This window comes from Helianthus annuus, chromosome 14 (genome assembly GCF_002127325.2).
Source record: "Helianthus annuus cultivar XRQ/B chromosome 14, HanXRQr2.0-SUNRISE, whole genome shotgun sequence".
Taxonomy (NCBI): domain Eukaryota; kingdom Viridiplantae; phylum Streptophyta; class Magnoliopsida; order Asterales; family Asteraceae; genus Helianthus; species Helianthus annuus.
In genome coordinates, this window is record NC_035446.2 from 133,025,723 (window position 1) to 133,086,670 (window position 60,948).

At 35.5% G+C, this 60,948-nt stretch overlaps 1 protein-coding gene and 2 long non-coding RNA genes across 3 annotated transcripts; 1 reads left to right on the top strand and 2 right to left on the bottom strand.

The window, feature by feature from the left end:
- Nucleotides 1-24,067: 24,067 nt before the first annotated feature.
- Nucleotides 24,068-25,587, top strand: LOC110905920. The gene is made up of 4 exons (XM_022151332.2): nucleotides 24,068-24,863; nucleotides 24,948-25,152; nucleotides 25,237-25,397; nucleotides 25,484-25,587. The coding sequence occupies exons 1-4, from the start codon at nucleotides 24,068-24,070 to the stop codon at nucleotides 25,585-25,587; spliced, it is 1,266 nt and encodes a 421-aa protein (XP_022007024.2).
- A 24,371-nt stretch (nucleotides 25,588-49,958) lies between these two features.
- On the bottom strand, nucleotides 49,959-51,724 carry LOC118486665. The gene is made up of 3 exons (XR_004879381.1): nucleotides 51,285-51,724; nucleotides 50,443-50,524; nucleotides 49,959-50,008 (listed from the first exon to the last, which is right to left on the bottom strand). It is a non-coding gene; the product is annotated as an uncharacterized LOC118486665 (long non-coding RNA).
- Nucleotides 51,725-55,128: 3,404 nt separating this feature from the next.
- Nucleotides 55,129-56,894, bottom strand: LOC118486666. The gene is made up of 3 exons (XR_004879382.1): nucleotides 56,455-56,894; nucleotides 55,613-55,694; nucleotides 55,129-55,178 (listed from the first exon to the last, which is right to left on the bottom strand). It is a non-coding gene; the product is annotated as an uncharacterized LOC118486666 (long non-coding RNA).
- Between the last annotated feature and the right edge of the window lie 4,054 nt (nucleotides 56,895-60,948).

Below are 60,948 nucleotides of genomic sequence, written 5' to 3' on the forward strand. Positions count from 1 at the left end.
AGTTTGGTATTGTTTGCTGAGCACGTTCGGTATTGGAGGGCCTATGTGGAAACGACTGGCACTTTGACAGTCTCACATATTCAGTTAAGTCGTTTTCCTTCTTGTTGTTGTTGTATTTTTATTTTATTTCGTCGTCTAGTTTTTATTTAGGTCGTTATTTAGTAGTAGTTAGGTAGTGTCGAGTCGTGTTTTCGTTCTTGCATTAGGGACAATGCAATCTCTAAGTGTGGGGATGGGAATACATGTAAATAATCGAGTCTTTATTAAAAAAAATACAAAAAAATTAAAAAATTGAAAAATCTAAAAAAATCGAAAAATCAGAAAATGTCTTTCGAAATAAAAAAAAGAAGTTTGCAAAATAAAGCGGAAAATGATAGAAAAGAAAAATTTTTGCTTGGGTTCGAATAATAATAATATGAGATTTAAATAAATCGAGCTTGCGTCTAGTTAGGGATATGTGGATAGGCTCGGGTTTGGTTTTAAGTCCCTTTGAGCTAATATACCTTAATTGTCGGTCCGCTAGTGGGTTTTCGCCTGGGAGATATGGGAAACTAAAACCGCCAATAATAGTATAAGGGGCACCGTTATAAGTTAAAACCGTTGGAGTTTTTTATCATAAAAAAAAATAGAATAAAAAGTGGGCTAGAAACTAAATGAAAGTAATGCATTCCTATGTAGTTTGTGGTTGGGGATAGCGACTCTACAGCCGAATTACCTCTAGGGTGTGTGAAATCGACCGTGCTAGAAAAAAAAAGAATAAATAAATAAGTACCGAAACCTAAGTAATCTGTGGTTGGGGATAGCGACTCTACAGCCGGATTGCCTCTTGGCTAGGGAAAACACTGTCTAGTCTCACGAATGAAAAAAAAAAAAAAGAAAAGCGAAAAAAAAAGTTTGATTGTAAACTCTCTTGGTTTTGATATAAGACGGTTGGGAATTGGTCAAATGATCGTTCTTTTAGTCCTATAAGCTTGAGGCGGGAGTAGGTGGACTGTTGATTCTAGTGTGAGACCCTAGGTGGATTGACCGCGCTTAAATTAAATTCACATGATAAGGGTTTAGGATTGGATTCGGGTTTAAAGTGGATAAAGTATATTTGCAATCGCAGCTAACGCAAGCCTTGGTTTTAATTAATTATACCTATAATTTTCGACCCAAGTGAATATTTATCTCTGATTCCGTTGCATAATTCTTTTTCGAGGACGAAAAAAGAGTAAGTGTGGGGATGTTTGATGTACTGTAAAGTACATATGTTTATAGTGTATATTTCGGTCAGTTTTCAGTCGTTTAGAGTCTAGTTTAGGTTAGAACTGCGATACTGCTGACGTTAAGCTTTGATTTCAGGTCCCGTAGCTTAAAGTGTTGAAAAACGAGCAAAACCGAGCAGTTTGGAAGAAAATCGGGATTCGTACGCGCGTCGGGAAGAGCTGGAAGCTGATCAGAATAAAAAAATAAAAAAAATATATGGGAGGCGCCGCGTGACGCGACACCTCCTAGGCGTCACGCGATGGGTCTGATTTCCGGGAAAATTAGGGTTTTGTTGATTTGACTGGAAAGAAACTGAACACAACTCTGAATACGAATCAAGAAACCCTAGGACGAATTTCGGAGGTGATTTTAAGCATTCTGGAGTATTTTGCCGAACGGGAATCATCCGGTTGAAGTTTGGATCGTGAGAGTGAAGATCTTTCGGGTTTTATCTCCCGGTTTTCCTTATTTTCGCGTTTTCGATACTTTACGATGAATTCTTGTTTTGAACTTGTTTTGTTTGTTTTGAACATCATGATTCTTGGCTAAACTTTAGATACTACCTAGATTTGATGATGGTTTAATTTATGTTTGGATCTTTTAACGGTTTTTATTGAATTGATTATGGATTGACTTTGAAAGTAACGTGTTCTAGATTTTCTGATTTGGCGCATTTGCGTATTTACTTTTGATTGTGGATTGTTTACTGTTTCACATAGATTTTGGTGGATGTCTTTCACATAATAGATTTGTGTTGATTATTTGCATCCTTACGGGTTCGGGTGATCTTTGGGTAAATCGGCCGATAGCCTTAGAAACAGTAATTAAAACGTAATTAGAAGTAAATATTCTGCTTAACTTGTCGCTGAGAGGCTCGAGTTAGTTATTAGGTCGCGGTGCAGTATATAGCTAAATTAGATTTTGAGAGAAGTCGACGTTAATTCCCTAATTGCATTTGTGTCTAGTAAACCAAGTTAGAACCTAGAACTGCCTTAGATTGTCGCGCTGAGAGGTAGATAGTCGTATTAGGGCACTTTTAGAGTCGTTAGAGGACTGAGAGGAAATCTAACAGTCGGTAATCATAACAGCCTTGTAGGGTTTCCTAGGTTTCTTCCTGAGAAGGGTCGGGAAGTCTTAGCATTGAAATACCTTAAGGTTTAGTATTTAACGATCCCGGCTCCATACCTCAATAAAACCGTTAGAAATCCATTCGTAGTTAACCTGGATTCAAGTCTAGGTAGTCCTTAATGGCAACTGAATTAAAACCCTAGTTTCATTCGTGTCTTAGTTTAATTTCAATTTAATCACAATTTTAGATTTTTAGTAAACCCCCCCCCCAAACACAACATTTGTTTAGTCGTGTCAGTGTCTAGTCTAAGTTTAGTCGTTAACGTAATTCATTAGAGTCCTTGTGGGTTCGACATCCGGACTTACTTTTCTGTGCTAGAGTCGACCGGTACACTTGCCGGTGAGTAGTTTTGTCAGGTTAAAGAGTCTAGATTTTTATTACTTGAGTCTTAATTTAGGGTAATTTAGTTTATTTAGTTGAACTACTTTTTCCACATCAGTAATATTAGAATGTAAATTGTTAAAAAGTTAATCAAAACAGTACAAAAAATATTAACGCAATAGAGTCATTTGCCAAGGTATCGACTATACAACTTTCAAAAACATGATACTTTGAAAAATTATGAAGCTTAATGAAGTTGTATGAGTCATAGCTCTTCAAGATCAATGGCATATGAGGTTGATTTCTTCTATAATATTTCACAATCATCTTTATTAAAAATTGTAGTATTAAAAATGTCTTATTTTGCATTTGGAAAAAGAGAGTATCACCAAATGCCAACTTAAGTTCATACACAAAATTACTCTAGCCGTATGTGAAACAAAAGTAATTGCCATACTTATATTTTTTTTAATTTGGTATAATATAAATCTTTGTTAATGTTTACACACTTTTTTTTAAATTTATTTAATTACTTAGGAGATTACTTGCACGGAATCATTTATACAATAATTTATCATTTAATATTGCATTAAAATGGGTTAGAAAAAAATATGTGCTACACTATAATTAGTGACATAGAAACCCCCCCCCCCCCAAAATAAGAGTACTTAAAAAACATGTTATATAAACCAAAAATTTGTATTATTAAAATAAAGTTATTCGTTGATACTAAAGATGATACAAGTCAAGAAATTATGTCAAAAAACAGAAACAAAGAATTTAAATGGTTGCCACGATTATAAATTTTGAATACTTTTATTTCAAGCCCATAGGGATATCAGTTACACAACTGTCTCACTAAGCTAAGGTAGTGATCACCTTGTACAAATGTCTCACTCTTGATCACCTTCTACGTCTCATTAATCTCAAGTGGTAGTAATCACCACTTTGTAATCACTAAACAAACTTAGTGATACCCTTTTAAATGTCTCACAACAACACTAAACAAACTCAATACAATGCCCATACACTAGTGATTAATGGTTTAGTTGTGGAATAACTCTTCTTTTAGCTCTTGATCTTGAATCTCTCTTGAATTTAGAATTTGAATCTCAAGGGAATTAGAGAGAAACAAAATTGAAAAAAAAATCGTTACAATGAAATTAAAAAAACAAGGCTAACTCCATTTTCCGCCATTTCCTTTTTATATTGTAATACAATTGACAAATACGGTCCGTGAACATTTTTATGCGGCTACATACACGTTTTGATATCCCAAACTTTTTGTTGGGGGTAGTATAGAAAATGTTATCTAGGTTGGGCTGGAAATGGTTCGTTTTGGCTAGCTCAAACCTTTGGCCTTGTTGGTTTTAGCTTTGAGAATGTGGGTTTCTTTACCCTCCATTTAAATAATTATTATATATATCAAAAGACATCGCATATTTATATTAAATAGTGTAAGAAATAGATTAGTAGAAGAGAAGTCTAGAAAATGTATATTATATATGTGTATTTTCACTGTGAAAGTAGGGTGTATTTAAAAAATCTAACACGCAACGACTAGAATATCATTGGCAACGACCTGCACTATACGGCTTTTTTGCGTCGCCCTATCTTGCTGGAGGCATAATCAAAATAGATATATAAAATAGAAAATATATATTTTTCCTTGCCTAAAACAACTATCTTCTCTTCACGAACGGTTAAGAATCCTCTTTGTATGCGCGTTATCTCTTGTTTATTCTTCTAGTTTTTGCTTCTTATGCTTTGATGGGTGAGACTCCGTTTCTTCTTAGGTTGTCTGTAAGTGTAGTTCGTGGTTCACGGGTGAGGCTACCTGGATAGGTGGGCAGTTCCTATCGGTGGAGCTAAGACACCTTCGAGAGATATAGCTGTAGCTCTTGATGGCGCCGAAACTATGTGCTATGGTTCAGCAACTACCCCCATCGAATTATTTGGGCCTACTCGTTATCAATGGGATCAGGGATACTTCCAAAATCCATCCTATCAGTAGGTTCATGAAATGTGTATTTATCATATAAAATAGGGTGTAAATTTTATTAAAAGATAATCTAAGGGTTAGAAGACCGTCGGCAACGCTAAAAAATTCTCTAATCCTCAGCAGGTTCATGAACTTGCATTTCAACCCACACCCCAACCAACGCTAGTTGCGGCGGTGTACCCTCCCCAACCCACACAATCACATGCTGCTGAACCCAGAATGCCCATACAATCATACCAAAAGTAGCATATGCCTCTTAGATGAGATGTCACAAATTCAAGCCTGGGCAATGACGATTAGTATAGAATTATTTGTGTAATAGAATATTAGGAAACGTTTCCATTAAAAAAAGAAAGAGTAAATTGCAAGTTTTGTCCTTTATCTTTATACTTAATTTCAGGCGCTGCCCTTTGTCTTTAAAATTGATAAGTTTTGTACTTAATGTTTTAAAATCCTGCACGTTATGTCTTTTATCCCTATCCTAATTAGATTTTCTGTTAAATATGGTAATATGACTTGCATATAAGGGCATATTTGTCTTTTCACCATTATAAGGACTGTTGTGCAAATATTATATAAATAATGAAAGGATAAAGTCTTCTCCTATCTCCCTCTCAATTCTCCCTCCCTCCCACTTACCACCACCACTATCACCGCTATGTTTGTCACTATTGCCATTTTCCGCTTTGTTAGAAACCAGAAATATTGATGGATTTTATAGTTTTGACTTTTACTCTAGTTTCAACTATCAGATTCGCTTGATTAATGGGGTTAGGTTTACGGAAGAAGACATGGAGTGGGTTGGGTATACTTCTATCTTTTTAACACTAAAAGCTTTAATTCATACTAGAGATCTCAAATAGATATAATATATATATATATATATTCTGACTTTGATCAGATCAGATGGTAGTGTTGAAGAAATTAAAATGGATAGTGCATTTAATCTGAATGCATACGATCTCCAAGATTTGTTGGGCCTTCAACTTGAAAGGGATGATGAAGAAGACATGTTCTCCCTGGACTTTGAACTACAATTCAAAGGACAAATCAGGGAGATGTTGATGAGAAATAAAAATCAGTAATAAAGAAGGGTTTTGGTATCATCTGTTGTATAGGGAGATTGTTGGATCAACAGCTGTTACATTGTCTCCAGTAGCATATTTAACTAGATCACAACATCTAGCAAAGGACATGTTGCTGCGTAACAAATTCTTGATTGAGGTTTGATGAAAGTTGTTTAGGCAGGTAATCGTATGTTCTTAGTTAATGTTTGTTAAAACTTAAGTTGTATTCGAACTTTATTAAGTTTATTAGACATCTTTTATATGTACTTATGTTTATAACAGTTTACATTGTCAATGGGTGGATACTCTCTTTTTTGAATAAGAGAATGGAAATAATCATATGTAACTGATATATTAACCGATGATCTATGTTTATAGTTGTCTTTTAGCTATAATAGATAACACGTTTTGGTACAATATCTATACATGTATCTATATGTTCTATTAATATGTGTTATGCATAGTTTTCTAATAAACCACCCGTGTTTGCACACGGGTCTTACCGCTAGTATATATAATAGAAAGAGCTGCACTCCAACCATCCATATGTTGTCTGTAACTAAAAAAGTGTAACTTATTTTAAAATTTTTAGCATCCATGATTCTGTTTTACTGGCATCAATCTATGTCTGGGGCATTCAATTGTTGTGTTTGTGATGATGATGATTGGGTTTATATTTATGAATTAGAGGTTGAAAAAATGATAGGTCGAATGGAAATGAAGGTAATTTTTGAGCCTACAGTGCATCCGTTAAGTGCCTCTTATCTCCCAAAAACTGTCAATTCTTCAGATCCGATGATGGGTTTCTTCATATCCAGCACCAATTCCTCAGATTTGATGAGGACTGTTCTTCAGATCCAATCTTCATCGACTGTATAGACTGACATCAGTCACCGTTGATGGAGACTGTTCAGATCTAACGTGTGGGTTGGTAGATGGGGGTAGGTGGGGCGGTGGTGATGATTGTTGAATAAGGGCTGGTAGTGGTGTTGTTGCCTTGTTGGTGATGGTGGTGGTGGTAAGGATGGTAGTTGGTGGTGGATGGTGATGTTGGTGGTAAATTAGAGAGACAGAGAGGGAGAACTAAGAAGAGAGAGGGAGAACTAAGAAGTGAGAAAGAGAGAGAATGAGAGAAAGCAGGGGGTCTTTTTATTTATTTAAATCTTTTATTTTTGAGTTTTTTTAATAGAATGGTTAAGTTATTTACATAATTAGTCCCTGAAAAGGTAAAAAGATAAATATACCCTCATATGCAAGTCACATGACCAGATTTAACAAAAAAAAATCTAATTGGGTTAGGGCTAAAGGACATAACGTACAAGATTTTAAAAAATTAAGTACAAAACTCATCAATTTTAAAGACAAAGAACACCGCTTGAAATTCGATACAAATATAAAGGACAAGACTTGCAATCACTCAAAAAGAAAAGAAAAAAAGTAGTGTAACGAACGGTCATTAACAAAAATATAATATTTAAAATCTCATTCATTAGCATACGAGGATTGTTTGGCTAGATCAGAATACAAAGAGGATTACATTCAAAACAATGAATAATTAACATGAGTATTATTTTGAACAATAAAACATTGACTCATGTTGAGAAAGGGGTGTAAAATTAACGTAACGAGTAAAAAATTAGTGGGGGACGGATTCTTAAAAACTCTAATATTTTACACCACAAATGAAAAATATCAAAAATTTTCGGTAAAATTAACACTACGAATGAAAATCAGTAAAGGTATGGGCACCTCCGGGCCACAAAAAGGCTACGCCCATGAATCCACCTATATACAAAATTTACGTTGAAAAATAGCTACAATTATAGATGTAGTATATGTTGGCAAAGTGATCTATTAGTGAATATGTTGTGGTAATTTGTAACGATCTATTAGTGAATATGTTTGTTGGGGATAATAAAGAATGCAACGGATGATCTGAAAGGCGTGTAATTACTTTTAAATTAAATTATTTCGGTGGTTCACCCGAAAAAACCAATTGGATACAACTCAGAATTCAAGAAAGAGAACAACTATGAGTTTTTGTTGTGAAATCGTATGAACCAGTAGTAGTCTGTGATCAAAAGAGGATTTCGAATTTTGGGGATAGGGCCCGGTAACTGCCCTTAGCCAGGGGCTGCCGCCCCTTGGACCCTGCTCCAAGGGGAGCTGCCCCGTAAACCCCCGCTAAGGGGGGGTTGCCCTCTTGAAACCCCCATTGATTAAGGGCTCCGCTCGAACGCTTATAACTATAACAACTCAAACAAGCATACACTCCCGCACCTTTTAACTTGCTTGATTTTGTATTACAATTCCCTTTGATCACAAAATTAATCCTAATTATATTAAAATATCCAACATTGTGGTAATTTGTAGTAGTGATTGATGGAACTAGCCCATTAAATCAGGGGTATCCCAAATTTTTTTTACCGTGCAATCATACAATATTAGAAAAACGACAATAAATAAATAAAGTAAAGCAATTACATAATAGATTTATCCCCTTCTTTTTTTATCCCCTTATTAGTTATTATAATTTGGGCTTAATTATCATAAAACTAATTATTTGGGCTTAGTTACTAAAGGTTTTGGGCTTAATGAATAATATCAACTTTCATAATCTTCTCTTAGAGGTATCCTCGTATATGTTTAGGGGTATCTTATGTATAAAATCAAAAAAAAAAATTACACTGCGAATGCGAATACGGGTTTGAGCCGTAGCCCGTGCTAAGACTAAGTACACATTGGTTCCACCCCTGGATCAAAGTATGTAAAGATTGAGTTATTTGAACGAGAAACTTAATTAGACCGTGGGGTATGGTGAGGTGGGGGTTTGGGGCATGGGTTGACACGTGGCTTGGGGGGCTTCGCTGGGCTGATCCACATTGAAGACGGTATGGTGGGGCGGGGGTTTGGGGCGTGGCCAGCCCAAACGGCTATTTTAATATTTTTTAAAACAACAAATTTAAATTTTTTAATCATTTTTAAATAAAGAAAATTACATAAAAAAATTCCTAGTGCTTATATTTTTCTTTATCTCTTCTCTCGTCTCCAACATTATTTCCAACTCTTCACCTGATAGGTGATCAATGGGCTGGGCTAGAAATTTCATATCATCTCGTCTTTGTTTCAGGGCATCCCTAGCTTCTTTGCTCTTCCGAATTTCGGCCCTTTGTTGTTGGAATACGTTAAATGTATCTAACTTACATGCAATGTCATCCAACTGATCGCTGTATACTCCCCTACGCGAGCCCGAACTCCCAACTGAAGGCGATACCGTACCCGATCTTGATTTTTTAGCGCGCCTTTTTGTGGCATCTCTTCCGTATTCCAGCCGGTTTGGCGAATCATCCAAAAAGTCCTCCAACTCTTGATCTCGTACATCCGATTGGGTTTGGGACGAGGGTGTCCTTGACCTTTTGGAAGACGTGTTAGTTTCGCTACCATTGGGGATATTCGCCCACTTTGGATGGAACTTACAAATCTCCCAACAATGCATGAAACGGAAGTCGCTCCCCACATTTGTTTTGAATGTAACCAATGCATTTGTCACAAAGTCGGCTTCGGTTTCACCACTTTTTGGGTTTTGCTTTGCTTTATTTAAAAAAGCACTAAATTTCGTGAGTTGCCCGCTTATCTCGGTCCACTTCGAGGATAAGCTATCGTTCTCACGATAAACCTCCCTTTCCATTTCTTCATGTAATGTTTTACTAATCTCTTCCCACAAATGGCTTCTATGTTGAGAATTTCCTATTTTAATCAAAACAAAATTTAATATATTACAAAGTTATATAAAAAAACCATAAATATTAAGGGCTACAAAATATTTAAAAATACCTAAAGTTGGATGTTGAGATTGTTGAAGCCAAGCCCTCGCCAATGCAAGTTCTTCATTAACGACCCATCTTTGTTGTTTTCGTTTGGCGGTTTCAAGTGCTTTCTCAGCCTTGGTTTTTTTCTTGTGACTTCTCTTTTTTATGGGTTTGGATGCGGAAGGACCATCGTTGGGTGGTTGAGTTGACGGTTTCGGTTTGGGAAAGGTTGATGGAGGTTGGTGAAAGGTTGATGGGTGTTTGTGGAATCGGGCTAGGTATAGAATCGTCGGTGTGTGGGAAGTTAGTATACAGACGATTCGAGAGATACGATGCGTAACCCGCCACATCGGGCATAGTGGAGTGTATTAAAAATGGAGGAGCCATTGGACGATTCGGCGGTGGGCTAGGATTTTCTTGGAATGCCCACGGGTTGTTCGGGTCATAACCACGATTATGAGGATGCATTTTTCGTTTTGTAGAATGAGAATATAGATGACTATAGAAGATGTTGAGTGTATTGTGGTTGAATGTGGTAAAAAAGGGAATAGAAGTGTGAGTTTTATAGTGAATTTTTTTTTTTTTAACATAGCCGTTGGCCAACGGCTATGTCCAACGGCTAGTTTGGTTTGGCCATTGAGAGCCCGCCATGTCATATTGATAGACCTGCCCCACGCCTGGCTTTAAACTCCCGTCCCTTGGGCCACGCCCAAACCCAAACCCACCCGGGGTTATGACTTGGACGTTTTCAGCCAACCCACACCCTAACCCCGCCCCATACCCCATATTCTTAGTTTACTATCATAAATTGAGTCATGCCAACTAACGAGACTCACTTGATATATAATCACTCTATGATCAATAGTATTTACGGACATAGTCTTTATTTTCATCATTTACTAAAAAAGAGTTTCATTCAATATAAAAACGATGACATGATAATAAGATAACAAGAGATGAAATTAAGGTGGCAGATCTTGATTGGTGATCTGTTAGAAGACAAAACTAGGCTGAAATAGAAAGATTGATGAGGTGTTAAGGGGACCAACTTACATGATTACATGTTTGAAGTTACATACATATTATAAAGGGCATGTCCAATAATAACGCATTGTCGGCTCGAATAGATGTTCAAGTCATCACAATGTTAGGTCACACATTTCTTTAAAATAGTTTCTGTACTATACTCATATTACTACACTTTGTTTTATCATTACTTCAAAAGTTTAATATAATAACTACTCAAAAGATAAATATAATATTTTAGGAAAGTGTGTAGCGATAAGAACATATGGCAAATTAGTGGTGTACAAGCGTGCATTATGGGAAACTCCTTTATGTTATGTCAACTTGTATATGATCTATAGCATAATTTAATGTTTTTCTTAAGTGTTCGTCTTTTAACAACAACTTATTGTAAGAAAGTTAAATCCACTTTTAAAATATAAAAATATTAAGCTTCCATTTCCTTTAGATATCGCGTTGATAAGTTTTTCAATCTAACATTAGCACATAAAATAACAAAACTTAAATATGACAAAACTAATGTTCAGTCAAGAATCAAGAGCATGATTATGCAATTTAAATCCATCGATTATCACTTTGTAAAATTAATTAGTCTAATCGTTTTGGGTAAGCCGTACGAACTCATGTGGCCCACTTTATTTTGATTAGGTAGTAAGAACCTTCGAGTTCAGATATTGACCTAAAGCATTTTTTTTTATAAAGGGGTGAAGTATTCGCGAATGTCGAGAGATCTAGCATATGTTATTTTAAACGGATCCGTGTTAGAGAGTCTCTTAATGAGAAACCACTATCACCCAGACTTGAACTTAAGATCTGAAGGGACATAGACCCACCATATGTGAAACTTAAATATCCATGGCCACCACTAGAGCACTAGTAATGGTTGACCTAAAACATACGATATACATATTTTTTTTATTTGGAATAATGAGTATTAACGGTGGTGTGAGTTTTAGTGGTCGAATCATCAATGACAAATCATTTTGATAAGTCATAATTACTTTCTAAAGTATTTTTTTTTTTTTTTCATACAAATCGGAATATTATCACTGATAATCAGATTCAAATTCATCCATCGGTAAAGATACATACAACTGTACAAATTTCATGAGAAAATCGGATATTAGTAAAGACTTTACCTAAGAATACCAAAGGTTAATGTATTCTTGGTCAACAACATAACTAGTTAGTTTGATTAATAAAATTCAATTTTCTCCTTTTTAAATCCCTGTTTAAACCTTAAAACAAATCAATTGAGTTCTATTTGGTGTGACGAGTTCCACAAATTTGTTTAAAGGTTTTTTTCCCTTGCCAAACCTAATCTATGTGTCTTTAATAACAATCGATTATGAATTAAATATATTTTCTTTAAAATTTATATCATATAATTATATACTACTTAAAGGTAAAAATATATGATCATATGTTTTGCTACCAACCCATTGTATCAACTGGTAAAAAATAAATAACCCTCCCAAAATTTGCAAAGAAGCTAGATGGTCAATATTGACACCAACCGTGTGTTGATCACGGATATCCTTTTCAATTTTGTCCAATAAATTCCATAATTATGAAAATGAGGACTAGAATTTGTTCAATGTATTAAACTTTAAAAATAAATCAAAGAGTTAAGTGTGAACAAATGTGCAAGTGTGGAACAAAACATTTTTCATTGTTCAATGTATTAAACTTTAAAAATAAATCAAAGAGTTAAGTGTGAACAAATGTGCAAGTGTGGAACAAAACATTTTCCATTAACATAAGAAAATATGCTTAATCATTTGACATGTGTTTTCTTTCTTTCAAATCAAACTCCATCTATGTATTCTATTTTGTCTAATGTTAAAAAAAAAAAAATTATTTATTGTAAAAGATAAAGATTTGAAGATAGAATTATAGCATACCTTTTTTTGTTAATACACATTACAACCATATGGTCAGTTGATAATGAAACAAACTCTTGAGCGATGTATGATGAATTTCTTAACATCCATCAAAATTCCTATGTATCATTGTATTCACGTGGTAATATCTTTCTTCCTTTTATTTGCTTATTTTATTTAGAGTTGAATTCGGTTTAACTCAATCGGTTTACCCAATTTAACCGCTTGAGTACAAATCTACATTTTTTTCTCAAATCATAGCCCCAAGTTTATGAATGTTAACTATTTGACTCTTTATGGCTAACTCCATCTAGTTTCGACGTTAATTCCCGAGGGTATAAGTGTCACTTCAATTTAAGTGTGTTTAATAAATCAAAAATGGGAATGATGTATCATCAGTTTCTTATGGAATGCAAATAGTTTTGATGTTCTAAACAAATGTAGTATACAATTGATGCAAAGGCATTAAGTCGAATAAAGTTATATAGGTTCTATTAAATTCAATTGAGAAATTAAAAGAACATGGCGAATCCATGTGGTTTTCCTAAAAAATAAAACTGAACAAACGTAAACATATGAGATTTCAATGCATGTGATGAAACCACTAAACTGAACCGAAAAACTGATATACACACTATCGAACAAAATTATATTGCATCTATAGGCACCTGATGATGATGTTAGTGTGCACTGCTCCTTTACACAGGAAACCACGAAACGATGAGTGTGAATGATGACCTTGATGATGATGATGCGCATTAAAGGGATTTGTGGGGACGAAAGTTGTGTGTCAATTTGTACCAACTAGGGAAAAACTTTGATTTATTAAACACGTTAAAACTGAATGGACTGTTGTAGTCTTAGGAGTTAACGTCCAAGTTGGACGGAGTTAGTGATAAGGAGTTAAACATAAACTAATGCCATGATTTGAGAAAAAGAAAATGAGAATTCATACTCAAGTAGTTAAAATGCGTAAACCTCATAAAGTCAAACTGAAATTAACTATTTTATTAGATGCAAATGTTTTAACTTAATATCTCTCTTGTGGATGAGATAGTCTTTGCCAATCGTTCTAACAACATATTAATGTTGTTGTTTTGGATATATAAACTAGATATACTTAATTCTTTATTTTTTTATTATTATTTTTTTCTTTATAGAAAAAGATAGAGTTCTATTTCATAAAGTTTATCTAACATGACAACATACTTTATTAAAGTTTCAATTTAACATATTATTTAAGTTTTATGTAATATATAAACATTAGTTTAAGAACGCGTGTGTTATACGGGTTGTATAAAAAAATACTTCTTATAAATCTATTAATTTAATTATTACTCATAGATGTAGATATTGGTATACTCACAATTAGTTCCTATATTATGATTGTTAACATATTTTAACACCCCTACCATTTAATACGAAGTGGCTTCTCATTAACAAATAAATGTGAAGAAAAAAAAATCACGAGTCGTTTTATATAATATATTTTACTTTATATAATATATTTTACTTTATATAATATATAATATAATTCATTTTGAACCTAACCTAAGATCTTTAAATCTGAGTGTATGTGGGATTTGAAGTTTTGAAGCTAAGATCTTTAAATCTAAGTGTATGTGGGATTTTACTAACACCCCTACCTAAGTTTTTTTGTTCTTTATTTATGTTGTATGTGGGATATGAAGTTTTGAACCTAAGATCTTTAAATCTAAGTGTATTTAAAGGCTTTTGTTTTTGTCAATGGGTCACCAACCTCATTGGCAATCTCAATATATAAGTAACAAATATATAAGCAATCTATAAATCACTAAATATTTCTTTGTACCTCATATTTGTCGTCTTATTTCTAACATTTTTTTATCTTTGTCTAATATTAGTAACTTCACTTTGTGTCTTCTTTTTATTTTTTTATAGTGTCACATACAACTGCCCATTAGCGAAAGTCAATTCTTTTAAGTACAAACCAACATTTGATATTAACTGTGTTTGACTTTTATTAATAATCATTTGTTAAACATCAATGTGTTGTTTGTTTCTAGCTATGCAAACATTCCAAATATGGAAATGGTTTACAGTTATCAATCAAGATTTCATTAAAAAAAATAATAATAACAATACACAAAAGGTAATCATTATTATATTGATTTATTTAAAGAGTTAAATGCCATTTTAGTCCTTGTGGTTTGGGCCATTTTACCAGTTTAGTCCAAAGGTTTCATTTTTCGCTTGTGGGCCCAAAAAGGTTTCACCGTTGCCATTTTAGTCCATTGGGTCAACTCTATCCATTTTTTGCTAATGAGAAGGGCGATTCGGTCATTCTATATGTAATTCGGTTAACTAGAAGGGCAATTCGGCCATATAAAATGACCGAATTGTCATTCTCGTTAACAGAAATAATGGATGAAATTGACCCAGTGGACTAAAATGGCAACGGTGAAACCTTTTTGGATGCACAGACGAAAAATGAAACCTTTGGACTAAACTTCCAAAATGGCCCAAACCATAGGGACGAAAATGACATTTAACTCTAATAAAAATAAAAGAAGGCAATTTAAACTACTACCATTCTAGAACATAATTAAAAACTTTAATTATTTTATAATTTAAATGCGTAAAATATATATTATAATTTTTAGAAGTCAGATATAATTTTATATCAGTTACAATTATAGATTATATTTTTAAAGGTCAATGTATTTAATAAGTGATTTAGGAATAACGACTTAAAAAGGGAAAACAAAAATTAAGACAGTTATAAGGAAATTAGATTTACAATTTCGTTACAGAAAGAACTTTATATAAAGGATAACGCAATCTCGAAAATAAAGTAAAATATCTCATAAATATAAAAAATAATTTGATTAATCTTAAAAAGGAATGTAACTAAAACCGCAAAGATACTTTAAAATAATAAAAAAAATAATTATTTACAATTAAAAAAAAGGTATGCAATCATTAATTGATTAAAATTTATTACAGAAAGTTTGGTAAAACTAATAAATTTATATAATCTTGAATAAACTATTGATAATTATATGTTGAACTGAAAGAATATTAATAAATGTCAATAAATTAAAGGATATGTCTGAACCTTTAAAATAGCATCGAAATTTTCATTGGAATGTTAAAGTAATTAAATATTGAAAAATTTAACAGATCAACAAATGCCTAGTTAAAAATCGGAGTAAAATAACTAATCATATGTAAGTTTCTACATTTAAATTCTTAAAGAAGAAAATATTGTTACGAACGATAACAAAGGAAAGTGTATATACCTTAAATAGAAGATACATCCCTAATATCTTCTGCATGTAATTTCGTACACATTAATGAAGAAAATAATATTACAAACCCTTAACATGCTTGAAAACTAAAATGTTAAGATTTTATTTTTATGGTCATTGTCATGGAAACTATAATGGAAAAGGTAAGCATGTGAGTTTTGCATAAAGTATAATTTGGTTAATTCTGCATAAACATAACAAAAAAACATAAGTAACGAAGCTATACATAATTAATTAAGGTGATTATTACTCATGAAAAAAGGATCAGTATCAACAAACACCCACGTAAAGCAACAACCTAATATATATATATATATATATATATATAGGGTAAGGATTTAGGGAGAACGGTGAAAACAATTTTGGTGGTGACATGTGGCATTAATGTTAAATTACACTAAGGGGTAATATTGTCAAAAAAATCCACTCACATGAACTGGGTGTTCAAATAAAACGCCATAAAACACTCAAAAAAGCTATTGTTATGCACGCATAAAAAAAACTATTTATTTTGAGCTATAATTTACAACAGCTCAAAATAACCATTTTTTGAGCCATATAGCTCCCAGTTAAAACGCCATAACAAAAAAAAAAACTATTTTTTGAGCTATAATTTACAACAGCTCAAAAAAACCATTTTTTTGAGCCATATAGCTCAAAAAACGCCGTAAGCTCACAGTTAAAACGCTACGTCAAAAAAAGCTATTTTTTGAGCTATACTTTACAACAGCTCAAAAAACCATTTTTTTAGCCATATAGCTCCAGGTTAAAACGCCATAACAAAAAAACTATTTTTTTTAGCTATAATTTACAACAACTCAAAAAAACCATTTTTTGAGCCATATAGCTTAAAAAACGCCATAAACTCAAAACGCCAGCCAAAAAAAGCTATTTTTTTAGCTATAATTTAAAAGCTCAAAAAACCATTTTTTGAGCCATATAACTCAAAAAAAACCATTTTTTTTTGTGTCTAACCGCCTAAATTAATATTTTTTGAGCTCAGAATAATCATAATTTGTACTGTAAAAACGCCATAAAACACCTAGTTTACCCCTCCTGGTAGTTCCAATGCCCCTGTTATTTACAAAAATGCCACCGCATCAATCTTAGCCACAAACCACTAAGATCTTGTGGCTGAGAATCGTTCTCACCGTTCTCACACTTTGAGGTGTTCTCTCCTAATCCTGTTCCTATATATATATATATATATATATATATATATATATATATATATATATATATATATATATATATATATATAGAGTGAGAGTTAGCTACAAAGTCCATTTTTTCCTACAAAGTGTACAAAGTCATAAAACACCACAATTTCAGCCATAGATCACACTTAAAACCCACAAATAACAAAGTGAAGATTACTAAAACGTCATACTTGTGGGTTTTGTGTTGTGTTTTGGATGATAAAGGTTTGATTATCGAACGACTAACATTAGTGTGTTTTATGTTGATTATTATGTTGTGTTTTATATTCATAGTTCTCTGATGGTGTGTTTGAAGTTTCTATGGACTGTTAGGGTTTGGATATTGTGTTTTAGTGATCTTCACTCTGTTATTTGTGGGTTTTGAGTGTGTTTTATGGTTGAAATTGTGGTGTTTTATGACTTCGTACACTTTGTAGGAAAAATGGACTTTGTAGCCGAACCCTACCCTATATATATACACACACACACACACACACATAACTACGAGTACATGGTTTCAGTGATTAACATTCATGAAAAAAGGATCATTATCAATGAAACTATGTAAAGCAACAACCTAATAAAAATAGACAAAATTACACAAATCAACCTTTATGTTATACCTAAACTGCACTTCGTACCTTTCACTATGAAATCGGCTAAACCCAACCTTTATGTTCATGTTTTGTTACATTCTATAACCTTTACAACTAACCTCGTTCAAAAACTCAGTTAAGTTACCTCACATGCTTTGCATGTGAGGGGTACTATGGTCTTTTATAGCATAAATGTTGATTTTTGCAAAAATATTATTTATAACATAAAGGTTGATTTGTGCAAAAATATTATTATTATTATATATAATAGTAGAATATTTTTTTTGTAAAAAAACATTATTATTTGTTAATAATTATATATTTATATATATAAAAATTAGTTTTAAATTTATTTTATAAAAATTATGATATTAATATTTTTATAAAGAAAATAATAATGACAAGAATTACTTGTTATATGAAATATAAATAAAACACAAATTCGTCTAAATAAAGCTATGTAATATCCAGAATATTTTTATAATTATATATAATTATAACGGACGTTTTAAAACTACTTAAATTAAAAAGTATTTTTTAAGTATATGTAAGTATGTGTGTATAAAAAAAGTTATTAGACAAATTTATATCGATAAAAGAAACTAATAAATTAATTTGACGTTTAAAAAATGTTTAATAAATTTCAGTAAAAAAATTCTAAATATATAATATGTAAATAGTACAATTTGTTTACTAAAGTTTACTAGCGATTTTTTTAAACGTCAAATTTATTTATTAGTTTCTTTCATCGATATAAATTTATCTAATATTCTGTTCTTATAAACACATACTTACATATACATAAAAAATACTTTTTAGTTTGAGTAGCTTTAAAACGTCTGTTATAATTATATATATTTATAAAAGTATTCCGGATATTACAATAACTTTATTTAAAATAATTTGTGTTTTATTTATACTTTATATAAAAAGTAATTAATCTTGTCATCGTTATTTACTTTATAAAAATATTAAAATCAGAAGTTTTATAAAATAATTTCAAAACTGTATTTTTATATTTATAAACATATAATTATTAATCAATAATAATGTTTTTGCAAAAAAAAAAAATCTACTATATGTATAATAATATTTCTACATAAATCAATCTTTATGTTATAAATAATAATAATATTTTTGCACACATCAACCTTTATGTTTTAAAAAACCATAGTGCCCACATGCAAAGCATGTGAGGTAACTTAACTGAGTTTTGGACGACGTTAGTTGTAAAGGTTATAAAATGTAACAAAACATGAACATAAAGGTTGGGTTTGGCCGATTTCATAGTGAAAGGTATGAAGTGCAGTTTAGGTATAACATAAAGGTTGATTTGTGTAATTTACCCATAAAAATATGTAATTTTACATAACTACAGATACATAATTTCAACATTTGGAGTCCAAATGAACGTCTAGAACACCTATGTAAAAAACAAAAAGGAATTCGGTTTCAAACAAACAAAATCGGGGTTTAACATACCTATTGTTAGTTAATTTCTTTTGATTCAGAGGTAGAGTTATTGGAAAGTGAATATGCAAACGCAATTGTGCTAAGGATATGGAAGAAAGATTAGGGTTTGTGATTTGCAATTACATTTAAAAGGAAATGGTATGCATAAAAAGGAAAGTATGATTTCTTTAAAATTTGTGAGAAAATAAGTAGAAGGAACTGAACTGATCACCTGTCACCACCGTCATCTCAACGATACTCCCCGTGACACTGGTTGACCCGAACTATTGTTCGCCACTAACACCCGATGACAACATCACTAGTTCATAACTAACTGTTGTTGGTCGATTCTGAAGTCACCCGAAATACCATTGCTAATGCTTCTCCGATCAGACGACGCCATCACGGCCTTACAACACCTCATAGCCGGGTTTCTAGCCACTCATTATTCTTCACCGACCCAATGTCGAAAACATGATACAATTTTGATGTGGCAATTTTTCCTCCAATGCAAATATGACTTTAATTTTCCTTTCATATGTCAAGTTGAGCAACCAAGTTTTGACTAAGGTATAAAACTAAAATTACCAACTTGCCACGTGATAACTTTCTCCATGCATGTAAACACTAGGGGTGTAAACAAACCCAGAGGCTCGAGAGCTACTCGTTATCGGCTCAATTAAAAGCTCGAACGAGCCAAGCTTTAACGAGCCCGAGCCCGAGCCTGAAATAGAGCTCGTTTAGTTATCGAGCCCGAGCTCGAGCCTGAAATAGAGCTTTGGCTCGTTTAAGCGATACTGAAGCAAGCTCGAGCCGAGTTTTTAGCTCGTCTGAGGTTGTTCTTAAAATAGCTCGAGCCGAGCTCGAGGTTTGGGTTTTACTCGTGAGCCGAGCTCAAGCTCAAATAAGTACGCTCAAACCAAGCCAAACTCAAGCTCGAGCTTCAAAAAAATATGACGAGCCAAGCTCGTTTACACCCCTAGTGAACACCAAGAACTGTTTTAACGCATGGCCTTAAAATCCATATTTGAATTTTGATTTTCTTAATTTAAAACTCCATGAGAGATGCACAGATAGCAAAAAAAAATTGTCAACTTCACTTTTTTTTTTTCCTTTTTTCTTCCTTCTTTTACAACCATCGCCCGTTTCACCGTCGTTGCAGCCCCGCGAGGGACGGCTCCCTCTTATCGAAAAACGACTCTCAAAACTGCTAATCTGACACCAATCGTTGAAAAGCAGGCCCTTGATCAAACACAAATAACACAAGATTGAAGGAACTCTGTTTGACTTTTTTTATTATTAAACGAAAGCACTTTGATTACAATAGCCTTAGACTAGCCGTACCAAGACCATCGCAAGCCACATAGGCCCGGTAGCGGTGGCGCACACCACAACACCCCTAGGCTAGCGCGAGGAGCCAAACCCAGGGCGAGCATGCTAGCCGCAGAAATTTGAACGTAGGGGGTGGGGGGCACTTCATTCGACCGTTGGGGCTTTTAAAAAAAAATCAAATTTTTATTTAAAACCTATTTAAACACCCACTTCCTTTTAGATAATACCCATTTTCACCATTCTCTCCTCTCATCCTTTATAAAAAAATACCAACCTTCCACCTGCTTTTTATTAAAAAAACAATGAATTTCGATTTGTGGGGCTCGAATGCTTACCAGGTGGCGTTAGAAAGCGATGGAGACGATGAGTACAAAACGGAGTTCAAGCATATCATGAGCCAAATGCCACTGGTTTCTCCCAACTTCGTTATTTCGGAAACACAAGACAATCCAAATCAAGTTAAAAAAATACAAGTACTCAAAAGGGATCCAAGAAAACCAGAAGAGGTGGAACGTTTGGATCAAGACGTGTCACAATTCCTATCAATTAAGACTTGTCACGTTATTACGAAAGACTTCAGCTACCTATCACTAGGTCGTCATACGGTACCGGAAAAGGAGCAAAAACATATCACAACGGAGCTAGAGAAAGATCAAAGCACAACGGATTAGTCTTTTATGTGTGTTCTTTAAAAAAATTATTATGTTTTTTATATAGTTGTATGTTCTATGTTTTATTTTATAAAATTTATGCTTTTAATTTCTTTTGATTCTTATATTTCTTTTAAAAAATTACTCGCTCAAGTCCCCCGCTCACCTGGACCACAACAGAGTGATAAAGCAGTGACTTTATCAAGTGCACAGTCCGCGCCACATGGAGCAATATTACAGGATGAATCTTGGTGCTCACTTTGGATAAAGCTAATTGCAACGGATGGTCTTAACCATCTATTTACACTAAACTTATTCTAATCTTAACCTAACTCAAACTCTATCTTCCTATACTATAAACAAAAATCTTTTCATACACGTGTCACTCTCTGGTGCCTCCCCATTTTTAATAACAATATTACATATTAATTTTTTTATACACAAATTATTATAATATTAATTAGTATAGTTAGAGATAAACGTATAAATTCGAATTTAATTAATAATTATCTATAACTAATATAAATGTATCAAATAATATAATATAATATAATATAATATAACATAATATAACATAATATAACATAATATAATATAATATAATATAATATAATATAATATAATATAATATAATATAATATAATATAATATAATATAATATAATATAATATAATATAATATAATATAATATAATATAATATAATATAATATAATATAATATAATATAATATAATATAATATAATATAATATAATATAATATAATATAATATAATATAATATCTAATATCTAACTATTAATAAAAGATTCCAAATAATGTCATGTGACAGTATCTCCATTAGTTTAGTAATAACATTGTTAATATTATTGAATAATAATAATAATAATAATAATAATAATAATAATAATAATAATAATAATAATAATATAGGGTGGGAGTTGGCTACAAAGTCCACTTTTCCTACAAAGTGTAGGAAGTGTTTTAAGAGTGACATGTGGCATCTAGGTTTTCTGTATTAAAGGACATAAATGTAATTCAGTAATTAATTCTATTTATGGAAACTATATATCTATTAACTATTCAGAATCGGCAGTTACATTCTTCATATCCACGATTGATTCATCCGAAGTTCGAAACGTAAAACACATTAATTATTTCTTGACGTTGTGTTTTATCAGTTGATGGTTTTCTTCGCACTGTGTTATATCAATTTTCACAATTAAACACACCTCTCACACATTTCGAAACATAAAACACATTCATTATTTCTTGACGTTGTGTCTTATTAGTTTTTGGCTTCTTTACATTGTGTTATATCGGTTACCACAATTAAACACGCCCCTCACACATAAAACACACAAGTATCTAAAATAACAACATAAAACACACCAGTGTTATAGACACAAGTTCCTGAAATCAATGTTTTAAAAACCGGTTCGTACCGGCCGGTAATACCGGTAATACCGGATTCCGGATCTTCACCCGGTACGAAACAGGCCGGTAATTACATGAAACGGCATTGGATTTATACCGCCGGTAAGTTGCGAAATACCGGTATAAACCGGTGTACCGTACCGGCCCAACGTATGTTTTGGGTTTGTTTTTACAATTTGATCAGCCCAATGTAAGTTTTGGGTTAATAATTAACCTAACGGCGTTTTTTATTTTCTTTGGCATAATGATAATCATCAGTTGATCAAAATTCATTCGATAGTTTTCAAGTGTTCAACCCTTCATCTTCTTCAACTCTGCACTTAGTCCTTTCCCTCATTTGAACTGGTAAGTGTACTACAGTCTCTTTCAAAAGATGCAGGTTTAATGGGTTTTAGTATGTAGGTGTTCATGTGACCTTTCAAACTTGATGGAATATTGAAAAGCTTATCCAACATGCAGGTTTTAATAATGAATTGATGGAATATTAAATTGTAGGTTGGTATGATGTAGGTTGGAATTGATTTTTTTTTTAAATCATATCAAAAGCCGATGAGATAGTAGGTTGTTGATGTGATATTATTTATGAGTTTTTTATCTTATTTATTCTTTTTAATATGGAATTGATGGCATATTAAGATGTAGGTTGTTTATGAGTTTTTTTTTATATGTAGTGATATTTTTTTTAAATAAGTTTCTTGTTATGTAGATTATGGAAGATAACCAAACTGAGCCACATGTTCAATCAAGTTATAGATCAAAATTAGATAAAGCTTGGGACTTTGTAACTTGTCAAAAAGATGAGAAAGGTAAGACGGTATATATATGTGATTTTTGTCAAAAAAATGGTGCGTGGTGGCGGTATAACGAGAATGAAGCGACACCTTGCGGGCGTTAAAGGTGATATAGAACCTTGTAAAAAGGTAACGGCGGATGTTCGTTTTACTATGCAAGGACTTCTTAAAGAAATTGAAGTTAAAGCAAAAGGTAAATCTACTAACATTGGATCTAGTGTGGACGTCTTAGATGACGAAGACGTTGAAGAAATAAGTGACCAAGCACAAAAGGGAAAAAAGAGAGTAAAATCAAATGTGCATCCTTTCTTTACAAAAACTACAAGCGATCCTTCTCAACCTACTATTAGAAAAGCTATGCAAAGCAAAGAAAAGGTACATGAGGTTAACTTGGCTATTGCTATGTGGTTCTATGACGCATGTATACCTATAAATGCTTGTAATTCTCCTTATTTTCAACTAGCGGTAGATAAAATAGCATCTATAGGATATGGTTACAAAGCACCTAACTATCATGCTTTAAGGGTCAATCTGTTGAAAGATGCAAAAACATCAGTTGGGCTAATAATAGATTCATATAGAAGTGACTGGGTTGAAAGTGGTTGCACGATTATGAGTGATGGGTGGCGGGATATTAGGCATCGACATTTGATTAATTTCTTAGTTTATTGTGAGAAAGGAATTTCATTTCTTAAATCTGTAGACGCATCTGATATTGAGAGCAATACTGTGAATTTGTGTAATTTGTTTGCTGAAGTTACGGAAATGGTTGGGGTTAAGAATGTAGTTCAGATAGTTACTTACTGACAATGCTGCTAATTACAAGGCAGCTGGTAAAATGTTATGTGCAAAATATCCTTCAGTTACTTGGACACCTTGTGCAGCTCACTGTCTTAATCTTCTGTTAAAGGATGTTTCAGAGTTGGAGAATGTTGCAAAGTTGCTTAAACTTGCATCTAGGATTATTGTTTTTATTTATAATCATAAGATGCCGTTGAATTGGTTAAGAAAAAGAGAGGGTTGGACAGAAATCATTCGTCCAGGTCCTACCCGGTTTGGTACGACCTTCATTGCATTAAAAAGTTTGGTAGATCATAAAAATGACTTGCAAGCTCTTGTCATATCTAATGAATTTAAAAAGATGTCAAAACTGGGGAATGCAACTGAATGTAAAGAAGTTGTGATGAATGAAACTTTTTGGAGCAATTGTTTGATTACTGTGACAGTAATGGCTCCTTTGTTGAGGGTTTTGCGTTTGTGTGATATGGATGAAAAACCTTCTTTGCCATATGTTTTTGAGGGGATGATTCAGGCAGATAAGCGAGTTAAGGCAATATTTAAGGGAAAGGAAGATTTGTATAAGCCATATACAGATATAATCGATGCTCGATGGAAAAAGATGTTATGTTCTAGTATTCATTGTGCGGCATATTGGTTAAATCCAGCTTATCAGTATGACAAAGAAAATCTTTATAAAGGTAAAGAAGTTTTCAAGGGTGTTCTCGAAATGGTTGAGAAGAATTTTTCGGTTGATGAGGTTATAGATATTACAACGGCTTTAGGCAAGTTTCGTGATGGCGAAGAATGTTTTGGTAGGAGTAGTGCCGTTGCTTCTCGTAAAGCAATTCAACCCGGTAAGATAGATATATTTTTCATGTTATTATTGACAATATTAGTTTTTTATTTGTTATTGTTTTGATAACTATTTTCTTTTGTAGCCGAATGGTGGAGATTATTTGGTGGAGATTATCCGTTAATGCAAAACTTTGCCGTTCGAATATTAAGTCAAACCGCATCTTCCTCTGGTTGTGAACGTAATTGGAGTGTCTTTGAAAGGATTCACACAAAAAAAAGAAATCGGTTGGAACATGAAAGACTAAATGATCTTGTGTTTGTTCATTACAACTTGCGTTTACAAAATAGGTACGATATCTTGAATTCTTTAAAATGTTTATTACATCGTAATTTACTTTATAAGTGTTGACATTTGGGTAGTTGTTTTCGTAGACTCAAATATGCTAAAAGATCCTATGACCCAGTTGATTGTGAAAGTATTAGTCATGCGGAATTTTGGGTGGTTGAAGAAGAGCCGACAGGAGAACTTCATAACGATGATATAGATAACATGTTTGGTGAGGAAGATCATGACCCGGTTTCTCAAACACAAGGTTACTTATTATATATGTCACTTATCTTACGTAAGTTTAATATATTATGATTATTTGCAACTAAAACTTCTTATTTAATAATGTAGGAAACGAAAATAGTTATGCTCTAGTTGATGAGGATGGTGACGATAGTCAATTTCATCTTTTAAGCGACCGGGAACTTGATGCATTCAACACTCCAATGGCTTAAACTTTGTTGGAAAACTGAATACTTTTGAATCATCTTTTTTGTTATGGATTAACTTTTGGATTGTTTTTAATTTGTTATAATGCACTTTGGATTTTTTTTTTTGAGTTAAAGTTGTAATTTATGAAATTATATAGGTAATTAGTTAACCCGGTTGAACCACCCGGTACAACCCGGTTCAACCGGTTAAACCATTTTTAAGCCTAATCTGGTACGATTAAAATACCGGTTTTTAAAACATTGCCTGAAATACACAATATAAAACACACTTGTGTCTGATTCGATGTAGACACAATATAAAACACACCCGTGTTTGATCCCACGATGAACAACTTGAAAGAAGCATCGTTAATCTTGTTTTTTAAGTATAGAAGATGATAAGTGTGTATGTGTGTAAGAGAGAGAGAGAGAGAAATGGAGAGAGAAAGAGAGAGAAGTTTCCAAAACTTAAGGATGTATAGAAGATGATAAGTGTGTATGTGTGTAAGAGAGAGAAATGGAGAGAGAAAGAGAGAGAAGTTTCCAAAACTTAAGAAGTGCTTTTATTGAATCATGGTTACTTGATATTTTTAAATTCCGCCAAATGACTTGTTTGTCCTCCATCAATTAAACCAATCCCTATTTAAAACATAAATATTACTAAAATGCCATCAAGATGATCTCTACCATTAAAAACACCCATCCAATGGTCCAAAACACTTCCTACACTTTGTAGGAAAAACACACTTTGTAGAGTAACCTCACCCATAATATATAATATATTAGATGATGATAATAATAATATATAATATATTAGTTTAATCTAACATATTATATATTATGCTAATATATAAATTAATAATATGTTGGCTGGCTTAATCGGATTTAAACGAATGTGGGGAAATTAAGATGATGTACGTAAGTAAATTTGGATTAGGATATTTATTTGTGTGATTTATTTTATTATTAATTTATATATTTTAATTTTTTTATATTTAAAAATTCCAAGATCACATTTATTTATTTATTTTTCCTATTACAACTTCTATAAAATTCTGAATATAGTGTTGCAACATATTTATTTTAGTATATTTTTTATATAAGTTTTATTAAAAATTTTACTGTTAATTACACAGGGTTATAAACTTGTGTATTGCATGGGGTTGAGGATTAAATTTATAGAATTTAATAATAATGTATGCACAAATTTACATAAATAAATTATTCTCAACCATGCAACTTGAGGGGCAATGGAGATAGTAATCATGAAACTTTATTTCTGCTTGTGACTTCGTCTAAATCTTAATAAATGGTCAATTGCAATTTCATAATTAACCACTTTGATGTTATGGTTTTTATATCTGAGAAAAAATAAAATATATACTTATAAAAAAGTTATAACAATATGTAAACGTTATATATAACGAAAATATAACCAGAATCAAATCAAATTAAATCAAATCATAAAAAAGCCAAGCCGTGTAAAAAGTAGCATAAAGCAAACATGTATCTACATTGGCTTAGCAACTTCATAATAGACTGGATAGTAAGATGAGAACATAATTATTATATTATGGACGACTTAATAAAAATGATTGGATATAATAATAAGAATGTTTCGTGAGTTAAAAAATTAGAAACATGCAAAATAGTTTAGAAAAGCCAATAAAATCAGGTAATTAAGGAAATGAAATAGTTACCATAGTAAATATGGTATGGTTACCATATATTTGCGATATTTGATTAAAAAGTAAATCTAATACCTATATCGGTCATGTATATGAGCATCGCTAAAAAAAATTGTGTATCATTAATAAGTTATAAAATTTTATCCTCAAACCCGTGTAATACACGGGGTCTATAATCTAGTTTAATTAATAAAATAATCAATAATCAACTAGATAAAACTTTCTAATTAAAACTAACAATTATCCCCAATTAATATATAAAAGACAAAATAAATAACTCACCAAGAATTATCAATAATCCATCTTAATTTATATCTCTTTAATTCAAAATTAGTGTCTTCAACGTCGACCCTCCACCTGGTTCTTACGCATAAAATAGAGCAATAATGGATTTTAATAATCTTAACTATTAGTCGTTGGCCGATAACGGTCTCAGCTTCAAAAAATAATCAATGGTGGTCCCACCTTTTTATATATTGTAAATCAATGGACCTTTACTAACAGAACCTTAATTTTTTTTGCCCCCTTTTCTTTTTCTGTTAATAAAGGTCCATTGATTTACAATATGTGAAAAGGTGAGACCACCACTGGTTATTTTTAAAGTGGGGTTGTCCGCCAACGACTAATAGTTAGAATTATTAAAATTCATTATTTAGTATCCCAATAATTCATACTTTTTTTTCATTTCCCTGTCTCACTCATTTGTAAAGAATCAAATTTGGGAAACATGATGGAAATTTGACCCAATTTTATTTTCTGAGTCCAACAAAGGGAATTGAAGCAACTCTCTTTTCTTTTCTTCTTATTTACTTTTCTTTCCATCGTATCATATACTAATCCCTAAAAAAGCTTATCTGAGTTTCATTAGGATATATACCATACGAAAGACTTCAGCTACCTATCAATGGGTCGTTAGACGGTACTAGAAAAGGAGCAAAAACGTATCGCAAAGGAGCTAGAGAAAGATCAAAGCACAACAGATTAGTTTTTTTATGTGTGTTCTTTTAAAAAATATTATGTTTTCTTTATTTAGTTGTATGTTCTATGTTTTATTTTATAGAATTTATGTTTTTAATTCCTGTTGATTATTATATTTTTTTTTTTAAAAATCGCTCAAGTACCCCGCTCACCTGGACCACAACAGGGTGATAAAGCTTCAGCAGTGACTTTATCAAGTGCACAATCAGCGCCACATGGAGCAGTATTACAGGATGAATCCTGGTGCTCACTTTGGCTAAAGCTAATCGCAACGGGTGGTCTTAACCATCTATTTACACTAAACTTATCCTATTCCTAACCTAACTCAAACTCTATTTAATTCATAAAATAATCAACTAGATAAACCTATCTAATTCAAACCAACAATTATCTCCAATTAATATATAAGGCAAATTGGATTTAAATAATTCCAACTTTCTCAATTTGGCCGATAATAATCCCAACTTGGTTATTGGCCGATAATAATCCGAACGGGTCCACTTTTGGTCGATAATAGTCCGCCGTTAAAAATAGCTTAATGGAGTTAAGCTTTTTTCCGAATTACAAACTGATGTTTTATGGATTTTGATTAGAATGAGGATATGAGTCGATTTATGTAAAACTTACCTCGAAATGATGCTTCAAACGACTTATTTTTGTTAATTGGAAGTTTAAACACCCGAATTGAAGCACCGTTTTCGTCGTTTAGGGTAGTATTTCGAGGTAAATTTTGCATTAATCAACTCGTATCCTCGTTCTAATCAAAAGCCCTAAAAGATCACTTTGTAATTCGGAAAAAAAAAAACTTAACTCCGTTAAGCTATATTTAACGCAGACTATTATCGGGCAAAAGTGAACTAGTTCGGATTATTATCAGCCAATAACTAAGTTGGGATTATTATCGGCCAAATTGAGAAAGTTGGGATTATTTACATCCAATTTGCCTATATATAAAAGACAAAATAAATAACTCAACAAGAATTATCAATATCCTTCTTAATTTATATCTCTTTAATTCAACATTAGTGTCTTCAACATCGACCCTCCACCTCCACCTGGTTCTTACGCATAAAATAAAGGAATAATGGATTCTAATAATCCTAATTATTAGTCATTGGCCATCAACGGTTTCAAATTTAAAGATAATCAATGGTGGTCCCATCTTTTCATATATTGTAAACCAATGGACTTTTACTAACAGAGCCTTAATTTCTTTTTGCCCCCTTTTCCTTTTCTGTTAGCAAAGGTGCATCAGTTTACAATATTTGAAAAGGTGGGACCATCACTTGTTATTTTTAAAATTGGGTTATCGGCCAATGACTAATAGTCGGAATTATTAAGATCTATTATTCCTAAAATAAACAGTATCCCAATAATTCATACTTTTTCCCTTTCCCTGTCTCACTCATTTGTAAAGAATCAAATTTAGGAAACAGTATGGAAATTTAACCCAATTTTCTAAGTCTAACAAAGGGAATTGAAGCAGCTCTCTTTTCTTTTCTACTTATTTACTTTTTTTACCATCGTATCATATACTAATCCCTACAAAAGCTTATTTGACTTTCATTAGGATATATACCATAAGAAAGACGTCAGCTACCTATCATCGGGTCGTCAGACAGTACTAGAAAAAGGAGCAAAAACGTATTGCAAAGGAGTTAGAGAAAGATCAAAGTACAACGGATTAGTTTTTTATGTGTGTTCTTTAAAAAAAATATTATATTTTCTTTATTTAGTTGTATGTTCTATGTTTTATTTTATAAAATTTATGTTTTTAATTTTTGTTGATTAATATATTTCTTTAAAAAAAATACTCGCTCAAGTACCCCGCTCACCTGGACCACAACAGGGTGATAAAGCTTGAGCAGTGACTTTATCAAGTGCACAATCAGCGCCAGGTGGAGCAATACTACATGATGAATCCTGGTGCTCACATTGGCTAAAGCTAATTGCAACGAGTGGTCTTAACCATCTATTTACGCTAAACTTATTCTAATCCTAACCTAACTCAAACTCTATTAATTAATAAAATAATCAACTAGATAAACCTTTCTAATTAAAACCAACAATTATCCCCAATTAATATATAAGAGACAAAATAAATAATTCACCAAGAATTATCAATAACCCGTCATGATTTATATCTTTTTTAATTCAAAATTAGTGTTTTCAACATCGACTCTCCACCTGGTTCTTACACATAAACTAAAGGAATAATGGATTTTAATAATCCTTACTATTAGTCGTTGGCCGGAAACGGTCTCAATCACAAAAATAATCAATGGTAGTCCCACCTTTTCATATATTGTAAACCAATGGACCTTTACTAACAGAACCTTAATTTCCTTTTGTCACATTTACCTTTTCTGTTAGCAAAGGTCTATTAGTTTATAATATATGAAAAGGTGGGATCACCAATGGTTATTTTTAAAGTTGGGTTGTCGGCCAACGACTAATAGTTGGAATTATTAATGTTCCTAAAATAAATAGTATCCCAATAATTCATACTTTTTTTCTTTTCCCTGTCTCACTCATTTGTAAAGAATCAAATTTGGGAACAGGATGGAAATTTAACCCAATTTTCTGAGTCCAACAAAGGGAATTGAAGCAACTCTCTTTCCTTTTCTTCTTATTTACTTTTCTTTCCATCGTATCATATGCTAATCCCTAAAAAAGCTTATCTGACTTTCATTAGGATATATACCATACAAAATAGAATAAATAAAGGGTGTTAATATTTACACACCCCACCCCTCTATACATCTCTCTATATATATAGATATATGTAGAGAGAGATAGAGTAAAAATGATGTGTAAATAAGATCTTGGGATGTGAGAATAGAATGAGCCTAAATTAAATAAAACCTAGGCTAGTTAGGATGTCATGTGACCTTTTGTTTTCTTAAAAGTTTCAGTTTCGCTAGTTATTGTATAAATCGGTTTTTTACTCTCTCCCTATTTATTATTTTTCTCTCTATTTTGGAGGTAAAATGACACTCATTAAATCGGTTCTTGACTCTCTTCATATTTATTATTTTTCTCTCTATCAAGCTTCATGAAATGTGATATGCAAGCTTGAAAAATAAGAAGAAGATTCTTATGGGGTGACACAGATGCACGTAGTTGAATGCATTGGGTCAGTTGGGAAATTGTTAAACAACCGGTTGCAAAAAGGGGACTTGGGTTGGGGTCACTTTATGATACAAATTGTAGTCTTTTGGCAAAATAGGCATGGCATTATAAATCAGAACCGAATAGGCTTTGGAGGAAAGTAATCACATCCATCCATTTTAATCCGAAACATGGAAACTTTCTCCCCATGAAGAAAGGTAGCGGGTGTTTGGAACAAAATCATCAAAAAAGAAATCGAGCTCGGGATAAAAAAACATTCAGCTTTGTGAATTAATCAAAAGCAAAGTGGGTAACGGTCTGGACACCTAATTCTGGATGGATAATTAGGCAAGAAATACCCCCTTCAAAACAAGATTTCCTGTATTATTCTTGCTGGAAAAATACAAAGGATGCAGCGTGTATGATCGGCTGGAAGCTAGGCACATTAGCGAACCAAAAAGGTGTTGGCACCACACACCAAATTCGCAGCAAGAATTGTTAGAGCTTGATACCCTTAATAACATCATCTCACATGTTACTTTATCACAAGACATGGATAAATGGTCATGGCCGTCGGATCAATCGGGTATGTTTTCGTTTAAAGGGGTTAAAAGGTTAATGCACAACACATATACTACTGAAATTGATAAGTTCGAGTGGAATGGATGGATCCCCCGTAACGTTAGTATCTTCGGATGGCGCATGAACTTGGATCGACTACCGACTAGAACTGCGTTGGCAAGGAGGCACATTAGTGTGGTTTCAGCTTTATGTCCAATTTGTGGGGAGAATGATGAGTCGATTAAGTATGTCTTTGGATCATGTTACATCAGTTCCATCGTGTGGCATTTAGTGTCGGAATGTGTTGGTGCATACATCTGTCGACTTCGTCTTGTATCGAGGCTTAGATTGCATTGTATAGATTAGGGCACGTTATACGAGAAAATAGGAGAGTGTATGAGTTTTAGAAGCTGATTTCGCTCCTAGGGGTCTTAGTGGTGATTTCGCCTGAAATCACTATCTGTGATTTCGCTCTTGTGAGCATGTGGTGTTTGGGGCGAAATCACAACAGTATATATAGGTGTTTCTTGGGCGAAATCAGCAGGTATGACCTTGTATTCCACGCCGAAGTGCTGCCGGTGTGAAGACTGAGTGTATTTGTTGTCAAATCAATACAATCAGTAGTTAAAGTGAAGAATCAGCTGTTTCTAGCTTTGTTTCTTGTTTTCCGCACCTGAAACAGAGTAAAACTCCTCTGAACGACTCATTCGGGTCAGATCGCGATCCTACAAGTGGTATCAGAGCTCAGGAGGAGGAGTTCTGCAGAGATTAGCTGGAATTCATCAAGTTTTCTTACTTCTACACCTTCTTTCTTCACCAGAACGAGATTTACCGGTCAAAACCTGCTCAAAATTTCACAGATAATAGATAATTGGACATAGACAAATCCCTGAAAGTTACACATCTAAAATCGGACTAAAAACGGACCAAATTGACCTCCGAGCTGATTTCGCTCGTGTGGACACCCTGTGATTTCGCTCATAATTCACATCAGATTTCGCTCCAGAGATATCATTCTTGGGATTTCGCTCCAAAAATCTGATTGATTTCGCTCCAGGGATGCCATTCTGACTGATTTCGCTCTTGTGAGCATCCTGATTTCGCTCCATTGTGCCAAAGTTGGTAATTTCGCTCCAAATACAAGTGTAATTTCGCTCCTGGGAGACATACTTAGGGATTTCGCTTCAAACATCATCCTAATTTTGCTCTAAGGGTTTCTGGGATTTCGCTCCAAACTGATAAGCTGTTAATTTTGCTCCAAAGTTACTGTTTTTGAACATCTTGTTGACAAATCATGGATACCGAATTCTACAACGCGTTTGCAACACCGTCTGCTCCAATTGTCATTGCACAAACCATGAACTTAGAGAATGAGACAGGAACTACACAAAAGCCCCCGAAACTGATGAGTATTGAAGAATACTATGGGTGGAAAGACAGATTCGAAAATTGGGTTCAGGCAAACCATCTAAGGTCGTGGGAATGTATTCTTAAGAAATATGTGTTGCCTTGAATAGATTTGCAGGTTATCAAAGATCTATCTGAGTTTACTGATCAAGAACGGATTATGTACAAAGCTGAGAAAATGATGATCAGTCTGCTGCAACAAGCCATCAAAGAAGACATTTTCATACTGCTTCATCATGACAAGACTTCAAAGTCAATCTGGGATGCTCTTCGTGTTAAGTTCGAGGGTAGTGAGAACATGATAAAGAGCAAGAAGGCATTGTTAAAAAAAGAGTTTAATTTGTTCAGCAGTTTACCGGGAGAGGACACGAAGAAGCTGATAGAACAATATTGCCACTTAGTGTGATCCATGTCAATGTTGAGTATTACAAAAGATCGTGAAGAGTGGGTAGACAAGTTAGCCGATGCGTTACCACAGAAAGAGTGGGGAACGTATTTGATGATTTTGAAGAATACTGGTGTTTATGATGGGCTAACGATTTCTCAGTTTATTGAAAAGATCGAGAGTCAGGATTTGGAACAGCAGAAGATCGCTAGGATGAACAGTCCAAGTGGTCAACAGGACGTAAAAATGTACTACAAAGGTAGTGTTCCAGTTCCAGAATCTGAGAGAAGTCCTAAAATCCAGACTGCGTTTAGTGCTGGGGATTCAACAGAAAAAAGTTGATCAGGGTTCAAACAAAAGCAGCAGTGGATTCTCATCATTTCCAAGTGTCAATCCTAAAGAGTCAAATACAAGTTTTAATTCTCAGAGCACAAAGACAGAAAATGGTTATGTGATTCAGTGCAACATCGCTTTAAATCTTCCAGAAGGCCAAAGTTTTTCTGAAGAAACTGCTAAAGACCACATGGCTCTACTCGGTTATGTGTTGTTATCTTATGAAGGTCTAGTGGCTGGTCGGATCAGGAATCCTATGCTCACAAAGGAGGATTACGATCAGATAGACGCCGAAGAGATGGAACTGATGGATATCAAATGGTGTCTCGCGAGTGTTCTCAGACGAGCTGAAAAGTTCAAGCTTATTACTGGGAGAAATGACTTTCTCGATGCACATGTATCTACTTTAGGTTTTGGTAAATCTAAAGTTACTTGTTTTCGATGCAGGGAGAAAGGCCATTTCAAGCGAGAGTGCAAGAACAGGGAAGCTAGTGGTGCTCAGAATCCTTTTGGAAAGGACGACTATTACCAAAAAGCCATTTATCAGCAAGTTGGTCAACAGCAAAAACCACAGGTGGCTCATGGTAGGAAGATTGAGGATTCAAAGAGAGCGTGTTTGGTGGATTTCAACTGGAACAATTACATATCACCTGAAAGCAAAGCATGTATAGTCGATCAAGATGATGAAAGGCTACCTGAAGGCTTCAGCTGGGATATGTTTGTTGATGATAAGGGTGATTTTAAAGCGTTCATTGCTAAGATTGTTAGAGAACCAGACATGTTTGCCACATGGATGAAATCTATCGGTGAAACTGTGAAGTCTGTCACATCTGATGAAAGCTCAGAAAGTGCTGATGAAAGTTCACAGAGTTCAGATGAGAGTGTACAAAACGATGTTAGCTAAGAAAAGGAAGTTGTCTTTGATCAAACACCATCTGATTCTGGTGTATCAAATGCTAGTTCTGAAAAATCTGTACAGTTTGACCAGTCACCAACTGATGATAGCAGTAGTGATGATGAGGAGGAAAAACATATTAATGTTGCAAAATCTCATCTTTCTCCTGAAAGTTTTCATTTCTATTTTGCACATCGCATGGAGAAATTGAAGGAGAAACGAGCTGCTAAAGAACAACAACAAATGAAAATTAAAGATGTTGTTTAGAATGAGAACGTTGAAACTGTTGCTGAGGAGATGGTTGAGACTGAGCAAGTGAAGGTAGAAGAAAAGATCAAAGAAGAAGAAAAGGTAGTTGAAATGGTGAAGACAATCGAAGTTGAAAAAGATTGTTGAAGTCATCAAGCCTTGCACGAAGTGTTTGGAAGCATGCAAGGAATGTGCAGCAAAAGATGATAAAATTGCTGAGTATGAGAAGAAGAAAGAGCAGTTGTTGTTCAACCTTAATTATGTGAAAGAATCTTATGATGTCTTAAACAAAACAGTAACTGGTCTTCAAAAGACAAATTCTGAAAGAGAACAGGCACTAACGATGATGAATGTTGTGATGATGTCAAAGCAGAAAACTATAAACTTTTACATCGAAGAGAGTGCTAAGTGGAAGCAAGAGTTGGAGACAGAGAAAATCGAGAATGAGAGAATCAGACGTTTATTGCAGAGTTATTCTAGTTCTGATTATCTTATTGATAGAATTTATCCAACTGTTGCAGGTATGGAAGTTTTCCAAGATGACAAGCCGAAGAAAAAGGATACTGGTAAGAAACCGACTGTTAGCTATAACAAGTGTCCGCCTCCAATTTGGGAAGGGTATTCTCCTAGAAAACCAAACGAGGAGCAACTTGAAAAAGCAGTCAATATAAAGCTAAAAACCAACACAACTGATGAATTACCAGAAAACATTGACGCCACGTTTACCTCGTCTGACACTGATCATGAGTCTGAGTTAATCAAAAAGGTGGTCGATCAGGTGTTGGATACTGATGAGGAGTCCGAGTCAAAGTCTGAGTCTGGAGGGTCAAATTCGTCAGTCAATGGTCCAAAGTCGTCGGTTAAACGGTCTTATAGTAAGGAATTTTTGTTATCAAAAGCAAATTTGGATGATGAAACATTTGAAGTAGCATACACTTTAAATGATTCTGACAAATTATACTCTGACAAAGAGTTTCCAATAAGAAGTGTTCGTTTTGACATGATCAAAAAGGTTTTCAAAATGACAGAAATTAATATTTCTGAAATAAAAGATTTAAATCTTAATGGAAAACCTAAAAAATACACTTCAAGAGTTCAACAACGTTTAAACAAGAAAAAAGGTTACAATTCTGGTCCTGGTTTTCAAAAGAAACCAAACCAAAATCGTAGCTACAAAAAGAAAGGTCTTGGTTTTATTCCACCAGAAAATCATAAAAATATGAAAATTTCTAAAATAAAAACAGAATTTGTGTCAGTTGGAAGTGCAGAAGAGGAACAGAAGAAACCGTTCTGGAGACAATCAAACCAGGAGTTTCTTGCTGAGAAGAGAAGAAATGGAACTGGAGTGTTTCATCCAAAGGAAACTCGAACCTGTTACAAGTGCAATGAAGCTGGTCACATTGCATGGAATTGCCCAAAAAATGCTAAGACAAAACAGGGAGTTTCTAAGAAATTGAAAGAAAAAGTTGTTGATGTTGAACCACCAATCGAAAAATTTAAAATTTTTGAAAACTCAACTTATGAGATTGGTGAGTGCTCGAAAAAGAATTTTTACAAAAAGAAAGAGAAAGACAACCAAGTGTGGGTTGTTAAGAAGATTGAAGAGAAAGTCGGCGATGATTCTGGTTCCACAAAGCCAGAGGAGCCACAAGGTGAGGTAAAATAGAATTATGTGTTTATAGTAAGTGATGATGAATTTCCATCACTGAAATTTGAAGAAGTTAAACAGAAAGTGGGTAAGGTTGAAATCTCGAATCAGTTTTACACCGAGAAAACTAAGTTTGATGTCGAGAAAACATTCAAAGGGAATGTAAAGAAAATTTTTGGGAAAATGTTGAATGGGAAAGCAAAGGGGGTTAAAGATTTTTATGCAACTAAAAAGACAACATACAACCCCATCGCGCAAGAATTGAAAACCATCAAGTCTGAGAAGACTTGGATGGAAGTTTGTTTTCCTTGAAGTTTTAGGAATATGCCGGAGATCCCAAGTTTATATCGTGGATCGGGAATCGGCATCATTCATGAGAGTTGAATGAATTTGAAAAATGTTTGAATGTTTACAGGTTGAAGGACTAGCCGGAGCTTCCAGGTTGGTAAGTGCGAAGCAGGAATCGGCATCTTCAAGTTGGTAATATGGTATATGTAGATGTGACATTCCTACAATGGGTATTGTTTGGTTATACCTACCAGTGGTTATTCTTACAAGTGGTATAGAGGTTGCTTGATTGCAAAACGATAAATCAGGGACATTAAGTTGTACTTGATTTACTACATAAACGTAAAGGACAGAAATGATGAACCATATCCCCGTATTTAACAAGTGGATAATCTACAAGTGGTAAAAACAAACACATTTTTCGGAAAAATCATTTTGATTAAAACAAACTTAGGTGTTTTGAAATCTAAATGAGAAAATGGTTTGTTGAACGGGGGGAGTTCGGATTGTTTACGCCGAGTGGATGGAGATTTGATACGATTCGATGTCTGTTATCATTTTATCTGTACAGTTTGTTTTGAATTTTCTTCAAGTGGGTCAAGAGTTTAGATTGTTTTCATATTTTTCGTTAATGTGTTTGAATTTTAGGGGGAGTAGAAATTTTTAGAAATTTTCAGAAAATCCAAAAACATTAAAAAATTTGAAAAAAGCCAAAAACATGATAAAATAAAAAATGAGTTTTGTTGTAAAAAGAGGAAATGATAGTACATCAGTGGACTGTCACAACATGCTAAAGAATTGTAATGAAAAAAATGTGATAAACAATCTCACTGAGGATATGCCAGTATGTTTTTACACATTTAGTAAATTGTGACGAGATATAAACCTAAAAATTCAAACTTGTTTATTCTGTGGGTTAACAACTTCTTGGATATATAGGTAACCCCTGAAATCTTGTTTGAAAGGTCCCTTATTCTGAGATACTAGGTCTTTATGCTCAGTGATATCTGGGGTATTATCCCGGGACTTCTGCTGAATGGAAGTTCTGACCTTGTCCCCAGATAATGCTTTCTGCAAATGCTTTGAAATATAAGCTCGCCCTCAGCAAGCTGATGAAACAATAAAAATTGATAGTCACTGCTGTTGTAATAAAAAAGATCCTCTAAAGGGGACACACCCAAAAGTCGAAGCCGTCATCTCTTTGCGTATACGGAAGTATCGACCTGAGCTCTCACGGCCCTCGCATTTATCCCCTGACAGATATCATTCGTGGTATACTCACCTGTAAGACTGAATATTGGGATCTGGATACGAGAGTATATTCAACTAGTGGGACACACGAATAAGTTCAAGAGCTTAAAACATTAACATCATATCTCGGATCAATTGAAGTTTGTGTGAAAATTTAAGTGGTCAAATATACTGACAATCTAGGTGAATTGTTTAGAACTTAAAATGAAATGCAGCTTAACGCTGTTAGTGACATGTCTTATAAACTGATATGATCCTCTTACACAAACTCACAAAAATATTGTTTGTAAATATTTGTTTCTGCATTTACTGTCTTTCAGAAAATCCAAAAAGATTTTGTGTGTGTTTTAGCATAAAGTTTAAAAAAAATCAAAAAGATTTTCGACAACTGATGTTGGAAAGCTGATTTTCAAAATTCCGAGTGCTAAACATGATGACATTGTGAGGGGGAGTGAGTCTTGAACATCAAATGTGTTTTTAAATCAACAAGTGGTTCATCAAAGAGGAAGTTCTTATGAGAGGGATTCGTTGTTGGTGCATATGAATACATTGAATTGTTAAATTTTGAAAATTTACTTCTGGGTTAAGAATGTGCAGGCATAGCCAGGTTTCGATCTTGAACCTGAAGATAAAATGCCAGGTTCCGATACCTGAGGTTTCTGTGATTTTAACAAGCCAGGCTGCGATCCCAGCAAATCGAGAGGGGGAGTCTGAAGACATCCAAGTAGATAAAGTATTAGGCAGTCTATCGATCGTAAGCAGAACTAGAGCTAAGTTTCGATCTTGGAAATTAAAAGCTGTGAGATGGAAAGCCAGACAATGATCCTGATACAGATGCTGCTGAAGAACAAAGAAATACCAGCACATTGTTAAAGGGGAGTCTGTTGATGAATATAGAGAGAGAAAAGCCCAGAGACTGATCAAGACTGAAGGATAGAAGACTCGATTGCGACTCGTCAACATCTGAGGGGGAGTCTGTTGGTGCATACATCTGTCGACTTCGTCTTGTATCAAGTCTTAGATTGCATTGTATAGATTAGGGCACGTTATACGAGAAAATAGGAGAGTGTATGAGTTTTAGAAGCTGATTTCGCTCCTAGGGGTCTTAGTGGTGATTTCGCCCGAAATCACTATCTGTGATTTCGCTCTTGTGAGCATGTGGTGTTTGGGGCGAAATCACAACAGTATATATAGGTGTCTCTTAGGCGAAATCAGTAGGTATGACCTTGTATTCCACGCCGAAGTGCTGCCGGTGTGAAGACTAAGTGTATTTGTTGTCAAATCAATACAATCAGTAGTTAAAGTGAAGAATCAGCTGTTTCTAGCTTTGTTTCTTGTTTTCCGCACCTGAAACAGAGTAAAACTCCTCTGAACGACTCATTCAGGTCAGATCGCGATCCTACAGGAATGGCTTTCAATCCCACCAATCTACGCCTTCACAATCTCGGATCTCCTTCGTGTACACCAACACTTAAACCGTCCAGCACCTTTGAAGAAAATGGTACATGCAATTATCCTTGTAGCCTGCTAGAGTATGTGGAAATTGCGAAGCGAAGTGATCTTCTCAAATAAACGTGTAGACATCCTAAGGTTATGGGCCGATATCAAAACAACAAGTTTCCTTTGCGTTAAACATAGAGCGAAGATGCATATTAGATTAGTCGAGTTGGTGTAATTTTAATATTGTATAATCTGTGTATATGGCTTTAGCCTTTTGTTAGTTGTTTGCTCTTTTTGATAAAATCGGTCGTTTAAAAAAAGTTATAGTATAAATAATATACATATTTACCCTATAATTTTATTTTATTTTCTTAAAAGTTTGAGTTTCTTTAGTTATACTATAAATGATATACATATTTATCCTATAGTTTTATTTTATTTTTTTATTAACTTTTACTCGTTAACTTAAAAAAAAATAAATAGTTGTGTTTTTTTTTCAACATTACGATAAAAAGTTTGTTAAAAACAAAGTTGTATGCGAAATAAAGCATTTTTTATATCGTAAACCGTACCGTGTGCGGGTACTCTATTGGTATCATAGTGAACCGAACTGAATCGATACCGGTTAAACAACATCGGCACTCGGTATCAGTATTTTTGGAACCAAGATCGATATTAGTTTTTTTGGTTTTTGATCGATGTAAAACAAGTACAGACATCCTTTTGGTTATATAACGACCTTATTTTCTGAGTTACATGAGACAATTGTTGTGTAATTAAACTATTGTAAACAAACTTTTTTTATTTCGTAAAACACATAATTTTTATCGAACTTATATCATCCGAACAATATTAATACAAGTACCAGTTTTCATTTTTTATAATTTTTAGTTTCAACAAGAATCAGTTTTAATATTTTTCACTATCGATACCTAAGTGATATTATACTATAACATTTTGTAACTCATAAGTTTTGATCAACACCATTATTTGGAAAGAAAATGTAATTTACTTGAACATCATATTTCCCGTAGGGGAGGGTGAAGATAATGCCCCACACTAGGACATTATTCATCATGTGACAGTCTAGTCAGCATGTAAGCATTATGTATAACAACCCTCAAAAATATTTTTGACACCCTAATATATTTTTAAATGACCCAATATATCCTAAAATACACCCCATATATGAAAAACGAGCCACGAATACCTTTATTTTTATTAAAATTAAATAAAAACGAAATCCTGGTGTCGCTCGTGAGCCGCGTAGAAGTAAGCCTGAGCTTACGCGGGCCGCGACAGCCCAAGGTCAGGGCGACACCCTAGTGTGCCACGTGTCAGCATCTTGGCAAGTCTACAACTGCCAAATCAGCGCAGCTAGGCCCTACCCCTTATGTCACGGGCCACGAAGGATTGACCTTCGGGCTACGCGGGCAGCGAGGAAGTGCTATATCAACACTATAAATAGGTTTGAGCGGTTTCAGTCGAAATCGTTCAAAATCTTTCTTTCTCTCTCAATTTCTATATAGCAAAGATAATTTCCGGGCATAATACCCCCTAAAATAACGAAGTTCTACCTCGTTGTAAGTATGATAACCCCAGTCACATATTAGATACGCTGCCCGATTGATCGAAGGTTCCGTAACGGCTGTCGTGGTTGTGCCCGACGTAGTCGTTGGAATGCCGTCTCGGGGAGGATATTACTAATGTAAATAATGGGTTATTATACTAACGTGTGTGCATTTGTGTAAATTATAGATAATCACCAGGAAATCCTTAAATGAAACCTTAAGACAGCAAAGTGAGTAATCTCCCTTTTTGCAAATTGTTTTTACAAAACCTCACACAATTAATAATATATTAAACAGTTATTGAGTATTTGTATTCTATAATTATTATCGGCATGTTGGGGTTTTATATACAAAATTTGTTACTACCTTGCGAGTAGTAACATGACCACAAGTCGGGTTGACAGTACCGTGGGTGGTAATTGAATAGATGGAAACAAATGTAATTGCGCGACCGCCCTCAATACTGTACAATGGTTTTTACTGAACTTGATTAAACTGGGATTCACTCACCAGTATTTCTCACTGACAAAATGTTTTTAAACGTGTTTCAGGAAACAAAATGTGAAAGCCAAATAGAAGCTAGCTGGACAGCACTAAAGGCTTGGAAAAGTGGCAATAAAGTTACCTAAAAATAAAGAGATATTTTATTAAATAAAATATGGTTTATCCCTATGAAAATGTGTGTACTTAAAAACTTGGGATTTTTCCCACGTGTTTAATATTATGAAAGTGTGGTATTTTACTCTGATAAAATATTTCCTAACTACGGTCCTGATGTAATTTCCGCTGCCAAAATGATAAAAACACGGATACTACCGAAACTGGCCGCGACCGCCCGTTCCTGGGTTGTTAGGGGACAGGGGTTGCGACAGAAGGTGGTATCAGAGCTAAGCCACTAATTCAGCCACAGAAGTGTTCTGCTGAAACCAAAATTCAATCTGTTAGGAAATAAATTATGGAAATACGTGCATATTTGCATATTATTGTTGTGTGTTATTTGACTATTTGTTAGTTTACAGTATAAGCGACCAAGGACCTTCTGACGCCTACCGTCAGTTGTCCAACTCACCTAGAAGCGAAAGCACCTCTTCACAGCCTGCCCTCTCAGGGTATTCAGCTGATAATGAAGATGGGATATTCGTGTTTAAGGCTCAGTCTGAAGAGCCATTCCCTTCTAAAAAGAGAGGATGGTTCAGTAGGGGAGCGCATGAACGTAGGAAACGAATGAAAAAGGTTACAACAGCAGCGAGCCCTAGCAGCCGCTAAAAGAGTGACAGATGCCCCCGCCCAGGATATGCTTAATAGGGGTTTAGCAAACTTTCATATCCGAGCAACCACAGCTGCCGACCCTAACCTGGAACAACTGATAGCACCCCAACCATTACCACTATTCCACGCTCAGCCAATGGAAATAGGAAACAACCCAGAAAATCAAATCCAAATGCATGATTTTAACCCAGAGGGGATACCTAGGGTACCAGCACTCAATCCCTTAGACCCAAACTACGACCCGTGGCTAGATGAGCTTAGGGATTACCAACAACGCTACCCAATCCCAGAAGACGAACCTATGCCGAATCTAGCAGCCTATCCAGGTTTGGACCCTCTAGATCCCTACTATGATAACGACCAATACATCAGGGAAATTTTAGAGAATCCTTACCCCCAATGAGTGCAGAAAATGTGCAAGAGCTCCGAACTTTTGGAGGAGAGATTTTAGAAAGTAGCGAGAGAATGAGGCAGGTAGGAGAACGACTCGTCTGGAAGTACGACGAGCGTAGTATGGAGTTCTGGATGAACCCATATCAGTGAAGGTGATGGTGGAGTTAGTAATAATAATAATATAATATAATAATATATAATATGTGTGTATGTTTGAAAAAAAAACCTAAATCATAGCTACGCATGCCTACTAGTAGTGTAATTTCAATTTCAGTCGTATTGTAATTTTAATTTCCAGTTCTGGTTTGTATTAGATGCATACTATATAAGAAAGAGTAAGTCGCAATGATCGACGTTTTTTCTCAATATGCGTGTTGTGTGAATGGTTGTATCAAATATTATCTTGTGATATTAATACATGGTAAATGTTTAAAATTCAGATGACAACGAAGTGAACTAGGAAAACCAGAATGATAATAACCAGAATGACAATAACCCGAATAATGAGAATCCGAACAATGGAAACCAAGTGGATAATAGTGCCATTCAACACATAGTGGCACAAGGAATAATAGATGCGATGCCATTTATTACCAAAACAGTTAGGGAAGCGGATAATAAAAGTAACCACAGCAGTAAACGACCAACTGAACCTGAACACAGCGTAAACAATGAACCCTTACTTCAAGTGCCCATTCCCAAAAGAAGAAGAACCATGCCTTATGGTTGTTCTTATAAAGAATTTTGGTCTTGTAAACCAATGGAATTCTGGGGCAATGAAGGGGCAGCTCTACGCTGGATAGAAAAGACTGAGGCTGTCTTAAAAATAAGCAAGTGTGTGGAAGAGGATAAGATAATGTTTGCTTCCAATCTGTTTAAGAATTCCGCACTAGAATGGTAGAACACTATCCTCCAGTCTAGAGGAAGTGACAGGGTTTACAATATGGAATGGGAAGAATTTAAGAACATGGTGGAAAGGAAATTCTACCCTCCCAATGAGAAAGAACAGATAGAAAATAAATACCTAAACCTTAGGATGACTGGAGTGGATAGTAAGGGTTACACTACGTTATTCTTTGAATATGCTAGTATAGTGCCAACCCTTGCATCACCTGAACCAGTATTAATCTCCCGTTACATCGGGGGATTAATCAGTGAGATTAGGCATGTAGTCAAGGCAGCTAAACCTCTAATGTCACACCCCAACCGATGGCGGAATCATCGGGGCATGGCACTGAGCGAAACAGATTGTCCAGAAGTTTCCACAACAACTATTAATACTATTCAGTTAAATGATACGTCCCATACCGTATCCCAAATAATACAATAAATTATTACAGATAACAACTAGTCAAGTAATTCTGTTCCGACAACTCAGATTTAAATAAAATAAAATAAATATTGTCCAAATGCTCCTAAAGACCCGGTCGGACAAGATCTACAGACAACTATGCTCTAGACGCTTGTTCCTGACAGACAACTATTTGTTGGGGGCCTCTAGAGCTTTATTCTAGCCTCGCTTTCCTAGCAAGCAAACATCTTAAACACCTGCCACATACGTTAAAATAAAGTCAATACATGTAATCTAAAGGTGAGCATACAAGTTTGATAATAGCATATAGAGTTTGAAATAGTTTACGCATAACCAGCACGTACACAGAGGAAAACGAAGCATGTTAATTATCGACATGGATCTATCGATACCAACGACTGCGGGTTGACTGTCTGAGACAGTTCGCAATACATGATTACCACCGTAATCCATGCAAGTAATTGTCCTTAACAACCCCCGTGTGAACGGGTGCTGAGTCCAAACTATAGTACTACGTCGTTAAGGCAGGTAGACAGCATTCCACGTGTAAACATAACAACAAGCATTCATTTAGTCAGGTAATACATGCGAATCGGTTAGCGTTCAAATAATTGAGTAGTGTGATCGATTGTGTTTTGACATAAGTAACGTATGTAACACCCAAAAGTGCTAAAAGCAAAAAGGGATCAAGTATACTCACAGCGATTGATTGATGGATTGAAGGGAGAGATTGAGAGTAGGGTTAGCCTGAACAGTTCGAGAGCATAACGATGAATACACGCAAAATGGAAACAAGTGATGGTGGGTCGAACAGCCTGGTCGATCGGACAGTTGGTTCGATCGAACGGGTTGTTCGTTCGGCTGGACAGTCCGTTCGGACAGTCTGTTCGATCGGCCGGTAGGCTCGATCGGCTGGATTGTTCGAGTGGATTGTTTCTTCCTTTAAATAGGATGTGTTTGTGTATGATGGTTTGACCTTTTGAAGTCTTCGTTGTAGTATTTGAGAACACTGAAGTGTTCTTACCTTTCAGGTCGATCGATCGAACGATCTGTTCGATCGGCCGGCTTAACCAATCGGTTAGATACTTCATTAGTGAGTCCTCAGCTGGATGTCACCTGATCGATCGAACAGCATGTTCGATGGGGTGGCACTTCGTAATACTACGAGTTATAAATTGATTAAGGGTTGAAGCATAGTATCTCATGATCCGACGAGTAATGTTATCAAACAGCTCGTTCGATCGGACATCACCTCGTTCAATACTGTACTTCATGAAATTGTCAAGTGTGGAGCCACTTGCTAGCCGATCGGCTGGCCTGGTCGAAAGGCTAACATGTCCGATCCGTTGGGTTGTCCGTTCGGACAGCCTAACCGTTTGGTCAGCATCCTGACCTGGTCGGCCTGTTCGTCTAACACATGGCTGTTTTGATTATTTGACGTTATTTCGAGGTAGTTTGACAACGAGCTGAACCATGGAACTTTCGTTCTTACTGGTTTTCCCTGCTCGGACAGGAATCACCCAAGTCCGGCCGGTGAACTGTTCGGAACGGTAGTTTGATGTTTAATCTCGAAGTCGGTGAACCTCGTAGATAGAATCCGAATCTTGAACCACTCATCCATTAGAATGATTTGTGAGTTGACTCAAGCTCCGTTTCTACCGGGTTGAAGGCATTGAGTGTATAAGAGTTGAAAGAAAGTTGGAATTCCTTCTTTCAATCCTTCACATCATGTGAATGTTCATATCTGTGAGACCCAAGCCATTGTGGTCTTGGGTCTTCCATTTTCATCAATAACAATAACTTCTTGTCTTTGATGACTGGTAAATTGTGATGGTCCCCCTGATTCAGTAACCGTTTTTGGTTTCCAGGTCTGTTTAGATCTTAGCTTGTTTATGTGGAAATCAGTTAGATCCGAGCTATTCACGGTGGATTGAGGCCAAAACATGATGTTCTTGAAGAACACCATGATGACATCATCCTAGAATGCTTAGATCTTGATGATTTCACGGTTAGAAATCAAGATTGGAAAGATAGAAAGGTGTAGGAATGTGTATTGATCAAGAAAGTACAAGATTTAGGATGAAAACTTACCGGAATCGGAAGAAATCTGAGAAAAGATGAGGAGCACGAGCTGGTCAGTCAGAGAGTTTCCAAAAGTGGAAAGAATGACAATGACAGCCCTATTTATAGGCTCCAAAAGAGGAAAGGGCTGGCCGATCGGCCAGGCATCCCGATCGGACCGCCTGCTCGATCGGACAGTCCGTCCGATCGGCTGGGCTGTTCGATCGGCTGACAGCCTGATCGATCAACAACCTGGTTCGAGTGTTCGGTGCGACGATTTCTGATATTTCGATTTTGATTGAAGACGATACGAGTACGATAGAGTTTCCTATTCAAATTACTTTTAGTCCCAATCACTATATCTAACATACAATCATCTACATTTCACACTATCCTTACGTTACCATTCGTCATAATTTGATTTCGATTGCATTCGATTTGAGTTTCGAGTTTCGAGTTTCGATTGATCCGATTGATTACCACACAAAACATAAAGTAAACACGCACAGGTAACACATAAGGCACACACACAAGTAATATAATACCAAATTCGCATAGTTCGAGTCTCGAGTTCGGTTGATGATTCGATTAGCTTGATTATTGATTGATTAACTTTATCGCATTGTTACTTCCTACTATTCATAGTCGTAAATCGTTTCGAGTTGATAAAACATTCGATTACTTCGATTTATTCTGATTAACAACACTTACTCCACATAATACAAATAAAACATAAAATAGACTAATTATAGTCAAAGAAGTCAAAGTTGACTTGGACTTTGACTTTGACATTCGAAAACACGGGGTGTTACAGCATCCCTTTGTTTAGGGAATTTCGTCCCGAAATTAGGCTCGAAGCTGCACAGCACCGTGGATGATATTACCAATTTCTCGCTTCAGATCTTCATTTGAACAGCTGTGGGTACTTGGCCTTCATGTCGCTTTCGAGTTCCCAAGTGAACTCTGCGCCCCGTTTGCCTTCCCATCGGACATTCACGATAGGGATGCGTGAGCGCCTGAGTTGCTTGGTTTGGCGATCCATGATTTCGACAGGCTTTTCCACGAAGTGTAGCGTTTCGTTGACCTGAAGATCGTTGAGAGGTACAATCAGATCATGATCAGCTAGGCATTTTCGGAGGTTTGACACATGGAAAGTTGGGTGGACGTTACTGAGTTCCTCCGGTAGTTGGCGACTTTCCCGATCCTTTCCAGAATCTTAAAAGGTCCAACATATCGAGGCGCTAGTTTCCCTTTCTTGCCGAACCTGACCACACCCTTCCAAGGTGATACCATTAGGAGTACGTAGTCGCCAACGTCAAATTCAAGGGGCTTGCGTCTTCTATCAGCGTAACTTTTCTGTCTATCCCTGGCTTTCGACAAGTTGTCGCGAATCTGGAGGATTTTGTCAGTCGTTTCTTGTAGTAACTCGGGACCGGTTAATTGCGAATGACCGATCTCGTGCCATACAATAGGCGAACGACATCTTCTTCCATATAAAGCCTCGAATGGTGCCATTTGTATGCTGGCATGATAGCTGTTGTTGTACGAGAATTCGACTAACGGTAGGTATTTGTTCCAAGTACCACCGAAGTCTATGACACACGCGCGGAGCATGTCTTCAAGAGTACGGATCGTTCTTTCAGTCTGTCTGTCAGTTTGAGGATGGAATGCAATACTCAGGTTAAGCGACGTACCAAGGGCCGCTTGAAACGTTTCCCACAATCGCGAAGTAAACCGAGCATCACGGTCTGAAATGATGTCACGAGGCGTACCATGATTGCAAATGATCTCGTCGGTGTAAATTCGGGCTAGTCTTTCTACCTTGTAGTCTTCCCGTATTGGCAAAAAGTGGGCTGACTTGGTCAGACGATCAACTATAACCCAAATGCTGTCGTGACCTGATGGCGTGGGCGGAAGTTTGGTTATGAAATCCATAGCTATACTCTCCCACTTCCATATGGGGATTGGAGGTTGTTCGAGTAAGCCAGAAGGTCGCTGATGTTCAGCCTTGACTCTCGCACAAGTCAGGCAACTTCCAACATCTCGATATCCCGTTTCATACCCGGCCACCAGTACTTGTAATGAAGATCCTGATACATTTTATCGGCACCGGGATGAATGGAATAGCGGGATTTGTGGGCTTCGTTCATTATAATCTTTCACAAATCGGTCCGCTTAGGGATCCAAATTCGGTCCAGATAATAGAAAATCCCATCTGCTTTGCTTACAAGCTGAGCTCCATCGTGATAGATTCTCTCCTTCTTCAAGGTGCGTTCGTTAAAACAGGCATGCTCAGCTTCGCGGATGAGAGCTTCGAGATTGTGCTGGGCTTGGGTATTGCGGATACTGAGCAAATAACTCCGTCTGCTGAGCACGTCGGCAACAACATTTGCCTTGCCTGGGTGATAACGAATCTCACAGTCGTAGTCGTTAAGAAGTTCTAACCATCGACGTTGACGCATATTAAGTTCTTTTTGATTAAAGATGTGTTGTAAACTCCTGTGATCGGTGAAGATCGTACACTTGGTACCATACAGGTAGTGTCGCCAAATCTTTAATGCAAAAACAACTGCGCCTAGCTCGAGATCATGGGTTGTATAGTTCTTCTCGTGGATTTTGAGCTGACGAGATGCGTAAGCTATAACCTTGTCCCGTTGCATGAGAACACAGCCAAGACCAAGGTTGGAAGCATCACAGTAGACAATGAAATTGTTGTTTCCGTCTGGAAATGTGAGAACAGGAGCATTGCAGAGTTTGCGCTTAAGGGTTTGAAAAGCAGATTCTTGTTCAGTTCCCCAAACAAAGGACCTGTCTTTATGAGTAAGAGCGGTAAGCGGCACGACGATTTTAGATAATCCTTCGATAAATCGTCGATAATAGCCCGCTAGTCCGAGAAAAGAACGAACTTCGGACGGGTTCTTCGGCGTAATCCAGCTCTTAACTGCTTCAATCTTCGCGGGATCGACATGAATACCCTGACTATTCACGATGTGACCCAGAAATTGGACCTCCTCCAGCCAGAATTCACACTTGGAGAACTTGGCATAGAGTTGGTTCCCCTGGAGTAGCTCGAGAACCAAACGTAGATGTTGCGCGTGTTCGGCTTTCGACTTGGAATAAATCAAGACATCGTCGATGAACACGATGACGAAACGGTCTAGAAATGGCTTACACACGCGATTCATCAGATCCATGAAAACCGCGGTTGCGTTGGTTAAACCAAAAGGCATAACAACGAATTCGTAGTGGCCGTATCGAGTTCGAAAAGCGGTTTTGGGAATGTCTTCCTCTTGAATGCGCAATTGATGATAGCCTGAACGTAGATCGATCTTCGAGAAACACTTAGTGTCACACCCCAACCAATGGCGGAAACATCGGGATGAGACGAAGTGTGAAGATTGCTCGAGACATCATAACGCTATTTGTGACAATAATTTAATAATCCAAATTTCATTTCCAAAATAAATGTCAAAACATTACAAGAAAAGCAAATAACAACATTGTTCATCATAACATAAACAAAATTGATACAACACTTTAAACCTAAACGTCTAAGTGAGTATCTAGGCATCTTTGCTATCCGTTTTCATTTCATCATCATCAACCTGTAACATGTTTAAAAATACAATTCAATGCAAAAGCAAAGGCGAGTATACAAGTTTGGTACGTACATAGCATAAGTTAAAAAGTGTGATCAATTCCTCATGGCAAGCATATGATTCAAGATAAACCTTAAATATGGCATGTGTCTAACATATCAAACCAAGAAAACGCAATATGCTCAAGACATAACCTCAAGTTTACGGGCGGGTCGTTAATCCTATAGCGCTACATATGTCAAGGTTTGGCTCGTACGAAGTTAATGATAAGTTCAACACATAAGAATAACCCAAGTTTAAAGTATCAAGTCATCACGTATACAAGCATGTTATAGGAACGTTCATGTGTTTAACAAAGTGTTCATGTGTAAGTTAATAGGTAAACATGTTATACCCCAAAAGTGGTAAAAGTAAAAAGGGGGAAATACGAGTATACTCACAGTGGTTGCGTATAAGAGTTCCTTGTAATAACGCACGAGTAAGGATTGGAGAAATTCCAAGAGAACGAATGAAATGGTTATCCTAAACGATAACGATCTTGTTAATATTCGCGTGTTAAATACAATCCCTAACATTTTAAGTTTACAATTTAATTAGTTAGGAATTTTATTTTATCACCTTATTACATTAAAGATAAAAGAGTTTAAAATAACGTGTTAGTCATTTTTAGTTATTACAAAATTTAAGGTTGTAATAAGAGTCAAAATAAATTGTCAAACCATAGATGTAATAGTTTAAATTTTAAAAGGGAAAAGAGTTTCAAATAAAGTTGTTAATTACATTCTAACATTATTGATAGATCGGTTAGCTATTGTAGTTATTAACAACTTAAGTTTTACTTTTATAAAAATAAGAATAAATAAATAAATAAAAATAAAGAGGCTAATGCATTTTTTTTATGGATAAAAGGAAAGAAATGGAATTAGTCATTTCTTTATAGTTCATCTTTTTCATAAAAAGAACCATCAAAACCATAACTCTTTCTTATCGTTTATCATAAACATGGCTTATGATATTCATTTTACATCTTCCTGTTGATTTTCCTTTTTGTGATATCCACTACAGTAGTAAAATTGAGAGTTAAATGGTTTTTTACTATATTAACACACTAACTTAAATGTCTACTTCATAAAAAATATAACAGAACTCGTGGTCAACTGTTTACATGTAATCCTCATAGTTTCAGTTAGTTGAATAGAGTATAATGAGGAACGAAAATGCATATCAACAGGAGATTAACGAAGAAGAAAGAAAAAAAAAACAAAAGGATAAGAAGGTATACCGAACACAGACAAGCCGCAAGTTCTGATCGTTTTCTCCGATCGTCCGGCACGTCTTGATCTTTTCGGTGGATTAGTTTGGAGCACCGGTGAAACGTACGGGTGAAACAGAGGTTTGCGGTGTCGTCCTCGATGCGTTTCGATGTCCGGCGAAGGTTCAACAGTGAGAGAGAGAGAGAGAGTTGCGGCTTCTTTGAAAGAAGGATATGTTTGGTATTCCCGCGACTGGAGGTGCTCTCCGACAAGGTTGAACGAAGAGATGTTTTGAAGGTGTGAGAGTGTCAAAAACATGTTGTATGAATTTGTGGGGCTTGTTAGATGTTGTTTATGGAAACGAACTATGATATGGAAACGCGGAAATAACGTCTAATCCCGAGAAATCAGCGAAGTAAATAGATGAGGAAGGAAGACAGCGAGTTATGTGCTGTTGTTGGGCGGCAAAGATGAAAAGGCTCTGCTTCTCTTATTGGCTTGATTATAATTAGTTTTTTTTTCTTAACTTGCACAATAGTCCCTTGACTTTAGAGATTTAGTTAACTAAGTTAACTTATATTGCAAAACAAAAAAGTAACTCTAAAACTAGTAAAGCTAACTAGTTTATATAAAAAAAAGAAATTAGATTTGCCATTAATAATTTAATTTAATTTAATTAATTAACTCTCAACGGTAATTAAATTTGCGAAACAAATTTTCTATGGTTTAAAAGTTAGGATCCGGGTTTCGAACCGGGTAGAATTTTTGGATATCCGTTTTTGACGGATGTTACAGTCTCCCCTACTTTAGAAAATTTCGTCCCGAAATTTATTCAAGGGGAAGACTTGAAAAGATTTTGGCAAAAGGATGATCGTTTAAAATTGAGACTTTGGAGTTTGAGATTTTTTTGAAAAAGTAAGAAATTTTGAAGAACGAAGAGATAGGTTTGTAAGAGAGTTCGTTTGTCTAAAATGGTTTGGGCATCAAACATAAGTGAAAACGTGTACGTGCGTGCATAGGCCAAAAGGACTTAAACAGTTTTGAATAACTCAAATTGGATGTATTAAAAATGTGTCGTATTTAAGAAAGAAAATTTTGTATAAAACGATTTGTATTTGATGAAAAGTGAGGTAGTTTGCATAGAATGTTTTAAAGGTAGTATAAGACCATATATTCATAAATTGCTTTTCGAGTGGAACGAGAAAGTTTGGCACTTTAAATAAAGTATTAACGGCCTACTAAATACGTTTACACAAGAATAAAGAATAGGAAGATGGTTTTAAAGGTAATGAGATAAGTTAGGATGCGATTGATTGAACAAGCTTGATTGTGAACGAGGTTTGTATGAAAGAAAAGGATAAAGGAGATTAATACGAGTATAGAAATGAACGAATGACTCTTAAAGAGTGCAAGTATAATAATGGCATAAGTGTTGGATAGATGAACGTAGTATGTTAAGAATGAAGTCTCGTCGTGGATAATCGGATATAATGCGTTGTGAGTTGTTTACAGTTGTATTAGGTTTAAATGGGTCTGTAAAACACCGAATTTCTCATGACACGTTTTACGAAAGTTCGGTAACGTGGCGAAAACACTTATATATAGGAAGTACCAGCGGCGTATCCACCATGTTTTTACCACATTACGTCCGTTCCGTATTCGATGCCATGTTACGTTCCGTGTCTTACCATACATAGTAGTACACTCTATGGTTCTCATACGCCTATCACTATAATCTCGTGTGCACCCGTGATTATATTGATAGTCGCATGATCCGCATAGCTTGTACTAGTTGTGTATGAATTTGGGTAGGTACACAAAAAAATAAGAATGTGTCCGTATAAGAATAAAGTATATAAGCAGGTCCATGCTTAAGTATGTGTAGGACCCACGTAAGCGAATCCCTCGGATTCCGCTTGCGTACAGGCACGAATGTATGATTCGTGAGTATGTATGAAAGATAAGTATGAGTATAAGTGTAAGTTATGAATACACATGCGAATGTATGTATAAACATATGACGTATGAGTATGATATGAACATGAGTATAAGCATAAATGTATTGTCATGAATATGAATATTAATGTAAACGTGAGTGTAAGTATAATTCTAAGAATATGAATATAAATTTGAATATAAGTGTAACATATGAGTACAACGTAAAATGTATAAATCGCGACTATTAGTGTATGAGTTAATGATTTTATATATGTTATGAATTTAAGTACGTATAAGATCAAGAGGTTTGAGTAAAAAAAAAAAACAAAACTGAGTAGTACATGTGAAGTAGTCGTGAGGTATAAACTAGAACACGTGAAATGACGTGCATGTCTAGTTGCTTGAGTTTATCGAATCAAAATAGATTGAGTTGATTGGGAAAGTAGAGTATAGTTTGTAAATGTAAAGGAAGATAAAGTACTCATTGGTTATGCATAACGTATTTTGTAATGATTGAAATTTGGGTAATAAAACGTTTTAAGACATGATTTAGAATCCCGTGTATATGAGTTGAGTGAAAAACAGATTGTATGATAGAAAGTACGCTTGATAAAACAATGTATTTTGAAATCGATATAAGTAGGTATTTTGAATAATGATAAACAATTTATGTACAAAATATGATTGAGTTTGCATAATAAGATATTTTGAAGAGGCGTTTTGGTAACGATCACCTAGGTAAGGGAATCACCCCTAACTCGTTGGTTAGGTCGTTTTAAGAAAAAGGGGAAGTGGAGTCAATCGTCAAGGTAAGGAAATCACTCCTATCTCAATGATATGTCTCCACTTGTCGTTACAAGGAATATGAATTTAATTTATATGAAATCATGCATATGTATAAACGTATGGAAAGATTTAATATGTTGTGTGTGTGAAAAGGGAATATCGAAAATGAATTTTGAATTTGAAAGGTTGCATCGTATAAGATAAATAATAGAAACACATGTTTGATTAAAATTTGGATGGTTCCAAAACGGAACTTTGACTAACCAAAGTGATCGAAAAGTCTTTCGAATTTGAGGAGCATGCTTTGGCCTAATAGGTGGAATACTCTCGCCGACAAGTCGGTTAATGGTATTTACCCTTCCGGTTACTACATGTCCCAAATCAATTGAAATTTCGAGACTTGGCGGGATTTATGAAAATGAAGGAGTGGAACTAGTCGACAAGGTGCGGGTCTCACCCCTAACTTGACGATTTCGTATCCTAAGTGTGGTTGGTACTCGTCGAGTCAAAATTTAATTTCAACACTATGACGAGGGTCCACTAGAATTTGAAAGCGGAAATTTTCCATCAAGGTGAGGATCTCACTCCTAACTTGGTGGCGAATTTCGTGTAAAAAGAATAGGTGGATTGAGAGTCTTTCACCAAATTGTGGGTTTCACGCCTATTTTGGTGAAGTCGTCTCGTTTGTGTATTACAAGTGGTTTCGAATTTAGTATAAATGAGTAAAAGACGTATGTTCAAAACAATAATAACAAGTATAACCACATAAAGCATTTTAAGAAAATAACACGTAAGAGACATTTCAAGAATAACATGTAAAGATATTTCATAAAAGTAGCATGTGAAGCAACTATGGTCGAATTTTGGTGCTTAACTATAGACTAGGTCAAAAGCATGGCAATTTTCCTAATTCCCTATAGTTATGGCTCTGATACCAATCTGTCACACCCCAACCAATGGCGGAAACATCGGGATGAGACGAAGTGTGAAGATTGCTCGAGACATCATAACGCTATTTGTGACAATAATTTAATAATCCAAATTTCATTTCCAAAATAAATGTCAAAACATTACAAGAAAAGCAAATAACAACATTGTTCATCATAACATAAACAAAATTGATACAACACTTTAAACCTAAACGTCTAAGTGAGTATCTAGGCATCTTTGCTATCCGTTTTCATTTCATCATCATCAACCTGTAACATGTTTAAAAATACAATTCAATGCAAAAGCAAAGGCGAGTATACAAGTTTGGTACGTACATAGCATAAGTTAAAAAGTGTGATCAATTCCTCATGGCAAGCATATGATTCAAGATAAACCTTAAATATGGCATGTGTCTAACATATCAAACCAAGAAAACGCAATATGCTCAAGACATAACCTCAAGTTTACGGGCGGGTCGTTAATCCTATAGCGCTACATATGTCAAGGTTTGGCTCGTACGAAGTTAATGATAAGTTCAACACATAAGAATAACCCAAGTTTAAAGTATCAAGTCATCACGTATACAAGCATGTTATAGGAACGTTCATGTGTTTAACAAAGTGTTCATGTGTAAGTTAATAGGTAAACATGTTATACCCCAAAAGTGGTAAAAGTAAAAAGGGGGAAATACGAGTATACTCACAGTGGTTGCGTATAAGAGTTCCTTGTAATAACGCACGAGTAAGGATTGGAGAAATTCCAAGAGAACGAATGAAATGGTTATCCTAAACGATAACGATCTTGTTAATATTCGCGTGTTAAATACAATCCCTAACATTTTAAGTTTACAATTTAATTAGTTAGGAATTTTATTTTATCACCTTATTACATTAAAGATAAAAGAGTTTAAAATAACGTGTTAGTCATTTTTAGTTATTACAAAATTTAAGGTTGTAATAAGAGTCAAAATAAATTGTCAAACCATAGATGTAATAGTTTAAATTTTAAAAGGGAAAAGAGTTTCAAATAAAGTTGTTAATTACATTCTAACATTATTGATAGATCGGTTAGCTATTGTAGTTATTAACAACTTAAGTTTTACTTTTATAAAAATAAGAATAAATAAATAAATAAAAATAAAGAGGCTAATGCATTTTTTTTATGGATAAAAGGAAAGAAATGGAATTAGTCATTTCTTTATAGTTCATCTTTTTCATAAAAAGAACCATCAAAACCATAACTCTTTCTTATCGTTTATCATAAACATGGCTTATGATATTCATTTTACATCTTCCTGTTGATTTTCCTTTTTGTGATATCCACTACAGTAGTAAAATTGAGAGTTAAATGGTTTTTTACTATATTAACACACTAACTTAAATGTCTACTTCATAAAAAATATAACAGAACTCGTGGTCAACTGTTTACATGTAATCCTCATAGTTTCAGTTAGTTGAATAGAGTATAATGAGGAACGAAAATGCATATCAACAGGAGATTAACGAAGAAGAAAGAAAAAAAAAACAAAAGGATAAGAAGGTATACCGAACACAGACAAGCCGCAAGTTCTGATCGTTTTCTCCGATCGTCCGGCACGTCTTGATCTTTTCGGTGGATTAGTTTGGAGCACCGGTGAAACGTACGGGTGAAACAGAGGTTTGCGGTGTCGTCCTCGATGCGTTTCGATGTCCGGCGAAGGTTCAACAGTGAGAGAGAGAGAGAGAGTTGCGGCTTCTTTGAAAGAAGGATATGTTTGGTATTCCCGCGACTGGAGGTGCTCTCCGACAAGGTTGAACGAAGAGATGTTTTGAAGGTGTGAGAGTGTCAAAAACATGTTGTATGAATTTGTGGGGCTTGTTAGATGTTGTTTATGGAAACGAACTATGATATGGAAACGCGGAAATAACGTCTAATCCCGAGAAATCAGCGAAGTAAATAGATGAGGAAGGAAGACAGCGAGTTATGTGCTGTTGTTGGGCGGCAAAGATGAAAAGGCTCTGCTTCTCTTATTGGCTTGATTATAATTAGTTTTTTTTTCTTAACTTGCACAATAGTCCCTTGACTTTAGAGATTTAGTTAACTAAGTTAACTTATATTGCAAAACAAAAAAGTAACTCTAAAACTAGTAAAGCTAACTAGTTTATATAAAAAAAAGAAATTAGATTTGCCATTAATAATTTAATTTAATTTAATTAATTAACTCTCAACGGTAATTAAATTTGCGAAACAAATTTTCTATGGTTTAAAAGTTAGGATCCGGGTTTCGAACCGGGTAGAATTTTTGGATATCCGTTTTTGACGGATGTTACACTTAGCACCTTGTAGCTGATCAAATAAGTCGTCGATTCGAGGCAAAGGATAACGGTTCTTGATAGTCAACTTATTCAATTCCCGATAGTCGATGCACATCCTGAACGACCCATCCTTCTTTTTAACGAAGAGGACTGGCGCGCCCCAAGGAGAGGTGCTCGGGCGAATAAAACCTTTTTCAAGTAACTCCTGGAGTTGGTTTGAAAGTTCCCTCATTTCGGATGGCGCGAGTCGATAAGGAGCTTTGGCAACAAGGTTAGCTCCAGGAATAAGGTCGATACGAAAGTCGATATCACGACTTGGCGGTAGTCCGGGAAGGTCATCAGGGAACACCTGAGGAAATTCGCGAACCACTGGAACGTCTTTGACTTCGGCCTTCTTTTTCTTTTCCTTCTCCGCTACTACAATGTTGGCCAAGAAAGCTCTGTATTCCTTGCGGAGATACTTGCTAGCTTGGATGCAGGACATGAGCTTAAGACCTTTCGAAGCTGTTTCACCGTATACACATAAAAGATCACCATTAGCGAGCGAGAATCCAATCATCTTTTCGAAACACACCACTTCAGCATGGTTTTCGCGAAGAAAGTCCATGCCTATTATGACGTCGAAACTTCCGAGCTGCATTGGAATGAGGTCGATAGGGAAGATATGATTGTTGAGCTCAAGGGTACAATCATGAAGAACAAAGTTAACGGCGACGGTTCTTCCGGTAGCAACTTCAACTTCGAATGACGAGGGGAGATAAGAACGCTTACGACTAAGGAGCTTCTCGAATTCAAATGACACAAAGCAGTTATCGGCTCCAGTATCAAACAAACATGATGCATAAATACCATTCACAAGGAACGTACCATTAACCACATTGTTGTCAGCCTGGGCTTGACGGGCATTGATGTTAAAGGTCCTGGCACGGGCTACTTGCTGTTGCTGCTGAGGCTGCTGATGTTGCTGTTGCTGCTGCTGCTGGGGCTCTTGTTTCACAACCCTGTTTGGGCACATGTTTGCAAAGTGGTTAGGATCACCACATGCAAAGCAGACTCGAGCATTGACCGCGGGTGCTTGAGCTGCAGGTTGGCCTTGAGGGGCTGGGAGTAGGGCTTGATGAGCGGCGGCTTGAATTGGGGCTTCACGGGGACCATAGCGACAATTCGCAGTGAAATGCCCGTAGAGGTTGCACTGGGCGCAGAAACGACAGGCGATTCCCACCGGGTGATGATATGAGCAAGTCGGGCAGAGCGGGTGGGGACCTGTGTAAGCGCGCTTGGTTGGCGGCGCATTGACCACTGGAGCTTGTCGGTGGTGAGACTGCTGCTGAGCCTGTACGGCTTGCAGAGGGGCAGTAGTTGTTGTCACAGCACAGTTCTTGTTGCTGGTGCTGTTGTTGTTGTGCTTCTTCTTTCTTCTTGATGACTTGGAGGGTTGAGCAGTGGTGGTGTCGACGGTCGATGCGGTGGTGGCTTGATGCAGAGACTTGGTATGCTTATCCCAGAAACCAGACCTTACCCGCTTGTCATTGATCTCGGCGGCAAGCAGATAAGTCTCTTCAATCGATGATGTCTTGGAGGCGTGAACAAAATCGGCAACACAGTCAGGTAGAGCTCGAATATACTTCTTGATGGCCATGTCTGGCGTCTTGACTTGATCGGGACAGATGATGCTAAGCTGCTTGAAGCGAGTAGTTAAAGCAGCGTTGTCTCAATCCTCCAGCTTTTGGCGTTCATGGGGAGGGCAGAATTCGTCCATCATAATGGCCTTCAACTCCTCCCAAGTCAGCTCATAAGCTGCATCATTTCCGCGATTGTTTCGTTCGGCCGTCCACCAGTCTAGAGCTCGGGACTGGAAGACGCCTGTAGCATTAAGGGTGCGGAGATTCTCAGGACAGCCGCTTTGGCGCAGAGTGACTTCGACCGAATCAAACCATTGAAACATGGCGGTAGGGCCATCTTCTCCGGTGAATTCTTTGGGTCCGCATGCTTTAAACTGTTTGAAGCTGAAACCAGTCTTGTTGGCATCCTTAGGAGCTTCAATTCGCGACTCCTCGGGCGACTTACTGACGTTCTCATATACCTCGCTTACAGCTTTTGCCACACTCTTGGCAATGATAGCAGCGAGACGCCTCTCTCTCTTCTCTTGGCGAGTAAGATGGTGTCGGGATCCAGACGACATTGTCTGCAACAGACATCATCACAGGACTCAACACAACATGATTGAATCTCACCTCACAGGTCTACTACTTACTAAAGCTTAGAAACATGTCGAAACACGCATCACAAAATCACAGAAGCACATAAGCACGTAGGCACGTAGAGCACAGAGACACATAAGCACAGAAGCACATACGCATTTAATCACAGAGGCAACTAGGTACGTGGTTTTCCTATAAGCACATAGAGCATTCTGACTACCTCAAGATCCTATCATTCAAGGTTCGCATGTCGTTCGTACATAGTGATCGCGTATCGTATAATCGTATAGCATGTCGAGTGTAATATGGCGTATATCGTAGCATAGTATCGTCTAGAATTGCAGCGACTTGTTAGCGTCTTGAGATAGAATAGCAATACGAGTCGTGTGTGTCGATCGAAGTGATCGCAAAAATCGAGTGAGCATCAAAATTAAACACATAAACAGGTAAACACACTTAAAACACATAAAATCGACGAATTACCAGAGTGGCAACTGCTGACTCAAAAACACAGAAATCGGGAACTGGATTGTCTGCGGCTACTAGACATCGACTACCCAAAGCGATTCGACTATTCACATTAGACTTGTCGTCACATTTCGACTTTCAGGCTCGTGCTTCTGCCTCGATTCTTGGGCTTTCAACATGCATTCCTTAGGTCACACTCTTGAGTTCAGGTCGTTGGAGTCCGTTGAGGCTTTGGTGAGATAAATAAAAATCCGGAACAAGTTGCCAAGGTTAGGGTTTCACCCCTAGCTTAGCAACTTCTTCCTTGTTTTAGTAAAATTTGAGGAGATTATTCATCAAAACATGGATTTCACTCCTGATTTGGTATAATTCTCCTCGTTTGTTATCGAAAATAATGAGGAAAGCATAGATAAACCAATGAAATCAGAATTAAAGCAAGTAATCTAGTCGGGAGTTTGCGGTTTTCACACCTAATCCTGACCAAATCACCTTCTTATCATTGAAAATTTCGAGTATAGTGATAGTGTAGAATAGCAGGATTTCGCGTATACGCTTGGTTTGTTGGTTCCTAACTATAGTCTAGGTCTCTAAGACAGCAACCCGGACTAGGTCGTGTCTAGCCTAATTCCCTATAGTTACGACTCTGATACCAATCTGTCACACCCCAACCGATGGCGGAATCATCGGGGCATGGCATTGAGCAAAACAGATTGTCCAGAAGTTTCCACAACAACTATTAATACTATTCAGTTAAATGATATGTCCCATACCGTATCCCAAATAATACAATAAATTATTACAGATAACAACTAGTCAAGTAATTCTGTTCCGACAACTCGAATTTAAATAAAATAAAATAAAATAAATATTGTCCAAATGCTCCTAAAGACTTGATTTTTGAAACTCTTGATAATAGTGTTACATTTGTTGCGAATTCGTGAATTGTCGAGCGATGTTAAAAGTTATGACTTCGCGAAATGGTGATATGTAATTGTGCATTGTCATTGTTAGGATTTACTTGTGTTGATTACAAAGTGTCTTTTTGTCCGTTCTTCGGGACGTTGATAGTTAGTAGC

Coding starts and splice junctions, on each gene's coding strand:
- LOC110905920 (XM_022151332.2), top strand. CDS start 24,068: ATGTTATGTGCAAAATATCCTTCAGTTACTTGGACACCTTGTGCAGCT. Junction 24,864..24,947: donor TCGTAAAGCAATTCAACCCG/GTAAGATAGATA, acceptor TTTCTTTTGTAG/CCGAATGGTGGAGATTATTT. Junction 25,153..25,236: donor AACTTGCGTTTACAAAATAG/GTACGATATCTT, acceptor TTGTTTTCGTAG/ACTCAAATATGCTAAAAGAT.